At 36.5% G+C, this 72,089-nt stretch overlaps 2 protein-coding genes across 2 annotated transcripts; both read right to left on the bottom strand.

Annotated features, from left to right (window-relative positions):
- Positions 1 to 18,626: 18,626 nt before the first annotated feature.
- Positions 18,627 to 70,124, bottom strand: LOC308635402 (complement C5-like; the record flags this gene model as incomplete). The annotated part of the gene is given in 20 exon segments (XM_081269812.1): positions 18,627 to 18,757; positions 20,078 to 20,167; positions 26,519 to 26,716; positions 28,154 to 28,219; positions 30,272 to 30,401; positions 31,356 to 31,382; positions 31,386 to 31,505; positions 31,624 to 31,833; positions 32,609 to 32,812; positions 34,082 to 34,267; positions 36,174 to 36,289; positions 36,885 to 37,011; positions 38,606 to 38,720; positions 40,323 to 40,413; positions 42,621 to 42,703; positions 45,294 to 45,385; positions 47,201 to 47,271; positions 50,090 to 50,252; positions 61,087 to 61,279; positions 70,054 to 70,124. Coding segments are annotated over 20 exon segments (2,484 nt in total).
- Positions 56,713 to 57,838, bottom strand: LOC308640436 (eukaryotic translation initiation factor 2 subunit 1-like). Its single transcript, XM_081278490.1, has one exon. The coding sequence runs from the start codon at positions 57,733 to 57,735 to the stop codon at positions 56,788 to 56,790; it is 948 nt and encodes a 315-aa protein (XP_081134616.1). The 5' UTR covers positions 57,736 to 57,838; the 3' UTR covers positions 56,713 to 56,787.
- Positions 70,125 to 72,089: the final 1,965 nt, after the last annotated feature.

Below are 72,089 nucleotides of genomic sequence, written 5' to 3'. Positions count from 1 at the left end.
TCAGTGATTGGCAGCTTTCTGCTCCAAAACCCTGACATGTACTAAACCACATATTATATGGTGCTGAGGATGGAACCCAGCAACTCTCACGTGCTAGGTGAGCACTCTACTGCTGAGCTACAGTCCCAGCCCCTCACTACTTAAGCTTTTTAAACCATGTTTTCTGCCCACCGGGTTGTCAAGAGGAAGAGAGGTATTTATATTTAAGGGATAAGAACAAGTGCACGTAAAAATTTAAAACATTCAATGTGCTGAAGCCACAGCAACAAAATACCCTCAGAGCAGGGGCTCAATAAGGTCACAGACCTGGTCTTGCTTCTCTGTGTCAACCTTCCCCCCAGTGCCTTTCATATAGTAAGTTTTTGATACATACTTATTAAATTGGAAATTCCTTGGTATTTAGCAATTCTCTTCTATTCCTGATCTAAAACATGAATATAAATCTCAAATTCTCATCTTTTACTTAAAAGATGAGAAGTGGTGTTAGACCACCCAGCCCTATCTACTGCCATGCACAGCTCTGAAGTTTGTTCAACCCTAAAGGAGGAGGCTGCCCAATAGGAGCAAGGGGGTGGTGAGGGGCTGGCTCCACCTGTTCAGGATGTTGTTCTCTGGGTCAGAGAAAATTGCCCTGGAGGGCGTAAGCAAAACCAGAGCAGGGACTTTGTAACTCTGAAAAGTATCCAAGAGAGTTAATAAACAACTCCAAAGCCGAGTTTGGGTGTTTCTGAGGGTATTTTGTTGCTGTGGCTTTTAGCACATTGAATGTTTTAAATTTTTTATGTGTACTTGCTCTTATCCCTTAAATATAAATACCTCTCTTCCTCTCATCAACCTGGTGGGCAGAAAACATGGTTTAAAAACCGTAAATAACAGGAGCTGGGGCGGGGTATCAGCGATACAGCGATCACCTAGCACATGGGAGGCTCTGGGTTTGATCCTCAGCACCACATAAAAATAAATAAATAAAAATAAAGGTATAAAAAATAAAGGTATAAAAATATTTTTAAAAAAGCTTAAATAGCAACTTTACATACAAATTTAGTGTTCTTGGAAATTCTTATGAGAGATTAATAGAAGGAGTCATTTATAAGTTAATTATTAATATAATAAATATGACTATTTCCAAAGTAAATGTTTATTTTCTTCCCACACATCATCATTTTCCAAACACACCAGCAATTTTTTTGAGCTGAAGGATTCAAAGGTAGCATTCTGGTTCTCTGACCAAACAAAGTTGTTATGAGAACCTGGACACCAGGGGATTGAAGTGGACAATCTCTTACAATGTTAGAGAACCATGGATCTTGCAAGGATTTTGCCTTGTCTTCTCCTCCCATTGATTTGACCACCCGCACAACCACGACAAGGAAACTAGGCATAGAGAGCTCAGTGAGCACATTACAGTGAACCAGATGGACAGTACTCTGACTCCCAGTTCACCTCTGTCCATCACACCTCACCACCTTCTTTACTCTTTACTAAATTTTTATTCCACAAAATTATTGAGAACTATTTTTAAAAAACACATCACATTGGAAATCTCAGTAATTTTTGAGAAATTACCATGTCTTTTAATTTCAAAATCTGCAGTTCCTATTGTTGTGAAGTCCTCTTTGTAGTTAGCTTTAATTGTCCACGAACCGTATCTGTGAAAGCATCACATTTAAAATTGTAGGTAATATCAGATAATATGACTTTAATTCACTCATTGGTTGTAGCTAATATTCAAAGGAGCAGTTACTATGGGCCATGCACTAAAGCTTTACACATGTTAACTGTCATAATCTTCATAAAAATGCTGTGGAATCGGTTGTATTATTATATCATAAGAAACTTGAGCTCTAGAGATGTGAGGTGACTTTCCCAAGGACACATGGCTAGTAGGTGATGGAGCAGGACTCAAACTTGGTCATTCTTGCTACAAAACCACAACTCCATTAAATGACCCTGAGTTCTGCATATGCCAATCAATGTATCATATTAGAAAGAGCTACTAAAATTATTAAAAAACATACATTTTAAGAAAAATTGTTACACCCAAAATTTATTTCCATATTACTCTTTTTCTAGTAGGTTATAGTATATCTTTAAGGAGATTCAATTGAAGAACTAACCCAAAGGCTGAATCATATCCATAAATTTATATACACTATAGAGTATATATACATATATAATATATATTCAGCATATATATACATATGTATCTATATATGTACACATATTATTTTTAGTTTAGACCCATTTTTGCTTTTTGAGTTCAATAAAAATATTAATACACACACACACACACTGTATACTAGATAGTTTGCCAGAAAATCAAGACTACGTTTTCAGGACCAATTGATCAAGTGAAACCTACCTAAATGAGACAAATAAAGAGTTTTAAAAAGTTTACAGCTCAAGTCCAGTGATAGGGTAGAAACAAAGAAGAAGGATGAGTCTTTCCCTCCAAGAGATCCGGTTCCCATTTCTGTCCCACCATTTAATTGTGTGACTATATCTTGAAAATGGGAAGATAAAAGTTCTAGCGGAGTGCTTGGCACAGGGTAGGAGATCCGCTATGTCAATTCCTGGGGCTTATTGAAGAGTCCCAAATTGTACTTCAAAATATTTTCCAAGTATGAGAAATTGGAACTAAAATGTCAAATAAATTATTTATAAGAGAGAGTAAAGACATGAAGATGGACATCTTCTATTTGTATTCCCTCTGCTTTTTTTTTCCATTGTTCTGTCAGCATTTGGGGGGTGGGGACAGTATTCCCAGTTTCCGCTGTCTAGACTTTGCTGTGGAAGATGCTCTGTAGAGCAGACCAGCTTGGTTCTTAAAGGGAAACACACTGTCAGGCCCCCTGCCTTGATGCAGGAGAGTCCAGCAGGCTCCACCTTCCCTTAGGTTAGGACACTCACTAGACCTAAAAAAAATAGCCAAAACCAGAATTTCTTTCCATCAGCAGCTTTCAGTGACATGTAAATGACTCCATGGACTGTTCAATAGCCCCAAATGGCTTCATTGCTTTCAAGAGAGAGTTAACCTACAAATAATATAACAATACTTAGGATGAGATGGGATCTTGAAGTCAGGAAAAGTGATAATTCCAGTAGCACTTCTTTCTTCCCCCACAGCAACTTCTGACCCTTCTGGATCCTTTGAGTGAAAATAAAAACAAAAATACAAGTTTAATGTTTTTCTTTTTTTAAAACAACTTGTAAATACAGAATCCACACATAAACATTGTATGTGATAGATAGTTCTTATAAAAAATACCCACTAATATGTTCTAAGAAACATTGTTGGAACTTAGCAAGTGCAAAGTTGATATACACTGAGGCAATGACCAGCCTCAATTGGACTTGTTGGCAGAGACTATCTTCTAAGACAAAAGGCATATTTTTAATAGGCATAAGTAGTACCACAAATATTTAAGATAATATTAAGTAAATTCTCAGCAGACTCTCCCCCCACTTCCTCCTTTCTGAAGAGAACATCTGGAATGATCTTCCTTCAACATTGTCTCTCCAACACTTCCTCCATCCTGTCTCTGCCATGGCCCAAGAGCTCCCTTGGCTCTCTGCTGTCTCTGGTGTCTGGACATGCCACAGGCATTGCCCCGACCTCTTGACGTCTGCTTTCCCTGTGAGGCCAGACATCACCTCTTCCACAGGTTCCTTTACCACAACTCCCCAAACATAATATACAGCAATTCACCAAAGCTGCCAGCATCTCTCCCTACAGCATTTGCAGGCCAGTCCACTGGGGCAAGCCTCTGCCATAGCCATCTCCCCATGTCTTGCTTCCTCCTGATTCTAGACCTCTACTTCTGCATTCCACCAGAGACACCGCCCAGCTTCTGTCCAAGCCCCTCTCAGGACTCATCCTTGTCCTTAGTAATTGTCCCCAGAGAGGGGTGTTCATCTGCAGCACTGCCTCCCTTTCAAGCTGGTCTGCTCTTCGTCCTACATCCTCCCTTGTTTGGCTTGCTGAGTTACGTGTGCTGTGCTGGCCTTCTAAACTCAAATGCTCGTGGAGGGTCATACTCCCTGGTCCCCCAAACAAGTGGAGAGAGGCTAAGCGCTGGGTCTCAGGAGACAAACAGACAGACTGAGCTTGAGTCCTGGTTTAGCCAATTATTATCAGTGGGTTGTCAAGGTTATTTGGTTTTCTTAACTGTTAGTCTACTCATCTATAAAATGGGGACAATGACACTGAAGATTGTTACACAGTATAATGCATTCATGGCCTTCTCCCAGGTGCCACATTTTATGCTTCTACAACCCTGGCTGCATCTTTCCCTGACACAGATGGCAAGAGGATTCAGACTGATTAGCTGACATACTGTATAGACGGGGACACCAAAAAAGTATTCTTTAATGGAAACATAAAAGCATATTTCAACCAAAAATTTTAAATTATCAATGAATATGAGAAAATTATAGAATTTCCAGATTCTAGCCACAGTAGCTGCTGGAATAAATTCTTACTGCCATTTAATATTGAATAAATTAATGCTATTTACCATGAGTTTTGTAAGAATGAAGATTCTGTATCCATATCATAGAAATCCCAGGGTTAAATTTTGTTTTAAATTAATGTGATACTTACTATAAAAGTCAAGATAACTTCTTTTTGAGATGGTTTTAGGTTTTCATCCAATGAATAAACTCTAACTTTTACTGTAAGAAAAAATGTCATGGTTAGAAACTTCATTCAACTCTAAATGATCTGACAATATCATTGACACTCTCCACAAGGTCCATGGAATTTAAAATAAAAATTGGAAAGCCCAAAGCATGAAATCCAAGCTTCAAAGAAAAGATGAATAAGATGAATCCTAACTTTATCACAAAGTTGGAAAAATATCCTTTTCACAAAAAAGTACTGAATGAATTATTTAAATATTTCTCATTATGCATTTTAAATGTAAATTGACATAGTAAGAACTATTTTTACCCAACTTTGCATTCTTTTAAATTGGAGACTGAACCAAGGTGCAGTTTACCACTGAGCTATACCCCCAGACCTTTCTTTATTGATTTTTAAATTTTGATATAGGTTCTCACTAAGTTGCGCAGGGGAATCTCAAACTTGGGATCCTCCTACCTCAGCTTCTTGAGTAACTAGGATCACAGGTGTGTGCCACTGTGTCTAGCACTCAACTTATGTATTTTAAAACCACTGCTAGATAAGAAAGACTGCAGCTCACTGCTATCTGAAATTTTTAGAGGAAAAAACTGAAGCAGTAAATTCTGTCAACAGAATGCGTCAATAGAGCATTTTGTCTAACTTGCAAGATGTAAGTGAAAATCTCAGTTTCTCAAGGTTTGACTACTTATTTTTATACCTTAAACACATGATCATCCTCTGCCTTAGTGTCCAGGAGACTGTTCAAAGCCTGTCTCAGATCATGTGTGCTGGCGGGACTCTTGTACTCTTGCTAAAATGATTTCCATCAGATTTCACCTATTTGGCATCATCACCATCTCTATTCTATGTCCTATTTTATAGAATTCTTGAACTTAGAAGTCAGTTATAATAAATGGAAAATGCAAATCTTCATACCTGCTATGTGCAAAAGAAATGTCAGGCTCTTAAAAAAATTGTTTTGGAAGAAGCTGGGCATCATTCTAAAAAATGCCTTTCTTAATTCTGCTCTAAAAAATATGCTCATATTTGTTTGTTCTTTGTATTTATAATTTGCAATTTAATCTTCAGTGTATCAACTCTTTACTTTTGTGTATGATATAAATTATGATATTGACTTCTTTTCCCCCTAAATATAAGCCAGTTGTTCTCAAACATTCATCAGATCATCCCACTCTTCCCCCATGGATTAAAATTCCCTCTCTGTTATACCTTGCTCATCAGAATAGTAAACAGATCTGTCTGTTTGAATGAAAAGAAACCCAGTGTCATATCGCAGTGGAATTTTTGATGCTTTTGAAAAATAGGCAGATACAACTTCTAAATATACATTTGAAACTGCATTTGGCCCTCCAGATAAATCTTCTGGTTTTTTCTGTTTAAAAAAATAGGTAATGGAAGAATATTATATAAACATCCTAAAAAGAATAAAAGAAAATTAGGTATCTATGCTAGTAATTTGAATCATTGTTTATATGTTACAAAAAAAATTTGTAAAATAAAATGGTACATTTATTCTTCTACCAAAACACTTTCAAACATTAGTTTCTTATAAAATTTAGTTGGAAACAGTTATTTTAAAACATTGCTCTAAATTAATGTCTATTAAAAACTACAATCACTGAAAAAATTCAATTTTTAATAGATGAAATATTCAAAAGTCATTAGGAAAATATCAAAAATTCAAAAGCTTATCTGAAATGGAGGCAGAGAAGAATAGAGGATTCACATGTCAGGTATACAGTGGACTAAAATACTTATCACGTGGCAGTGGAAATGAAGAAAGTATTCTTTATACTTATAATTATATTTGTACTTAAGCTGAAAATCTGAATATTTTTCTTATTTTTTTGTGTCTCCTGGTCATTTCATAATTGGTATGCAACCCTCTTCAAATATATCACATTTGCTTAGTATATTTTATGATAATAAACACTTCTCTAATTTTCCTTAAACACTGTACACAAATTTCTTTGAAAGAAAATTTGTTTGGACCATATCCAATGAGGAAGTATAAACAGTCTATCATAGATACATATTTTAAGAAAAAAAATTACTGTTTCAATAAACATGGAATTAAAATGTTTTAGTTTATATTTTTGGAAAACAAATGCTCAAAATGATCTCCATTTATTTCTCTAAAATTTTAAAAACAGGACCAAACCTCGTGTGTGTGTGTGTGTGTGTGTGTGTGTGTGTGTGTGGTATTATATTCTTTTAACATAACATAAAGCTTAAATATCTAAATTATCTCTTCCTAGCATTTATCTTATAAATTTTGAAACAGCTATATATGTTGATTATTTAGTTTTACTCCTGTTACCAAATATTTTCATCTTAATACCCTTTATTCAATTTTACATTTCCTTACATTGACCCCAAATTAGAAATACTCTCCAGTTAACATGTCCCATTACTTATAAAAACATTGGTTATGACATATTCACATCAACAGAGCATGACATGTCACATTTTGTACCCACACATATAAAATGGAACAATGTACCATCTCTTTGTTATATTTTATAAATGAACATTTTACATAAAAGAAAGCATGAGATGAATACCTACAATTAAGTTTGCAGAGTTTTGGAATTTATTTTCTGGAGACAAATTTACTTGGCCAAAAGAATATGTAAAACTTTTATCAGGATAACTTTTAATAGCAATGATCTCATCAAATGATTCTCTGTATCCATAAACCTGAATTACTACATTTTCAGAGGCTCCAACATAGAATGCTTTAGGTGCTGAGATGACATATCTGTTGAAATAATAAAATTATGCAGTCAATCTGTTGATAAAAGATCATTTTTAATGCATTTCACTTAGGAGAATCCATATAAATTGTCAATGTTCCTTAAACTTAGCAATATATTTTTTATTTCTCAAAATGTCTTTAGCTATGGTAAAGCCAGGATAGCTTCCATAAAGCATCCTAAGAATGAGATTTCAGGAAGACAGGCAAAAGCTATTTTGATTAGTTACATTCAGGAGAAGGTTTAAGGTTCCCTGAAAGAAGTGCAAATAAAGATCACAGTTCTATCTTTTGAAGAATCCATTAAAAAAAATATATATACCAGTCAGGAAGTTACTCTTTGGGCGGGACAGAGGTAACAGCCTGAGCAAAAGATAAAGTATGAGAATACAAGTCATGCACAGCTCACAAACTACTTATGTTAAAACACGGAGTAGCAGCGTTGGACACCACAGGAGAAAAGAAATTCACCTGGAGCTCTTGGAAAGTCGAAAGTTAATCTCATATAGTACTGATTGAATTCTGCCCTCTGTAAAAATACAACCAAGATACATTTCAAATGAAAATGGCATTCTTCACTTACATTTGCTTCTGTCCCCAGCTTCTCCCCAAGCAGAAAACAACACAGAGCATTCTTAAAATGTCCATGCGTGGGGGAGCAGTAGGTTATTGACATAATCTCTCTTGAAATAACACTCCTTCTGTGAACTCTGCTGGAAGAATTTGGTTAAATTGGCCCTCAGGTTAATTATTAATGTCAAATAGTGGAATCACTGAGAGGGAAATCTCCAAATTTAAATGACAACCTTTTAATGTCCCCAGGTAATTCTGGAATTCAGAGGAGAAACTCAATTTTGATACAGTATAAAATGGTAAAATACTCAAATGCTTATCTCTAGGAAAATGTTTCAAAGCTGGACACAGACACAAACTATCTGGGGGCTGGTCTGGTGGTGTGCATTTTCTGGGTGTAGTAGAGGCCATTGACCCCCCGACTAGATCTCCCTTTCTGGGCTATTATACCCACCTTTCAGGTGTGAAGTTTTGGCTACCAAAGTTTCCTTACTCTGAACTTCTCCAAGTAATTCAGCTCCGTCATGGAAGATAGCTTGCCCAGAAACGTCTTAGAAGGTTCTGCTTCTAAGGAAACACTCTAAATTTAGGGAACATGGTGTAAGATGGTCATCCTGGACTCCATGCAGAATGTCTCATGGCTGGAGATGTTTGTGAGGCTTCTCTGAAATGATTCCTGATTGAACTAGGTTCCAAGAGGCCTGTAAGATCCTCTGTAGAACAGATATGATGTCCCAAAGCAACCTTCCAAATGCTGAGATGTTCCCAGGAACTGCTGGGGTGGGTCCAGGTTAGGGTGATGTGTTTTGTCACTGCTTCATCAGTTGTACCTTAATCCTCCCACCAGACTATAAGCTCTATGAGAACCAGGGGCAAGGTCTAACACAATGGGGACATCCTCCAAAACTTATGGCAGTGCCATAAAAGACACTTGGGTCCTTGTCCAATTGTAGTATAATGAATGAATGATAAATAGGTCAGAGTGATGTTGAAAGTTAGGCTGAAGGTCAATTTTATATTGCCTTGAATTTCATGCTAAGAAATTTGGACTTCATTCTGTATATAATGGAAAATTTTGGCCTTCCTGCTCAGATCCTAAAGATGTCATCCTCTAGAATCTACTTATGTTTTTAATTCATCAAAAGGATAGACAGCTAGTATATGCTGTGCAAAGTAATAATGAAATTATTCTTCAAGATAAAATGCAAACAAGATGAATAAAAACCTGGGATGTCAAACATTCATTCATAACAGTAACTTTTTAAGTGATCTATCATGACAGCAGTAGATATTGATGTTGGGTTAATCAAGAGTCTCACAACTACAAAGCTAGACTAATGGGATTGTGTGAGTAGTGAATGAACATCCTCATGCAAGTGATGTTGTGTATATTTATGCATATCTTCTGAACTAGGCTGATATTTAAACCACTCTTTGAGTTTTGAACCAAATCAAACAGGTTAATTCAGACACAGACACAGTGATAAGAAAATCGCTACTCAATGATGCACTGAACAAGATGATATAATGTAAAAAGACCTATAGATCAATTGGTACAACAGATAAATCTAGCCTTAATCCACTCCGGGACATTTCCAGATAAACATTGAAAGAAAATACTCTTATTTCTAATGAAAATGATTGCAGCTAGGCTTTAAATTTTGGCTAACTGAAACCATTTGAAAGGAAAAAAACAAAACTTCATTTCAAAGGCATAGTTCATATTGGATCAGCACTTCTTATACAAATCTAAAAATTTTGGCCACTGAAAGACAATTTTTGTTTCTTGCTTTGTGCTCTTTCCCAGGCATGGACTCACATTGTCAACAAGAGAGAGCAAACACAGTGACAAAGATTTGCAGCCAAAAAATTCTGGTCAAATTTCACACTATGATTAGTAATTGTTTAACATAGGCCACAATTATAGAACATTCTCAAATACCATAACTTTCAGAGTTGTTTCTCCCAACCTGGTCACAAATGGGAGGCAAAAAGAAATAATGGTAAGAATGTCTTAACATTTCTCACAGCATAATTGACATTTTGTATGGAATGATTCCTTCTTATGGGCAGCTACCCTGTGAATTGAAGGCTGCCTAGAAGCAAGCCTGGCCTCTCCCCATTAGAAGTCATTAGAACTTCTGAGTCATGACAACAAAATGTCCCTGACTTTCGCAAATATTCCCAGCTTGGGGCAGTCCCTGGGTGAAAATCACTGAGTTGCTGTGTGCTTGGCTTAGAATTTAAAGGCAGATGGGAAAGTACTTACCTGTGTTCCTATGGAAGATGCAGAACTCAGCAGGCTCCTCATCACGCTATTTGACTATTTTAAGTAACTATGGAAAAATGTTAACCCTTCCATTTCCTTCCAGAGGAGGAATCATCACTGTAAATACCATTTCTCTACTGATGACTTCCAAATTTATATCTCCAGTAGGAACCTCTCCCCTCAAAGTTGTAGTGCCCCAGGACTCAGGACGCAGACCCCTGTTCTGTATAAATTCACTCATTAAGCAATTGTATCCAATTGCATCCCTTGAGATACAATCTATACATGCTAACACCCCTTCATTTAATCTCCTGAATCTCCCTCCTGAACAACTGACTGTATATCTAACTGCCTTACTAAATAGCTACACTTTTGTATCTAATTACCATATTAAACCCAGTCTGTGCAAAACTGAATCAACCAAGATCTTCCCTCTCCAACATGGAAAACAGAGTGTTACTAGATATATGAGGAGGCCTCCAACGTGGAAGATCAGGAACAAAATATTCAGTAATAAAAACAAACTTGGAGAAAATAGAGACTGTGATAACGAAAAGGAAGATGATTCCAGCCTCACAAAAACAAAACAAAAATCTTCTTCATTATTTTACTCATAAAGATAGGGGAAGAGAAAAAAAGATAAGGGAATATATTGCATCCATGAAGCAAGGACTGCTATCATAAAAAAGAAACAGTGAGATAACAAAACGTGTTCTTGGATATTAAAAACATGACAGCATACATTTTGAATTTGGAAGATTAAGTGGAGTAACTCTTCAAAAAAAATCAAAAAAGACAAACAATTGATTTGAAAAAAAAAGGGACCCAGAATAGCCAACACAATCTGAAACAAAAAGAGCAATATTGGAGGCATAGCCATACTGGACTTTAAATTAAGCTACAGAACTACAGTAACAAAAACAGCATGGTACTGGCACCAAAACAGGCATGAAGACCAATGGGGTAGAATAGAAGACACAGAGATAAACTCACATAGATAAAGTCATCTGATACTAGATAAACTTGCCAAAAACATACATTGAATAAAAGATAGCAATTTTAATAAATGTTGCTGGGAAAACAGGATATCCAAATGTAGAAGAATGAAACTTGACCCCTATCTCTAACCTGCACAAAAGTTGACTCAAAGTGGAGCAAAAACCCAGGAATTAGACCAGAACTCTGCAACTGAAAGAAGAAAATGTAAGCCCAATACTCCAATATATTGGCACAGGCGTGGACTTCCTAAACAAGACTCCTAAAGTGCAAGCAATAAAACCAAAAATTAATAAGTAGGATGGCATCAAATTAAAAAACTCTGCACAGCAAGGGAAAAAATTGAGAGTATGAGGAGACAGTTTATAGAATGGGAAAATATTTTTTCCACCTGCTCCTCAGATAGGGCATTAATCTCCTGGATATATAAAGAACACAAAAAAACTTAACAAGAAAAAAACAAATAACCCAGTTAATAAATGGGCAAAAGAACTAAACAGACACTTCTAAAAAGAAGAAATACAAATTACCAAAAAAACATATGAAAAATGTTCAACATCACTAACAATCAGGGAAATGTATATCAGAACCACATTGAGATTTCATTTCATTCCAGTCCCGAGATATACAAAGAACTCAAAAGGCTTAACACCAGAAAAACAAATAATCCAGTTAATAAATGGGCAAAGGAACTGAACAAACACTTCACAGAAGAAGAAATATGAATGAGCAAAAAAATATGAAAAAATGTTCAACATCTCTAGCAATTAGAAAAATGCAAATTAAAACTGCACTGAGATTCCACCTCACTCCAGTCAGAATGGCAATTATGAAAACTACAAGTAATCATAAATGTTGGCAAGGATGTGGGAAGAAAGGTACTCTCATACATTGTTGGTGGGACTGCAAATTGGTGCAACCACTCTGGAAAGCAGTATGGAGATTCCTTGGAAAACTTGGAATGGAGCCATCATTTGACCCAGTTATCCCACTCCTCAGTCTATACCCAAAGGAATTAAAAAATAGCATACTACAGTGATGTACCAAGTAAATGTTTGTAACAGCTCAATTCACAATAGCCAAGCTATGAAACCAATCTGGGTGTCCTTCAACAGATGAATAGATAAAGAAATGTGGTATATATACACAACGGAATATTATTCAGCCATAAAGAAGAATGAAATAATGGTATTTTCTGGTAAATTGATGGAAGTGGAGTATATCATGCTAAGTGAAATAAGCCAATCCCAAAAAACCAAAGGCTAAATGTTTTCTCTGATTTGTGAATGCTAACCCAAACATATTTTCTCTGATTTGTGGATGTTATCCCTCTGGGGAGAAGAATAATAGAAATCCATTGGATTAGACAAAAGGCAATGAAAAGAAGGGAAAGGAGAGAGGAATTGGAAAGATAGTCGAATTAATCAGACATAACTTTCCTAGCTTTGTATTTGAATATATGACCAGGGTAACTCTGCATTATGTATAACTACAAGAGTGGAATCCTAAACAGAATAAATTATACTCTCTATATGTATAATTTGCCAAAATGGTTTGGATGTGATGTATCCCCCAAAAACTCACATGTGAGACAATGAAATGGAGTACTATGCAGCAATAAAAAATGACAAAATCATAGAATTTGCAGGGAAATGGATGGCACTAGAGCAGATTATGCTTAGTGAAGCTAGCCAATCCCTAAAAAACAAATACCAAATGTCTTCTTTGATATAATGAGAGCAACTATGAACAGAGCAGGGAGGAAGAGTAGGAAGAAAAGAGTAACATTAAACAGAGACATGAAATGGGAGGGAAAGGGAGAGAAAAGGGAAATTGCATGGAAATGAAGGGAGACCCTCATTGCTATACAAAATTACATATAAGAGGTTGTGAGGGGAATGGGAAAATAAACAAGGAGAGAAATGAATTACAGTAGATGGGGTAGAGAGAGAAGTTGGGAGGGGAGGGGAGGGGGAATAGTAGGGGCATTTGGGGTAAAATTGGGGGTTCATAACCCACTTCAATCTAATGTATGAAATATGATATGTCAAGAGCTTTGTAATGTTGTGAACAACCAATAAAAAAAAAGAATAAGATAACTTCAAAAAAAAAAAAAAAAGAAGGTTCAGAGGAGAAATAATTGGGTTGTGAGAGTCTTAACCCAGTCAGTGAATTAATCCCCTGATAGGGATTAACTGAGTGGTAACTGAAGTGATAGGGTATGGCTGGAGGATATGGGAATTGGGTGCATGGCTTTGGGCTATATATTTGTATCTGGCAAGTGGAGATCTCTCTGCTTTCTGATCATCATGTGAGCTGCTATCCTCTGGTACACTCTTCCACCATGTTGTTTAGCCTCACCTTGAGCCCAGAGGAATGGAGTCTGATGTCTATGGATTGAGACCTCTGAAACTGTGAGTCCCTAAATAAACTTTCCTCTTCTAAAATTGTTCTGGTCAGACCTTTTAGTCACAGCAGTAAAAAAGCTGACTAAAACAAGATTCTACTGTCATGTATAAGTAAATAGAACAAATAAATTTTTTTAAAATGCCAATTATCCAGAATATATATAATATAAAAATAATATAAATGTTGGCGAGGATGTGGAAGAAAAAGTACACTTATACATTGTTGATGGGACTGATAATTAGTACAACCACTCTAGAATGCAGTATGGAGATTCCTCAAAATATTAGGAATGGAACCATCATATGATCCAGCTGTCCTACTCTTCACCATATATCCAAAAGATCTAAAATCAGCATACTATGGGAATGCAAAAAATCTAAAATCAGTATACTATTGGGATGTAACCACATCAATGTTTATATCAGCACAATTCATAATAGCTAAACTAGGTGCCCATCAGTAGAAGAATGGATAAAGAAAATGTGGACACAATGGGTATTGCTCAGGTATAAAGAAGAATAACATTAAGGCATTTGACTAGAGATCTATAATAAGGTATTTTGGAAATTTCACAAAATGTGAAAATCAAACATCATGCTCCTGAATGGGTCAAAAAAAGAAAAAAAAAAGGTTGGGGGGCGTTTAAAATATCTTGAGGCAATTAAAAGAAAATACAACATAATGAAACTTATGGGGTGCTGCAAATGTAGTTCTGAGAGGGAAGTTCAAAATAATGAGTGCATGCCTTAATAAAGAAGAAAGATCTAAGAAATAGGCTAATGTTTTTTTTTAAACTTTTTTTTTAATATTTATTTTTTAGTTTTTGGCAGACACAACATCTTTGTTGGTATGTGGTGCTGAGGATCGAACCCGGGCCGCACGCATGCCAGGCGAGCGCGCTACCGCTTGAGCCACATCCCTAGCCCAGAAATAGGCTAATGTTATGCCTCAAGGTTGCAGAAAAAGAAAAACAAACTATGCCCCAAATTATCAGAATTAAGGAAGTAATAAAGATCAAACAGAAATAAATCAAATAGAGAATAGAATAACCATGGAGTGAAATTGATAAAAGTGTTATTTTAAAAAAATTATTGGTGCATAATAATTATATACAATAGTGGGGTTCATTGTGACATATTCATACAGGCATATAACACAACTTTATCAATTTCATTCCCCGCTACTTCTCTTGTCCCTCTTCTGCTCCCTTCCCATGACCCCCTCCCTCTACTTTCTGTTTTCATAAGATCTATTTTTTTCTCTTTACCATCTACACCAAAGAGAAAACATATGATCCTTGGATTTCTGAGTTTGGCTTATTTTCACTTAATATGATGTCTATAAATAACATAACTCCATTCTTCTTTATGGCTGAGTAAAACTCCATTATGCATATATACCACATTTTCTTTATCCACTTATCCATTGATGGACAGCTAGGCTGATTCCAAAACATGGCTATTGTAAATCATGCTGCTATAAACAGAGGCATATATGTATCTATAGATTATGCTAATTTTAATTCTTTGGATAAATACTGAAGGGTGATATAGCAGGATCATGTGTTGGTTCCACTCCTAGTCTTTCAAGAAATTTCCATACGGATTTCCATAGTGGTTGTACTAGGTTCCTATTGACAGCCTGTAAGAATTCATTTCCCTCTGCATCTTTACCAGCATTTATTGTTATTTGTATTTTTGATGGCTGATTCTAACTGGAATCAGATCAAATATCCATGTAATTTTAATTTGCATTTTCCTAATTGCTGAATATGTTCAACATTTTTTCACATATTTGTTGGTCATTTGTACTTTTTTTGAGACATGTTGGTTTAGTCCATTCACCCATTTATTGATTGGATTATTTATTTATTTTTGGTGTTTAGATTTTTTTTTAATTCTTTACATATTCTGGATATTAATTATCTGTCAGAAGAGTAATTGTCCAAGATGATTTCTCATTGTGTAACTTCTCTTTTCACCTGAGAGTGGTTTTCTTTGTAGTGCAGAAGCATTTTAGTTGGATGATGTCCCAGTTATTGATTCTTGGGTTTGTCTTGAGTTTAGGCGTCTTGTTGAAGAAGTTGATGCCTGGATCCATGCATTAGAAGAAGGTCCGGGGTAGAAGGAGGGGAGGGAAAGAGGTAGCACTGGGAAATGAAATGGAGCAAATTGTTATATGCTTGTATTATGTATCACAATCCCACTATTATGTATAGTTCTAAGCACTAATTAAAAATTTTTTAAAAGAGTAGGAAGCAGAAGTAGGAAATTTTAAATAGATTTTTGAGCAGTGGCCTTCCTAAAGGAAGGTGGCTTGGTAATATTTATCAAAATTTCAAATGTACTTATTCTTCAATTCATTAATTGAGTTTGTACTTATTCTACTGCTTGATGTCTATTCTACTGATATTATTCATACATGTATACAGAAATGGCAATATTATAACATTTATTAAGCATTATATAAATATATAAATTAGAAATAACTAAAAATCTGTCAATAGGGGTTTGTTTAAATAAGTTATGGTACATATACCATAAAATACTAAGACTTTTTTTTTTAAAGTGATTTAGAGCTGTATGTGTTAATGTGGAAAAATGTCCAAAGTAATTTCCATTAAAATATTCTAAAGCATTTTATTTAGTTGTCACAAAATATTTTTTAATATTCTCTTTTTCTACATGACTATATGAATGGGCATGAATAAAAAGAGCTGGATGCATACACAGCACCCTCTTTTTTTAAATTTTTTTTTTTTTTTAAAGAGAGAGTGAGAGAGGAGAGAGAGAGAGAGAATTTTTAATATTTATTTTCAGTTCTCGGCGGACACAACATCTTTGTTGGTATGTGGTGCTGAGGATCGAACCCGGGCTGCACGCATGCCAGGCAAGCGTGCTACCGCTTGAGCCACATCCCCAGCCCCCACACCACCCTCTTAACAATAGTTAATTTTTGTTATGGTATGGATCTGGAATGTAACCCAAATCTCATGTGTTAGTAGGTCCAGCAACATCAGAAGCAGGGCTTTTAAGAAATGATTGAGTCATGAGGGATATAAACTCATCAGTTGATTAGTAATTTGAAGGGACTACTGGGTAGCTGAAGGAAGCAGTTCACGGGGGATGTTAGGGACAGTATCTGTCACTGGTACTTTCTCTGTTTCCTCATTGCCACGAGATGAGCAGCTTTCCTCCAGGACATTCTGCTTCACCTCAGGCCCAGAGCAATGGGATCAGCTGACCATGGACTAAGACCTCTGAAACCATGGACTAGAATAAAACTTTCTTTTATAAGTTATTCTTGTCTTCATAGCAATGAAAAGCTGATGAACAAAACTTTGAACAATGGTATTTTGGGGGAAGAGCATATGGCGTCTTGATGAAGAGAGGTTTCTATATTTTTAAATTTTTTTTCTAGAATATATTCAGGTCTTACTTGTGTAATTTAAAATGAATAAAGGAAATGTGGTGATATTTTAAATATAAAATGTCAAATTAATAAGTAGTTACTGTGTGGTCATTATACCTGCCAAGCATTATATTTCGATTGACAAATGACAACTGTCTTTATCTTCCGGCATTAAGCCCAGAAAAATATATTATTTAGCATTATCAAAGACGTAGATACATTTTTTGAATACCAAATTTTATCTGAATTCCATTTTGGGCAAGAAGGTTCCCCAGTTGTTGTCTATTGTTCATTGCTTTATTGCAAAAAATAATGTCAACATGGGGGCTGGAGCTGTGGCAGGAGTGCACTTGCCTGGCATGTGTGAGGCACTGGGTTCAATTCTCAGCACTGCATATAAATAAATAAAATAAAGCTCTATCAACATCTAAAATTTTTTTTTTAAAAAAAAGAATGTCAATATGAAGCAGAATTTTTTAACCCTTCTATTTTGACCCAAAGATATTTCAACACCTTTAATCCTACATATTTATCCTATATAGTTCACTCATTGCTACAAAAATATACTCTCAATCTTATTTTCAATTCATAATAAATGTTAGGGAGAAATAAACAATAAGGCTCTCAAAAGGTAAAATTACATTTAGAAATTTATGAACAAAATGACAAAACAAACAAATCTTGAAAAATCTTTTTTTGTTTTGTATTGTCTTTTTTTTTTTTTTAAAGAGAGAGTGAGAGAGGAGGGGGAGAGAGAGAGAGAGAGAGAGAGAGAGAGAGAATTTTTAATATTTATTTTTTAGTTTTCGGTGGACACACATCTTTGTTTGTATGTGGTGCTGAGGATCGAACCCGGGCCGCACGCATGCCAGGCGAGCGCGCTACCGCTTGAGCCACATCCCCAGCCCCTTGTATTGTCTTTTTAGTGTTAAGGATTGAACCCAGGGCCTCACACATGCTAAGCATGTGTCCTACCACTTGGCCACACCTCCAGCCAAATCAAATATGTGTTTGTGTATTTTTTATATATATATATATATACACACACACACACACACACACACACACACATATATGTATATATATATACATATATGTGTGTGTGTGTGTGTGTGTGTGTGTGTGTATACACATATGTTAGACTTGGAAAATATTAAATCAAAGTAAAACAACTAACAGTTGCAGAAGTTCTTGGTAAGACAAAACCAAAATGGAAAAAATAAACTCTAAAGTCTTAATATAAGATTTGTGTAAAAAGGAATCAATCCTGATGAAAAAAAAATTTGGAAAAATAAAAATGAAAATATAGAGGTTTAAATATTTTTGCCCAGTGTAGAAAACTGATCATGGGGTTAAATTGACAACTATATTGCAAATAACCTGGGGAAAATTTCATCAATGAAAATTTACCAATATGGATAAGTGTTTTAAAAATCTACATATTCTTATAAAAATATTTATGTTCATAAGCACAGCATCATTTTAGGGGCTCTGATATCCCTCTGCACAATTACCTTTTGGCAGTGGCCCAGTGTATAACTATGGTCATATTATATTACTAATTTATATTATAGCACGTAGCACAGTGTGTGCTGTGGAGTTTTCCAGCTCTGCCCTGGCTGGCTGCTAATTCTCCTCGCAGTGGTCAGTGGGACTGGCATGGACATACTCCTCTGTCCTCTGTTACAAGTCTTGAGATCTGAAAGTCAGATGAGCATAATTACCAGGCTTAGGTGGCAGTTTAGATGCTCTGGTAAATTTGTTTTTAGCTACTTCTTTCTCATTTATCACACGGGTTGATAAATCACAATTATGAAAACAAACTCCATATAGAACCAAAGGTATTTATTCCAAAATTACAAGGAAGGAACTTTATTATTTTATATTTAAGTTTGATTTTTGTCCTTTGGTTTCCAGAAAAATAGAAGGCATAGAATATATGTGTAATGTACAAAAGCTAAACCTTGCAGAAAATGAAATTGAGCATATTCCAGTATGGCTAGGAAGAAGTTGAAATTTTTGCGAGTCTTCAATCTGAAAGGCAACAAGATATGATCAGTAAGTTATTCAAAGTAGTGAAATTTTTTTCCAAATTTTAAGGTTCATTGAAAAAAGATTTAAAAAACCTAAGATTTTTAAGAATGATATTTCTCCTTTTTCTATTGACCAAAATCCAAATTCAAATATAATGTAGAATGCTCTAGAGTAATTAAATACAGTAAGTTCACATTTTGCATAGGCTCCACAATAACTAAGAGTTGATCTCTTAGCATTTTCCCATTTATCATTTCATTCCATTCCCATTTTACAAGGAAACATTCAGAGAGGTTAAGTTACTTATCCACACAGCTTGTACCAGAATTCAGATTATTGAATGCCTAGAAGAGTTCTTTTGTTCTGACTATATAACCTTATAGTAACTATATCACATATAGCAGTTAATCTTGATTATGCCATTAAGTGTTAGAGGAAGTTCACTAGCTTTTTATAGTAGAACAATTTTGTTGTCCTAGTTCACATAATTAGATAATGATGTGTATTTTTCTCTGGATTATGATTTATAATTTTCTTCTGGCATCTATTTATAAGTTAGCTGTTCAATAAGCATTTTCGAAGTAAAAATATTATTTAAGTTCTTTTTAAGATTGAAAAGGTCATGCTAGAATTTAAAGAACATCAGTCATAAAATAGAAAATTAAAGAAGTGACTTCAAGTATCAGCCTAGACTTTCCTTATGTGACCTTAGAGAACCCCTTAATCCCTCTAAAATTCACTGTGTTGACTGGAGAAAATAATCATGTACTGCTTCTTTTATAGGAGTATTATAGGGCTTAGAGGAAATGTTATCTGTGAAATGCTTTAAAAACTTTTAAATACTAAATACTAAGGCTGTGTTCCTTAAACTTTCATCCATAGAGGCCAAAAATAATAAGCAACATTTGTTTAATACTGTGATATTAACAATATCTATGCTTCTTTATTTCATCTTCATAAAGATCTAGTAATGTGACTTTCTTACCATTCCACTCTGACAATGTGAGAGTGGAAGTCTCTCCAAGAGTCTCAGAGCCAAGGCTCACACCATGCTGTAGAGTAAGAGGTCCTGGATCTTATGGGATAAAGGAAGAGGAAGCCATGAATCTAAATTTGCCATAAATATACAGCAAAGTAGTTAATCCTTAGGTAGTAACAGTCAATCCTGAGAACAGGAGTAGCATTTGATCAATATTTATTATTTCTGATTTTACATAATGGTCTCATTCCAGCTTATATTTGACATAGGCATCATTAATAGTGATGCACATTCACTTAGGAGAGAAAACATGTCTCTGTATTAGGTATTTGGAGTAGTTTTTTTCCCAACCCTTTTCTCTTTGAATAAACATGAGAATTGTACTTCAAAACCTATGCCTTTTAGCCATAAATTACAGCTCAGTTATTCTGAAGATTAATAAAATCCTTTTTATATCCATTTTTCAATTTGTTCAATCAGTATCATGAAAAGATAAAACCTTTAATGTAATGTAGACTTGAATTCAAATCCTGTTACATTCACTTAGGCTCTGAGCTTTGGGAAAGTCACCTGACTTTTTTGAATCTCACTTTCTTCATCTGCTAAGTGAAGATGATATTTCCATCATAGGTCGTTGTGAGGAGTGACAAATGAAGTGGCATACGGAAATGCCCAGCACTGTCCTGAGCAGCTGAATGCTTACTTCTCCCTTTCTGTTCTCTTCACACTACTACTTTTGAGCCCTGGGTTCCATGAACAGGTTTCTTGCCATGTTAAGAGAAATTTCCTTTATTTGTTATTTCCCTTCAGTAGTTTATTATTTTTAAAGTAAAATATACCAATGCTACTGTTATGTCATTTCAGCTTCAGGATGTCAGCAAGTTGAAACCACTTCAAGATTTGACTTCTCTGATATTAGTTGAAAATCCAGTCGTGACCCTTCCTCACTACCTCCAGTTTATCATTTTCTACCTGTGTTAGCTGGAAAGTTTAGAAGGTCAGCCAGTAACCACTCAGGACAGGGAGGAGGCTTTTGAGAGATTCAGTTTAGGTAAGATGACAGTTTAAAAAATTGAATTTGAATGAGGAAAGAATTTGTTTTCAGAACTTACCTAGAAAAAAATGTATTATAAACTTTCTGATGACATTACATTTGCAGAGATGCCACCATAAATCAATTAATTTAATTGAGCATATTCAGTGCACCAGGCACTGCACTTGACACTAAGGATACAATGGTGAGCAAGACACTTGGTGCTGGCCTTCATGCAGCTTATGGTTTTGTGGAACAGACAAAAAGCAGTTAAACCCACATAAAGCAACAAGAGGGGAGCCCTGTTGTGGTACAGAGTGGTGTAAAGGAGTGGCTCTTGAGGCAGTGACATGGAAGCTAAAGGCAAGGGGAGGAGAGGCCAGCCATGTGAGGAATGGCACTCAGGGAGAGGGAGAAGCTGCTTCTCTGGGGTTATAAAGACCCTAGTGGAGTCAAGCAACTGAAAAATCAGTATGATTGGAGGACAGTGCAAGAAAAAGTTTGGAGAGAAGGGGGAGGTTAGAGATGGAACAGGGCCTTGTGGTTTGGATTTTATTCTAGCTGCAGTAAAAAACCATGGGCAAGTTTTAAGCAGGGATGGGCCAGGAACAGGCTCTATATTAAGGAGATCATTTTGGATGCAGGTTGGAGAATGATTTGGAGCAGGGCAAAGAGGCGATGGAGGGGCATGTTGGGAAGAGCTATGACAGTCGTGCAGGCTAGAAGTGTGGGTGGCCTGTGCTTAGGTGATAGATGTGGAAATGAAAAATAGATGGATCACTTTTAATGGTAGAATCCGCTGCACTCTCTAATGGAGTGGGTAAATCTCAGGCTTCTGGCTTAATTGGCTTAATTAGGTGGTGATATCATGTAGAAAATGGGGATAATTCAGAGTTATCTTTAGGACATGTTGAGTTTGAATTATCTGTGAGACAACCAAATACAGAGTTAGAAATATGAGTCTGGAGTTTGAGGTTCATTCATTTAAAACAAAGACAAAAGAGACAAAGAGAAAAGGGATGTATTTTGCATACATAGTCTGAAAATTTGAAATGTTTAGCTCTAAAATCTGTATAAAATTCCTTTCAGACTATTTTGAATATAACATGTATATAAAATATAAATGAATTTTGTGTTTAGAATTGGGTCCAACATCCAAGATAACTCATTATGTAATTGCAAATATTGGAAAGTCTTTAAAAATCCAAAATCTGAAATATTTCTGGTTTCAAGAATTTTGGATAAGTGAGACTCAACCTGAATAAATTTGATAGTCATCTGCTTAAAAATGATACTTAATTCCACATGAACTTTTTAAAAATCTAAAAATTCACCAGTAGTTTTGTAATGCCAGATTCGTGGGATCCCAATAGACCTCCAGGAGCCGAATCCGATGCAAGCACACAAGAGTCTTTATTGCAAGCTTGAGCCTGGACTCACAACCGTTTCCGATGCAGCCATCCAGGGAGTGAGTCTCGGTCCTTTGTCCAGTGAGATTTTATAGGTTTTGGGGGGATACTCTATGTGTCACAACATCACACAGCAAATCATTCCATACCACAGGAAAGTCAAACAACAACTCTTAACATTGATTAGCACATTCAATGGTGAGAACAAGTTGTGTAGGGGTAATTGGTTAGTACAAGAGGGGGATTCCTTTGAACTGATTGGTTTAGGTCACGAGGGGTGTACATGCTAAACTACATGGTTTCCCAACATGTTATCAACCACCATAAACTACTGGGGGGGGGGTCATCTGGCATCCCAGGTATTTTCCCTGTCTCATGCTGATTGTTGGTTGCTAGGGGGTTGCTATGGGTCTTCACCTAGCCTAACTGAGTCAGGGACACCTGGCACCACAGATCTCTCCTGTTATTTGCAGACAAACAACTCAGCAGGGTGGGTATGTGCTTAGGAGTGCTCTGTGGTTTTTCTCAGGACAAGGGTCACGCCTCCTTCCTTAGGACAGGCCTTGAGGTAGAAGCTGGTTTCTCAAAAATGGAGTCACATCAGTTTCTCAGTTTCTACACCAGGAAATGGGCAGAAACAACAAGTAGTTAACCTCAAACCAGTAGCAAATAAATAAAGAAATGAAATACCCAACAGCAGAGTGAAGAACAAATCATGCCTCAATTGTTTTGTCCTTGAGAATATCAGAGGGTGGGATTAGAGAAAGAGGAGGGAAAACTTTCTCCTTCAGAAAGGAGAGATGTGCACATCACGGGTAGTTTTGTTCCTTTGGTGTTGGGAAAATAAGGGTTTTCCCATGGATAGGGTCTGTTTTCTCAATAAAATGTGAGGTCTTCAGCTCAGAAAGAGACTCAAAGAAATATGGAAGGTTTGAGGAAAAAGAGGAAGATATGAAATCACCATTTTAGAGTATGGGGTAACAAGCTGGTATGTTCAACCACTTGGAATTGATGTTAGTTCACTTTCAACCTACAAAAAACATCAGTTTCATATTGTTTGATCCAATACTTCAGAAATATAGTAAATTTTTGTTAGTTAAGACACCCCCCCCATACACACACACACACACACAACTCTACATTTGTTTTTCTAAAGTTTGTTTTGGAATCATTAAAAATTTAAATAATTTAAAGCAAAGTCATCATATAATATACTGTTGGAAGAAATGTTTCAACCACTTATGGCTCATTCATGACTTCAGACTGTAATTAGGAGCCTTTAATGTGATGGGCTCTTAGGACCCAGTGGAGACCAGGTAGATAGAGATTTTGGTCTCCTGAAGCTTTAGGAGGCAGGCAGATAGGATGTTACAACTCCCTGTGTGACAAAGGCCAGAGCATAAATTCAGGGTAGCATGGGAGCCTCCCTGAGAATCATCTAACCTGGGTAGAGGAGAGGGTCAGGGCAGGCTTCTCCAAAAGGTTTGTAAAGCTCAAGACCTAAAGGATGCAGAAGAGACCTAAAGGAAATGTTGGAAGACAGGCAGGTCCAGACACAGGGTGTGAATAAGCCTTCAGGGGCAAGAGGTATTGTCAGTATAAAGAACAAAGTCATTTCAGGAAAGCTGCAGAGGTATGCTTAAAGATAAGGCTCAAGAGGGGGATTGGGACCAAATCATGAAGATCCCATGAGAACTCTTATGGAAGCTTTTTGATTTGTTTATTTGTTTGCATTGCTGGAGAAAAACTCAGGGCCTCATTTATACTAGGTAAGTACTCTGTCACTGAGCTATATCCCCAGCCCTTTATGAAAGCTTTTTGGATCTTCTAAGAGTAATAGGAAGCCCTTGAAGGATTTTAAGATAATATAGTATGTAAACGTGTTTGCTGTATCCTTGTAAATGTAATTACTTACATCAAATAAAACGTTGTATTTTAAAGGGGATTGGAGGAAAACCCCATTTATCAACATAATAAAACAAATTAAATACTTGGAAATAAAGTATTATCTTTTTAAAATGTCATCCAAATACAAATAACAATGCCTTCTTGCCTCCTAGTATAGACCAGTTCCATGTGGTCTTTTCTCCCAAAGTCATGGTATGTAATTTTCGAAGTGGAACTGCACTATTCCTAGACTTCTTTTGCATGTTCTTTACTTATTAAAAGGAGGAAATATAATGATGAATAAACAATTACATTTTTATTGACAGAAAAGTCAGAAAGAGACTTGGAAAGGAAGATGCTATAAACTGAAGAGCTTAAGAACAAACAAAATTCTTTAAGGGAATTCAAAATCAAAATAAGTTAAATCATTAAAAGAGGGGATCATGTGATACAATCCTTGAGGAGCTAGAATTTGATCTAAGCACACAAAAAATGAATTGGTAAGTCTGTGTTTACACTGCTTTGACTATGTTCTCATAAGGTAAAGAATGCTTTACCTTTGGCTCTAAGAAATACAACTTCCCAACCATAAAAAAAGGGGAAATTTGACGTTTAATATGTGCAAAAGTCTTTACAGACTGTAGTTGACTGTGAACTGTGTGATATGGCTGCCAGAAAAACCAGTGCTTCTGTGGCTGCAGTATGTGAGGTAGGTATCCAGCACAATGGGGAAAGGTGGTGCCCTGGTGAGACTGTCCCCAGTGTTTATATATATATATATATCAACAACATTGTTGGTGAGAGTGTACATTGGCAAAAAGTTTTAGAAGGCAATTTGGCAAAAATATCCAAATTTTAAACATAGAGCTCCTATGTCTCAGAGATCTCATTTCCAATAATATATTCTGTAGAAATGCTTGCAAGAATATGTAAAGATCATATATGTATGCTTGTATGTGTATATGTACAAGTACCTATGTAACAGCGATGCTCACTACACCATTATTCATATGAGGAAAAACTCCAAATGACTAAAAAGCCCCTCAGGGAACGACTATGCTGTGGCATAGTATATTGCTATTAATAAAATGAGGTCGGGTTATATGGCTTGACTTGGAAGGATGTCAGACACACTTTACTATATGAAAAAAAGCAAGTTGTACAACAGTAAATAAAGTATTATCCTATATACATAAATGCACAATAGTGTAAGGATATTTGGGGTGGGTAGGGGTGGCAGAATACAAACCAAACTCATAAAAGCAGTTATTTCTGAGGAAAATTATTGAACATTTTCAAATTGACCTTTATGCATATCTGTAATAACTAAAGTTCATACAATTTGACTTTATGGTTGAAACAGAGAAAAAGATATCGAAACATAAAGATTTAGACGATCTAAATGGCGTAATTTGAGAAAAAAAGCTTATAGGAAGGCTTCCAATGTCTTGGGACAAAGTTACAGGAAGAATGACCAAAGCAAAGGGGTGCTCAGGCTGGAGAAAAGGAAACTCAGTGAGCTTTGATAAATGCTCTCAGATATGCAAAGGACTGTGTAATATGTAATATGGAAGAGAAATTAGAATTATATACCAAGGCCCCATGAGATCAAATTAATACCTAGTAAACAAAATTATAGGAAAACAAAGTCTGAAAAATTCTAAAACCACATTGAGTGTTCTATAAATTCTGAAAATGTTTATTGTGGAAGAAACCAAAATAAGATTTTAACTTTTATAAGCACACTTCACCTTATGCTAGCTTTAGAGCTTTTTGCTATATTTGGACAGTGTAGGTATAAACAGAATTTTCAATGATGGTAATGCCACAGCATCACAGAATGTTAGAACTCAAAGACATACTCAGATATTTGGTCCAAGCTTCCTGCTTGGGGCTCACAGAGTATAGTCATTCACTGAGTCTTGGTTCTGAACTAGTGTACTCTGCTCTGTGCTACATCTCTTCAAATTCCCCAAAATTATAACAGATTTTTCTGTGGGTATTTAGGAGCTATTATTTCTACTTTAACACAGTGTGAAAACTGTCTCTCTTGGCAGTATAATATTACACAAAATTCCCCACATTAGACAGAATTCTTATAGAAAATGCCATACTTACTCTTCCCAAGCAAAAGGATCTCTTTATGTGAGGTGTTAGCTCGGTACTGGTTTGCGATGATACAACATTCTTTGAAAGCTCTGACACAGGCTGGACCTCTGGTGATCCGTGTGGCCCGCTGCTCGCAGGTTTCTTCGTCATTACGGTAGGCTCCATCACAGCAACACTTCCTTGGCACTGGATGTTTGTATTTAGCAGCTAAAAGGGTAATAATGTAAGTGCCCTTGATCAGGCTGAGTCAGCATCTCAGGTTTAGAAGTAATCTCAAGAAATACTCAGTTTCTACTACCAAATGCTCCCCTTACCCACAGGAGCCATAATTCCAGTGTGTCCTTGGAACTACAGTAGGATTAGGGAGAATGTGACCCCACCAGGTGGTCCATCCCAATTCACACTAAATGGTTAAAGGGCTTCCTGCAACCAAGTTAACTATAAACTTTCAAACTTGGAACTTTGGGTTCAGCAGCATTTGAGTATAAGTTAAATATCTAAGAAGGCTTTAAATATTTGAAAGTATATATTGTTATTATATAAGAATTATTTTCCATAAGCTAAATAGCCTTCTTTTTCACACATTCCTTATAGGATATGGTTTGTAGATGTCTACTAGTGCCATCATCCTTCACTGTAAGTGTTCAATCAACTTCTCTACTATCATATCATTAAAACAGAAAATTACTAAAAGCTAGAATTACTGTAACTAAGACAAACTAACACAAGCCTGTAGTCCCAGCAACCCAGGAGGCTGAGGCAGGAGGATGTCAATTTCAAGGCCAGCCTAAGCAACTTAACTCTGTCTCAAAATTTTTTAAAAGGATTGGGGATATGGCTCAGTGGTAAAGCAGGCTTGAGTTCAATACCCAGTAATCCCCCCTCAAAAAAAAGAAGTATAATAACTCATATGCAAATGGAAGAAGTCATTACATTACTATAAGAATGACAACTAGCTGAACTCAGGCTACAGATTCCAGATTGGTGTTCTTTCTACTTAACATGACTGATTATCATATTACTATTTAAATAATTCCCATTGGACTTATTTCCAAAGAATAATCCAGAATGTTATTAGCTATTAAATATATGAAATGGAAGAAATATATTTTTACATATATTCCAAAGTTAATCAAATCATGGATTTTAAAAAAGTATATTTTTATTTGTAGATGAACACAATATCTTTATTTTATTTTTATGTAGTGCTGAGGATTGAACCCAGTGCCTCATGCATGTGAGGCAAGTGCTCTACCATTGAGCCACAACCCCAGCCCCTCAAATCATGGATTTTGTCAGAATAAAATGGAAAAATATTTTAATTGTTAGACGAAGCTTGTAGAGAGAAAATATTTGTGATAAATTCAAATTAATAATTTACATTTTAGAGATAGAACTGATATAGACCTGTTCTCCTCATATTAAGATTATAGAAAATGAACTACTAAATATATTTGGATTAATCTTTCTGAGGGAGGTGAGCTAGATATCCATATATATCTTTCTTTCCACTCATTTTATTTAAGTAAAATTACATAATATTTCATTTTCTCCAGTTTTTGAATGATATGATACTAAAATGATCATATCATCATTTCAAATGATGTAGAAATGTTCTACAACTACATGAAACTCTTAGAGTACCTTGTTCATTTATTCTCTGTTGCAGATTTCCTGATGAACTTAGCTTAATTTCTTTGACAGGTTCATCTATTTAAAACAGAAACAAAAGATAGAGACAAAGAGAAAGGGAGCTTGATTAAAAAAAAGTTGCATGGAACTATTTAAAACATTCATATCATTCAATTATGGCCAATATGATCATAACCTTTTTACAATCACATGAAACTTTTAAAGTACCTGGTTCCTATATTTTCTGTTGTAGACGTTTTCGTGGCCCAAGAATTTCTCTACCAGTTTCATTTAAAACAAAAGCAAAAGATAGAGACAAGGAGAAGCAGGGGGAGTTAAAAATCTATAAAATATTGCATGAAACTAAGTATTTAAAACATTCACAAGTCATTCACTTGAGAAACCCGTTTTGAAAGCCTGCTTCTGATTAAGCATTGGGAACTACACATCTTTTTATTTTTTAAATTTGTTCTAATTAGTTATACATGACAGCAGAATGCATTTTGATTCATTGTACAGAATTGCAGCAAAACTTCGTTTCTCTGGTTGTACACAATGTAGCTGTAGCATCTCACCATATGTGCAGTCACACATGTACCTAGGGTAATGATATCCGTCTCATTCCACCATCTATCCTGACCCTATGTCCTCTTCCCAACCCTCCCTCCCCTTTGCCCAATGAAAGTTCCTCATTCTCCCCATGCCCCCCACCCATTATAAATCAGTGTCCACTTATCAGAGAGAACATCCAGCCTTTTGTTTTTTGGGATTGGCTTACTTCACTTAGCATGATATTCTCCAGCTCCATCCATTTACCTGTAGATGCCATGATTTTATTCTCTTTTAATGCTGAGTAATAGTCCATTGTGTATATATACCACACTTTCTTCATCCATTCATCTGTTGAAGGGCATCTAGGTTGGTTTCACAGTTTAGCTACTGTGAATTGAGCTGCTGCAAACATTGATGTGGCTGTGTCACTATTGTATGCTGATTTTAAGTCTTTTGGGTATAGACCAAAGAGGATAGCTGTATCGAATGGTGGCTCCAAGATTTTTAAGGAAGCTCCATACTACTTTCCAGATTGTTTGTGCCAATTTGGAGTCCCACCAGCAATGTATGAGGGTGCCTTTTTCCCCTACATCCTCATCAGCACTTATTGTTGGATTCTGGATAATTGCCATTCTGACTGGAGTGAGATGAAATCATAGGGCTGGAGATATGAGTGCTTGCATCACATGCACAAGGCCCATGGTTCAAACCCCAGCACCAACACACACACACACACAAAAAAAAAAAAAAAAAAAAGATTGGGGAAGTACACATCTTAATAGGACTTGTTTCAAAATAGTGGAGCTCATAATCTATAGTTTGATTTTTTAAAAAAATCTGAATTTGGTTTTGAATCCTGCAAACTTTTTGACCCCAGATTATAGAGAACTATCTAAGCATTTAGAGTGAACAAAGATTTGTTGACTAATTTATTTTTTCTTGTTTATTTCTTTGAGCTATATTATTACAAATACAAATATGAATACTAGAGTACCAAGAGTAATTATGAACCATTCTAAAACCAAAGGACAGTGATTAAGATGTGGTTGCTGCCTATGAAGAGCCCACATGGCTGTGGGTGAGACAGGACTATAACTGAGTGTGAGGATATGAATGACCCAGTGCTGTCATGTTATAAATAGACCTGGTCCCTACAAGACCCTCCTATTAAAGCATAAGGGAGTGATCAATTCTGTGTGGGGAAGAGGCCCCCCAGAGGAGAGGATTCTTCTATTTGCTTCTCCAGGCTAATAAAGGGGAAAGCAGTTCCCATGAGTAAGGCCCAAAGGTATGAAGAGCACAGCAGCAGATCAGAGCTACACCTGGTGCTGTGTAGACAGGCAGGAACATCAGGGTGAGAAATTGTTGGAAGATCTGGGAGAAGATCACAAAAGGTGTTGAGTACTATGCTAAAGAACTTGTTCTTTATCTTGAAGGCCACTGGAACACCTTATACAGGGGAGTTATGTAGTCACAGCATTCTAAGATCATTGTGGGGAATATTCTGGAAGAGGGACAAAAAGGAGAGTTGGGAAGCAAATGATCAAAGTCAATCTCAGTGATAAACGCAGGCTTTACCATAGTCTTGGGAGTCCTCTGCATTCGCATTGGTGAGGAAGGTGAGTCCAGCCAGATGAAACACATCTGCATTGTCTCGGCCACCACCGGCCCCACAGCCCAGGTCACTCTTCTCTAGAGCTTGGAATGCCTGTCCAGAAAGGCAAAAGGATGAGCTTCTTCAGGTGTGTGAAGAACTAAAGGTACTGGCCATTGAGTGGTTAGTGCAACCTGTGAGATGCACAGGGCACAGGTTTATCCAGGACAAAATCTCCCATCTCCATGCCTCAGTTTTGTGATTTTATAATTATAAATACATGCCTATTCAAAATTCAGCCAAGACTGAAGATTCTTAGAAATTGACCCAAGGTGTTTTGTACATAGAATACATGCTGCAATCAATGTCTAAAACAAATGAATGAATAGGAGAAATCATGAAGGAGCGAATCAACAAATGAATTTTTAGTTGCTAAACAGAAAAAGAACATACCCTCTTATGTTTCCAAGAGAAGGCTCTAGGTTCTAAGTGAGGAAGGACTGTTCTAAATCAGTTTTAATTTTGACTCCAAATGTCCTCTCCTCTGTGAGTAGTTTTAACTTTGCAGTTTCTTAGTTTGTTCTTCCCTTGTTCAAGCAAACCCAAGCCAAGACAATAATAGCTGAGTGTAGTAGAAATAAATGGGAACTTAGGGAATTGAGTCATTGTCAAATTCTTCTGCGCTACAGATTTATTGAGTTACATAAACCAACCCAAAGATTTTGTGTCCGGGCTTCTCTTGTGCTGCTTCTGTCCCCACCACAACATGCTACCCTAAATCCTCCAGCTCTCTGAGTTGAGGGCGCTTTTGCCCCATAAATACAATTGCTACCATGATCGTGTGTTTTTAAAGTGCTTGGATCTGTATTTGGAAAGCAAAAAAGCACTGACTTGTGCTTAAATATTAGCTGACGGTGGTTGACCTTCCTAAGACCCACTGTGCTGAGGACCTTGTGGAGAAGCAGGCCGTTTTGCCCAAACTCTCCCCCAACCTGCCTGATGGCTACCCTGCTGAAGGCTGCACTGAGCCACACCTCTCACAGTGACCCCAGAACAGCACTACTTAACCCTTTCCATGGGCTTTCTGGCTCTTCCTTAGACTCCATACACAGCACTGTCCACTGCTGTGACTGCCACCCACAACTCTGACTCAGTTGCCAAATTAATACATACAGTTTGGCCTGGAAAATATGCATCTGCATCTAGAGGCAAATGAACCTAGGTCATGGGAAAAAGAAAAACATTTGTATGTGACAGAACTGTTCAGAGGCAGCCACTTTCATAGCCTCCTTCCTTCAGAAGAAAATCCAGTTGTGACATATAATTTGTGTCTCACCTGGAGCTGATTGTCACACTTCTCTTCAACATTTAGGCAGACTGAGTCGGACACTAATTCTGCAGTCTGCTCTCCAATGACGATGTAATAGACCAGAAGTTGAGCTGAAGGAACCATGTTCTGAGTCACTGGGATGTTTATACTTTGATAAGAAGAATCTATAACCTTCTCTCTTGTGCCAAAGTGTACAATTTTGCCCCTGGATAAAATCTAAAAATAAACAGTGGCAGTGAAAATAAGTATAAAAACAAAACCTGTGCATCAGGATGGAGCTTGAAGAAAAAATTTGACATATGTGTATGTTCCAGTTCTTACAGTAGAGAAGAGAGGCATAGTACCCCCACTGGAGAATCTGAGGCTTAGAAACTAAATAAAAGTCAGACTGATTTTAGTTCAAAATGATATATCTAGAAATTAGAGAGGAATTCAGCAAGATCCTGTCTCAAAAAATAAAAAGGACTTGAGGATGTAGCTCAGGGGTGGAGTGCTCTGGGTTCAATCTCCAGTACCAGGAAAAAAGAAGAAAACAAATAGATGCACTCGCCCTGGCCATGAATGCCTATAATTACAGATACTCAAGGGGCTAAGGCAGGAGGATCACAAGTTTGAGATCAGCATGGGCAACTTAGCAATATCTTTGCTCAAAATAAATATGTTAAAAGAGGCTAGGGATGTAGCTTGGTGGTAGTGTACTTGCGTAGCATATGTGGGCCCCAGGTTCAATCTTCAGTACCACCAAAATAATAAGTTAAATGTATTTTATTTGGGGATTCAGATTTTTAAACATAGATTATATTGTATATTGGAGGTTAGGGTTAAAAAATATCATGTAAAGTCAAAATGTCTTCAAAGATCCCTTTAACTGTTCATGAAAATGGTTTGTATTTATAAATGCAAAGCATCATTCTAATGTTTCTCTATAAACCAAAGAACAAAATGTTCAGGGTGGGAAAATAAGATGAAAGTCTATCATTATTGTACTTACCAAGTAATTATACTGAGTTATTTTGTCAATATACGGACTTTTGGATGTAACAGTAAAGTTCAGATATTCTCCTACTAGCAGAGGCTTATAGTTTCCAGTCCAATCAATATAAAGGTAACTTTGGCTGGGAGATGAGTATGCTATTGCTCGGTAATCTATGCTGGCCTGATTTTCTTCTGGAAGATCTGGGGCATCAGTTTTGACCTGAAAAGGAAAATTTCAAAAAGACACATGAACGGTGTGTCAAGCTTTTCGTAAAAACGTCTTTTAAATTCTTTACTTTTTCAATTTCTAAATTTCACAATTCCAAATGCTAAGGGGAAAAACATCCTCTAGTACTCCAGTGTTTGTACAGCTGCAGTTTCAAGTAATTTTGTAAAGACTATGGTAAATAATGATGGGATTATGGGCCATGGTGGAAAAGTTTGGTGAAATGAAGAGAGAAAGATGCTCCAGGAACAAATACCAGCTCCCTTCCTGAAATACCACATGAGCTGGACTACTCTTTCTGGGGATGGGAGGGCAGGGACTGAGGGAAGAGAGGGAAAATGATGGGAGGTAGCACCAACTCAAGCACTGGAGGGCAGAAGTTATGAATGAACATCACAGACACCATCTTTGTGAAGTAATGATACAGAGGAATGCTCCTAAACACAGGTGGGACAGAAATGATATCGTGGCAGGAAAATCTGCCTTCAGACAGCAGAAAGATTACTAGCTTGTGATCTGGGGTCAGGTACACATTGTTTTGCATCCTGGTGCTGCCACTTATTAATTCTGGACAAGTTATTTGATCAAAACAGAGATCAAAACAGAGGTAGAAGTCTCCTTTCCTCTGACACAAAATGGCAAAGATGATATTTTCCAACTCTTACTGCTGATAAATGAATTTGTTCCTCAGAAATCTCTTAGCACAATGCCTAAGTATTCAGTAAGGGCTCAGTAGATGATAGTGAATCTGCGAATGCTGCAGTCATTGATCTGTGTAGTTAGTTATACCTGGGTTGAGACTGGGAACCTAAACATTATTTGCTGGGAGAGAGGATGATTGAACCCTAAAGCAGAGTGGTTTGTGCATTAGAGAAAAAGGAGGCATTCACATTTCACCCTTTCATGGCCCTGAAAAGAGACAAAGAATGGGTGTGTGTGTGGCAGGGGGGATTCTTACCACTGATGTCCACTGCTATTCCTATTCTGAAATTTCTGGATTCTAATATAATTTTATTGGTGTAAGAGAAAATAGTTAATTCCCAAACCAAAAAAAAAAAAAAAAAGGGTGGATTGATCTTCCTTAAGAACCTTTCAATGGGTTAGAAGATTATTTCTCATAGTCATTTGGTTTGTTTTCAGAATTGTAGAACTGTTCACTGGACTCATGTGTAAAATCTGTCACATCTGTTCTCTACAGTTTGCCAAAACATACAGTCAAAAGTACACACTGTCCTAGAAAATATAGCCAGAGATTCAGCTCACATCAAGGTCCAGTGCCGTCACTCCAGATGGGAGGTTAACCACAAACGAGGCTACTCCATCACTGAGACGTGTGATGCTCTTCTGTGGTTCCAAGTCGCCCATCTCTTGGTTTTCATCGATGGTTTGTGCATTCAGGGTTACAGGGACCCCGCCTACCAACTGGTCCAGAGAATCCTTAACCTGCACCTGTTTGTCAGAACAATTCCATCCACGTCAACAGCTTATCATGTCTTTGAAAGCTCAATAAGTCTGACATTTTCCTTCCTCTCCATCAACGCATAAATTCATTATGGTTGTTAATTCAGTAAGATTGTGTTCTTGACATAAAGAAATGTTAAATTCTATTTAGTTTAATCATCTTGAATGGATTCCCCCACATATCAACCTGACTCAGAACACAGACATCATTTCATTATGGCCACAAAGATGTGACAAGATCTATGTGACCCACCTCTGCATTTCTTTAATTATATTAGGACTGAATAATGGAGAAAATGAAGCAATGGCTTCTGGAAACAATATTTTTGTGTATGAGAAACAATAAATAGATACATTTCTTTCTTATCTTCTAATTCTCACACACATATCTATGATTATATATGATATATACATACATACACACACACACACACACACACACACATATATATATATGTGATTTCACTAAGGATATCTTTGTTTTATTTTTACATGTTACATAAATGTATATTAAATCTCATAATATTTCATATTTTATATGTTACATATCACTGTATATTATGTGTATATACATACTCATATTGTGTAGTTATCTAAGAAGCTGTAAGCACATCTAATGCATTCTTTGAGTTTGGTTAATCTTGCTCTCTTAAAATTCAGTGGCCTACTGTAAATAAGTTGTAAGTGATGAATTTTAAATATAGTTGTTCCTCTGTATCCAAGACACATTGGTTCTAGGAGGATGTTCAAGGTTCCTATAAAATTCTGGCAGAGTAGACTTATACTTTAAGTCATCTCTAGATTCCTTATAATATCTAGTATAATTGAAACCTCATGTAAATAGTTGTCATGCTGAATTGTGTAGGGAATTATAATAAGGAAAAAAGTCTATGCAGTTCAATCTGCAGGTGGAATCCACACATACAGACACCAATGACATGGAGGGTTGACTGGACCCCCAAGGATTTTATTAACAGTAAAAGGTTTTCAAAGAAAGAATTAAAACATCGTGCTCCAGGCTTTCTAAATTAAAGGCAAAATAAAAATTTCCATTTAATAATTATAATACATAACATTATTTTAATAATATCTTTAACAATAATAAATATAATAATAATTAAAAGGATGCTTTGACTCCATACTATCAGCATTTAATAAAGGAAGAGTAGAGGAAAAAGAGAAAATTTAAGACAAAGAAGGGAGCAAAAACGACAGAAGAAATAGAGTCAGAGACAAAAACTGTCAAAATAGGAAGGACGGAGCGCAACAGAGAGAAAGGAGAGCCCAGACAGGGTTGTGCACAGAGATGGCGGAAAAGGAAAAGCCCACAGAAAGGCACTCAGACACAGCAGAAACAAATGATGAGAGAAAGGGGTCTATTTTCAAAGAATGACCTCTTCAGCTTAAGGCTCTTTAAGAAATAAAGATATATTATGTAGTTATGTAAGAAGCTATAAGTACATCCAATGCATTATTTGAGTTTGGTCGATCTTGCTCTCTTAAAATTCAGTGGCCCACTGTAAATAATAAATATTGTCACCAAATAATTTTAAATATTAGTATTTTTTCCATTCTTTTCATTGGTGCATTGTAGTTGTATAAATGTTAGTGTTTTTGAATTTTGGATTGACAGTTTTATTTACACTAATGTAATGCAGTGTTTATTGAGGAGATGCATAATGCAAGCCTGGCTTACTAAATAATGGCATGACCCTAAATGTCAATCACTCACAAGGCTGCACTGGTCTGCAATGTGCCACACCTGTGCCCACAGGAGGGGTTGACCTGACAAGGAGTCCCTCTGTGATTTGCCTCTTCAGCGCCCTTCTCTTTCCTACCTCCATACACAGAAAAAGACAAGCATATTCAGCAGGTTCTCCCCAGCCCCACTTACCTTGATAAAATATGGAATCCCAGGCTTCAAGAAAAGAGAAGTAGCAATCAAGTTCAGTTTGTAGGGAGAGAGAACATATTTGATGCCAGGTACTTCTGCCTCTTCAAAAAACCCACCTAAAGAAATGGCAAGCGTGGTATTAGCATATTTGAAGTCTAATGATCTGTATGGGTATCTACATTGTCTCTAGGATTCCACAGACTCACTCTTTCTCTCACTCCCTTCCTGCACAGATGGTATCTAAAAGGGCATTAGGAAGCATTAGGTTGAACCCCCTTACTGTACAGATAAGGAGTCCGGAACGTGGTAACAGGAATAACTCACATACATAGGCATTGCATCAAACAGTTTTACACACATAATCTCATGTTGATTTTGATTCTCACCAGGAGAAAACACTGGAGTACCTGACATTCAAGCTAGATGGCCTGCAGAGCCATTTTGGATATCAGCCGGGCAGTATTATCCTATTTCAGCTATTGAGATCCTAGAGTCCCAGTGGCTTGCCAGTTACTACAGAGTGGTAGAGCTCTTCTCTAATCCCAGTCTTCAGTGAAATAAAAAGTAATACATAAAATTTAACTATAAATGAAAGTAAAATGTAAAGGAGCCCTAGAAATCATTTCTACCACTTTTATGCTCTCTAAATACTTCCTAAGAGAAAGTTACACACACACACACACACACACACACACACACACACACACTTACCTGTAGACTCTTTGACTGTTACAGCAATATAAAGGTATTTGTTGTTTAACTCTTCCAGACTGTGATATGACAGCTCTTTTACTGCTGTTTCAGAATCAAACATGACACGAGCAGTTCCATTTATCAACTTTTTAAGAAGGGAAAATATAAGTCATTTTACATAACTTACAAGGAAAATTTAACAATCTGTATTAACTAGCCTTAAATTGAAGGCAAATGTTGGATGACTGTTTTGGCATTGTCAGTAAAATAGATGACTGGGGCCACAGTTAGGTCCAGCAGTTGCTTCCTGCTTCATCTGTGTGGAGCTACAGATATGGAGGAGGCTGGAAGGTGACAGGGAACATTAGGCTTTTTGGGTACTAGAAACACAGATGCTTCTTCCAACCTCTGAGTCCTAATCTACCTTCAGAGGCCTCTCATGCTGCTTCTGCTATTAGCCAAAAGTTTGTTGAATTTATATTTAATTTGTACTTGGCTATTTATAATTTTAAACACTAACTATAAAACATATCACAAAGTAAAGGGGTATCAGGTGAAGCCATGTTGTATTTATTACTTTGCCTTATTTTTTATTCTAAAATACTTTGACTTAATTACATACAAGAGGAAGTGAGGGGAAAGGGAAAAATAATACAAGGGGGAGAAATGAATTACAGTAGAGGGGGTAGAGAGAGAAGAGGGGAGGGAAGGGGAGGGGAGGGGGGATAGTAGAGGATAGGAAAGGCAGCAAAATACAACAGACATGAGTATGTCAATATGTAAATCAGTGGAAGTGTAACTGATGTGACTCTGCAATCTGTATACGGGGTAAAAATGGGAGTTCATAACCCACTTGAATCAAAGTGTGAAATATGATATATCAAGAATTACGTAATGTTTTGAACAACCAATAAAAAAAAGAAAATAAAATAAAATACTTTGACTTGAAGCTGGGCATTGTTATATGGTTTAGCTTTATTTACTTTATCTTTTTTTTTTAAAGGACGCTAAGGATTGGACCCAGGGTCTCATATATACTAAGAACTTAGTCTGTGACTCAGCTACACACCTGCCCTGATTTAGCTTTAAATCTCAGCATCAAGGGTAGAATTTTGCATTTTAAAGGCATTAAACTTATATTCTAAATACATAAGGATTTTTAAAAAGCAGAAAATAAATAATTGATGAAAAATACATGAGTATGCAAAAGTAAGGTAAAATGACATAAACTCTTATCACCCATGGTATAATGTAAACAACACTGAAGAGAGGAAAAGGGGCCAGGGCTCTAATCTCAGTTCTAACGATCACTAGCCCTTCACCATGAACAAATAGCCTCCCAAATATTTATAGAAATCTACGCTTTGCAAGGAGATAAGTTGTCTCTGGCCATATGGTGGGAATGATTTGGACCTGCAAAGAGTTTAATGTTGAAAATGATAGATAAATAAATAAATAAGCCATTATGAAAAGGAAGGAATAGTCCCCCTTGATATTGACATTTTGGAAAGGATAATCTTTGGTGTTTGGGGAAGGAAGGGAGAAATGGAACAAGATCAGCTGATAAGAGGATGATGCCCTGGTCTTTATCTCAAGGGCAACCAGAAGCCAATGGAGGGCATTAAGCTTCAGCTTCCACACCTATGAAGAAGAACGAGGGATTGGACCAGAGGGTTCTGAAATACCTCACAGCTCTCACGTCATCCTTAGGTATGAGCGAACACATCTTAGCATCTCACCTTGGTGTTTTGCATTGCTTTTGGCATCATTTCCTTTTGATCATCTTTTACGTCTTCTCTTATTCCAAAAGTGACATAAACTTCAGCCTCAGTAACTGTTTTATTGTAGAAATATCTGTCAAACAATACCATAAAATAGTTTTGCCCAAACACTTACAAGATTCAGATAAAAAGTAGCAATTTTAAATCACATAAAGCACTTGATACACTTCCATCCACTGTTACATTTCATAAAGCCACAGTAAGAAATCTAGAGTATGGATTTTTATTACTATGATAGAAATGATAGAGCTGATCTTGGGGAGATGAAGACATTCAGCTTCAGGCCCTTCTTCCAGCCCATGTTACTTCCTAGATGATCTTGACATCAGTGGGGAGCAACTCCTTGTTTCATGTGTGTTTCTTTAAAAGTAGCATGCCTGATATTCCTGTTAGTTAAAACTTCTTTTGAAAAAAAAAACCAGCATATTCCTTTTTAATTTAGAACTAAGTAATAAAGTGAATTTTCTGCATCTCAAATCATACTATAGCAAGAGCTAACTTTCCTCATTCATGGTTTGAAAACACTGCCTCCATTACAAGAGCTTAGTTTCTATAATTTTCTCTCAAGTGTGTCATTTACAGGGGTATAGACTAAATGACGCTATTTCAGGTAAGAATAAATGCTTACAAAAGAAGCAGTATGGGGTAGTGTTGGAGGGCATGGACTCCAGAACCAACAAGCTGTGCAACTTACTAGCTGTGTGATTGTGTGCAACTTATCTAGCATTTATCCACCTCAATTTTGTACTTGTGCTATGGAGAGTTGTTGGAAAATTAAATGTACTAATATACGGAGTTCTCAGAAAACCACCTTGCCCAGGTAGCTATATAAATTGGTTATTAACAACTACATTATATTGACATTTCTAAATGACCTTGGCTCTTGTGATAGCTTGCTACAACACTAACCCCAATTCTCTCCCTCTCCCTGGATCCACAACATTGGCAGCCCTTCCTGCAGAAGGCGTGGGAGGAGCCTACTTCCTCTGGGCTGGCCTTGTAACTTGCTTTGGACAAAAGAGTATGGTGGAAGTAAGAGTGTGCCAGTACCAAGCGTAGGCTCCTGAGAACTTTTCTGCTTGCATTTCTGTCAGAGCACTGCTGCTGCTGAAGGCTAGCCTGCTGGGTAGGATACCTGTGTGGTCCAAGCACTGTTAGCCCCCACCCCTGCCAGCTATGGACAGACATGTGAATAAGACCTTCCTGTACTCGACACCCACCCCCAAGATGACCTGTGTACTGAGTGGAGCACACTTGGTTATTAACAACTACATTATATTGTAGGGTGAGCCTAGCTGACATCAGCCTGGCCCAGGTCAGCAGAATGGCTCAGCTGACTCGTAAACAGTGGTGGTCTCAAGGCATTGGGTTTTTAAAGTTATGGAGCTTTTGCTGGCTGAGTAAGCCACTAAAAATGACAAGAAAGTGAAGTATCCATATTTCAGCCCAGATATGCTAAGTCATCCTGGCTTCTAAATAAATACATAGAGTTTAAAATATTTAGGACCTTTTCCTTTTTTCTTTATTTCTTCTTCTTCCCCTGCCGCCCACTGATGAATAACCAACAAAACTAAAATCAGAATCAGCTAAAATCAGAATAAGCAAATAAACTATGAGCACAATGTTTCCTAGTTTAGCTGGGTAATAAAAAAAAAACCCCACAAAACTTTCTTACCTTGCTTTTATAGTAATTTCAAAATTCTTAAAGTTCTTGTAACCAATGAAATTGCCTTCTGGTTCTATTGATACAGAAAAATGTGGCAAGACTGAAAATGGAAAGGAGGAGGAATATTACCAGGTGAATTAGGCCTTGAAAACACAGCAAAGGGCTCTCCTTGCTGGTACCTGGGCAGGCTGCACCATCAACACCACATCTGCCTTGGCATCACCACTCCATCAGCAACAATGCCCCTGGGAAGCCTTGCCACCCAGGCAGTCCAGCCTCCCCACTGGAAGCACCTGGCTTCTTCCATTTTGGTTATAATGTACATTACAGGCAACAGGTTACTCCCTCCACTAAATATGGGCTCCTTCAAAACAAATGAAAGACCATTCTCTATTTTTCTTTTTCTCCCTTCACCCTTCTCCTAAGTCCTTAACAAAGTATGTGTTCAATGAGTATTTATTAAATTGAGAATATAAAAGGAAAATTCTGGTCTATTTAGCGTCTCCCATTTCCATCTAGTAAAAAAAGGCATCTAGTCTGCAAGTGCCAGCAAGCAACTCTGATGTTGGAAAAGGGAGCGAGAACTCCCAATTAGAGATAAGAATGAACATCAATGTCAAATTTAAAAATAGGACCAAAAGGAGGCAGGGGTCTAATTTTTTTTCTTTTATCTCTTTGGTAAAGAAAATGATTCAATCTATTGAAATGGCCCTAACTCAGGCCACATCCAAGGGTCATGGATTCGGATTCTGATGACCTGCACTGCAGTTAATAGAAACCTGGGTGACTGCATGGAATGGATATTGTGGACAGAGAGTGACCTAGAGAGGGGTGAGTCAGCTGCAGCCGTGGCTCACAGGTCTTCTAGACATTGAAGGTGGAAGGAACAGAATGAAGCAGTGTGTTGCTGTGGGCTGTGTTCCTGTTCTTCAGAGACCAAGGCAGGTGTGCTCTCTCCAGGGTGGGAGGGGCAGGGAACTATTTTAGCCTTCCAGCTGACACCTGCTCACCATATAGCAGCACACACCTATCAACAGGGACACGGGGATGACTAAGACAGACAGGAACAAGCAGGAAAGATAGGACAGGTATCTAATCACACAGATACACACCCAAGCTACAATGATGGGCACTGATGTGACGTACAGGGATCCCATGCAGGGAAAGGAGTTCAAGGAAAGCTTCCTGTGGCTTTTCAACTTGGACATGAGCCATGAGCAGGAGCTGGCTGGGCAAGGAGGGAAGGGAAGAGTATTGGAAGCAGAGGGAACATCATGTGTAAAGCCCCCAGTGCTGCAGGTCATTGAGGTCAGGAGTGAACTCAAGTGAGGATGAGGAGGAGCTAGACAGGGCCAGTCTAAATAAGGATTTTGATTTTCATCATGAGAGGAATAAGAAGTTTTGGGGTTCTTTCTTTCTTTTTTTCTTTTTTTTTTTTTTTTTTTTTTGGCTAATACCAATCAAGGTCACTTGGAAGCAGAGACACCAGATGGGAGGCTTTAGCAGTTGTCCAGGAGAGAGCCTAGTGATGAACAGACCAGGGTGGCTACAGAAAGTAGCAGAAGCATGAGGAGAAAATGAGGTCAGTTTGAATACCATGCCTCTGGGAGCCTATAATCTTTCAGGTTGTGTTTCAGTATAAAATTTTGGCACTGTTTTCCTTGATGTTAAACTTTTTGTTAAGTATTGATCCTTCTATCATTGTGAATCTTCTGAGAGAATGAAAAATGACTTCAAGCTGAAGAAAGTTAAAGTTGATAGCAGAGCATATGGAATATTCTAGTAAACTACTATAAGAATTGCAGACATTAAGCTATTCACATGTTAATTATTAGTTCATTAATATGATTGATTTCAAATAAGAGTACCTGAAATTTTCAAATTAATGTTAGGGATTTGTGAGCTGGAAGGAGCATAGCACTGGACTAGCTATAAGGAAACTCGATCATCTTTCTTCTGTCACTAAGTGCCTGAGACTTGAGTGATTCATTTATTTGTCTTCCTCTCCTCATCTGTTTATTTCTCCTAAAATCATCATTCTCCAAAGGACTTAATAGTCAGGCTCTTTAGGGGACTAGGCTCTTTCAACTCTATGAAGAGGAACCCAAGCACAGAGAAGCTGGTGACTTCTCAAGGTTAACAAAGGCAACACTGAACTCAGAACTTAGGCATTCAACAAGTCCTCAGCCACACCAGCAGGCAGCCCTATCTTCATCGCTGAAGATTTTGCTTTAGGCACACTAATGAAAAGAATTACTGCAAAAGCTCTAACTTTCAGCAGGTAGACTTTTAATTGTTAGAAATTACCATATTTTTTAATTTGAAAGTATGTGGCTCCAGTTGTTGAGAAGTCCTCTTTATATTTAGCTTTAATTGTCCATACCCCGAATCTGTGGAAACAAAATGTTTAATATTATAGCTGTGATAAAATATTTTTAATTCACTCAGGGAAACTGAATAAATTCCTATTTTAAAGAAGTTACAATGAAAAAATATATATACATATACATATATACACATGTTTATATATGTATATATCTTCTAAGTAAATGTTTTGTTTACGTGATATTTTTCAACAATAAACAGAAATAATTGAATATTTTGGGGATTATAGAAATTTTTAGTAATTAGTTCTTCGTATATTGGTTTATTTTTCCAAGGCTTTGTTTTTATTCTTTTTCTTTGAGGTATTGGAGATTGAACCCAGGGGCTCTCTACCACTGAGCTACATCCCCAGCCTTTTTTTTTTTTCTTTTGAGATAGGGTCTATCTGTTAGCAGGGTGACCTCAAACTTGTGATCCTCCCACTTCAGCCTCTGAAGTCACTGGGATTATAGGTTTGCATTATGATACCCACCTATTTTAACTTAATTTAGATTCATAAGCTTTGATTTGAAGAACTGATGATAACTTGAAATTTATTTAATCCTGGAGCTTAACTATGTTACCATAACACTGAAGTCCCAATAGAGCAGCAAATTCATAATAATAATAAATCTGGAAACATACACAATATGTAGGTCAAGCATATGTGGATAATAATATTCACACCTTTTGTAAATGAAATTCTGGTTGGAGACAAGTTATGGTTTCTTTAAGAAGGAAAATTACTTACTTACCAAACAACTTTTATTCAAAAATATTTACTGAGCACTAGATAATGCACTAGAGATGTAAAAATGAACAAAATAGCTGGGCATGATGGCATACACCTGTAATCCCAGTGGCTCAGGAGGCTGAAGCAGGAGGATCACAAGTTCAAAGACAGTCTCAACAACTTAGCATGGCCCTAAGCAACTTAGCAAGACCCTGTCTCAAAATAAAAATAAAAACCAAAAAGTTCTGGAGATGTGGTTCAGTGATTAAGTACTCCCTCCCCGCCAAAAAAGAACAAAATAGAAGAAACCTGTTCTTCATGGAGCTAATAGGCCACATGAGTTCAAATTGTCACTTTTCTATTTACTAACAGGTTTAACTTGTGTAAGTTACTTAACCTTATTTTGAAATGACAAAAAGAACACCTACCTTAAGACTGATTGTCAATTAACGTTAATATTATGACTATGATTATTAGTATCATCATAACTCAATGAGTATTCACCAAGAGCCTATTATGTTGAAGTGCTGTGATACATCAGTGAGCTATATGGACAAGGCCCCTGCCCTCAAGGAGTTTACAAAATAGTGTGGAAGAAAAGGCAAGCTGATTAATAGGTAAACAACTACCACATTGAAATAAGTGTCATGAAAAAAAATACACAAATATGGAGATAAAGAAAGTGAGGGACTCCATAGATCGATAGCCTTTTTGCAAAGGCAGCATTTTCCCTAAGGCCTAAAGTTGACAGGAAGCTTGCTCTGTGAAGGACAAGGTGAAGCACACTCTAAACAGGGGCAACAGGCTGGGGAAACTACTGGTCAATCAGATTCCCATTGCCAGTACATTATCTCCCAGTGACACAAGATAGAGACACCATAATAGTAGTGAAGTAATAGGCTTGATTCTGTACTCTATGGCATGTAGCATTTTCAAGAAAGGACACAATTTGTAAATCATTCAAATTATCAAAGTCACTCAATTTCAGTCCAAATTTTTAGGAAATGACTTGATAATATAATATAACTCCCCTCTAGAGGACAGAGGAGAAATGACCATAAAAATATTGTGCCTCAAAGTTACAATGTCGCCATCTCTAAGTACCCTTGTCTTATGAGTCCTCCTCTATTTTAAGTTCCTTCAAAGCAGGGATTGTGGATTCTTGGTTTCCATTGGGCACCTCTCCCTCCCATGGTGATTTACACATGCCAGGAATGTGTTCATTAATGGTGTGTTACATCAGATCCTGTGCAGAACGATTTTAAGTCCTTTCACGTGAAGACCAATGAGGAAATGGCTCTAACTGTCCCCATGTTGGACTCTGCCTTCTGGTGGTCTATGCAGACAGAAACTACAGAGGACCTGATTATCTGACACCCAGGCAAGGAATGGCACCATGCCAGTCTCTTGGACCCATAGCCTACAGAATTCCTTCAGAGGTGGGAGGTGATGCTTTTGATGAAAAGAAGCCCAAGGACTATTTTTGTCTCTTCCCAATTGTTATTTCTATATGTTAAGAGAATGAATGAGACGTATTGGGATTTTTTTTTTCCTCTTTTGAGACATGGGCTCACTATGTAACCCATCCTGGCCCCCATCTCCTGGGCTTAACCAATCCTCCTACTTCTGCCTCCTGTAAGGTCTATCAACTCTCCTGGCCAGGCTCTAGTACTAAGGATGCCCCCCACCCCCTCACCCCCAACCCACCCACCTCCCGCCCCAAGGAACTGATCCAACTTTTCCAAAGACTGAAGACTTAGCATATCCACATTTGTGACATCTTTTGTTAACACTAGGTGGCTCCATTTGACTGTCTGCTTCAAGGCCAAAAGTTCCTGATGTGCTTTGTAGAGGGAACTTTATCAAGTAATATTTTTACATACATAGGATTAGATGGAATCTTGAAGTCAGGAAAAGAGATAATCCCAGTATAATCATTTTCTTCTACTATGTCAACTTCTGATCCTTCAGGATCCTTAAAAAAAAAAAAACACACCCTTGTCTTAGTTTATTTTCTGTGGCTGGATGGAATATCTGAGAGACTGGGCAACTGGTGAAGAACAGAGATTTATTTAGGCTCACTGTTCTGGAGCCTTGGAAGTCCAAGAGGATGGTGCTGGCATCTGGGGGGACCCTGGTCTTGTTTCTCTTATGGTGGAAAAGGGGAAGGGCAAACAAGCCCATGGGAAAGAGTTTGCTCTGATGACAAAGCCTCTCCCAGAGAACTCACCTGCTCCCTGGAGAATGGCCTAATTCATTCATCAGGGTGGAGCCTTTTGACTCCTCCCCTGGCCCCACCTCCCAACAATGCCTCACCTGAGCTTGGGGCACATATTCAACCCACAGCAGCCCTGAAGGCTCAGAAACCACATTTTAACAAATTTCAACAAATTATATGATCTTTGACCTGCAAAAACACTTATCAACCAACACTCAAATTAAATATGAAAGACAAAATTCTGTTTAATGTTATTGAAGGCAAATATTGTTTGTTTAAAGCCACTTCCTTCCTATTTTTGGAAGCTCCCCTGTCTTTCCTCATCATTTGGAAGAGGCTCTACTCTCTATTTTACAATTTAATAAAGAAGTGTAACAAAATGTAAACAACAGCAAAGTATCCCTGAGGCTTCTAATAAACCAAATGTGAGCCTAACAGGCTTTAGAAATATCAGAATTTATTTTTATATGTGTTTTTTTAATTGGTTGTTCACAATTTTACAAAGCTCTTGACATATCATACTTCATACATTAGACTGAAGTGCGACATATCCTGCCTGATCTTGGGCCCAGAGCAATGAAGCTGGTCATCTACAGTCTGAGACCTCTGAAACCATTAGCCCCAAAATAAACTCCTAAAATTCTTTTTGTCCGTTTTTTTAGTTGTAGCAGCAAAAAAAAAAAGGTGACTAACACAGTTATATCCTTTCAATAAGGCCCAGTTCAAGGGATTCTTTATTTATTCCAGAAAAGCATTACATATGCCCTCACTCTCACCCTATTTTGCTTTCCTTTGAGCTTCTGTCACCTACATTATTTTTCCTACTGCATAATTGGTTCAGTTTATATTCTACTATAGTTTTTCTCTCTAGTATCTACTCTTTTGTGCTTGAATTCTGACAAGGATTTGTTATTTTTCAGAAAAGGTGACCCAGCCTATTATAAAAGATCATTACCCCTATACCTACTATTAATAAGTGAGTAGTTATGAGTAATTGCAGTATTTTATTTCCCCATAAAAAATATCCTAGGTATGTGTGGAAACTGGGTAAAATTGTCAGTTTATTACAATCTTACTAACTGGGTAAGACCATGGAAGTTTATTATACATCTTTTGTTATGTATGTCATGTCTGACAAATGGCTGATAATTGCTCATGTCATAGTTCAGCAAAAATTTCCACACATGTTAGCATACTAGTTATTAAACTCTAAGTTCCTTAAAAGTAAGAACTATGAATTATAATTCTTCATCTTAAATCATGCAAATCAAAAATCAATGCATAAGACAGATATTCAACTAATTCTTAGTGATTGATGGGTATTCTTAAAAATGAAATAATAAAGGATGTATTTAAACAGTTTAAATAAATAAAATTCTTCAACTTGCTGAGATTTAATTTTTATTAGTTTTTTATGTATTTATATTATAGACATATACATCTATAATGCTATTTTGATAGTAGGTGCTTAATAACCATTTATGGGATATTGAATGATTGAGTGTAGAGTAAGGACAGGATTATAGAATAGGAGTTTTGAGTTAATATTATTTAAATAAATCATATACTTACGATGAAAGTTAAAACAGTTTTTCTTTTGGCAGGCTTCCAATCATGATTCAGAGAATAAACTCTAACCTTTACTATAAAAAAAATTAATATAATCAAAAACTGTGCTAAGCATAAGAATATTTTGATGTTTAAAAACAATCATTCTTAAAAGAAAAATTCTCATTTTAAAAACTTAATAAACAATAAATACCTGATAATCTATATTTAAAGCCAGGCACAGTGGCACACGCTTGTAATCCCAGTGGCTCAGGAGGCTGAGACAGGAGAATTGCAAGTTCCAGGCCAGCCTCAGAAATGGCAAGGTGCTAAGCAACTCAGTGAGACCCTGTCTCTAAATGAAATACAAAATAGGGCTGGGGATATGGCTCAGTAGTTGAGTGCCCCTGAGTTCAATCCCTGGTACCAAAAAAAAAAAAAAATACTTAAAAGAAAGAAAATGTCACTTTGTAGATGTTGATATTTCTAAAAATTCTTTATGTTAAAGGGAATCCTCTAGAATTTCTTTAAAGAGTTACTTCTCCAGTAATTTCTTTTTTTTAAATTTTGGTTCCAAATATTGATTGAATTCAGGAGTATTCAACTACTGAGCCACATCAGAAGCCCTTTTTATTTTTTATTTTGAGACAGGGTCTCAGTAAGTTGCTTAGGGCCCCACTAACTTGCTGAGGCTAGCCTTGAACTTTTGATTCTCCTTCCTCAGCCTCCAGATGTGCTGGGATTACAGGCATCCACCACTGCACCCAGCTCTCCCAGTGAATTTAAAGTACAATTTATTTTATTAAACAAGTCATGATAAATATAACTATAGTATAAAATTAGTTATATTAGGCCATTATTTGTTACAGATATCAGAAGTAGCAAAATAGTGACATCTACCATATGGTTATATAAAAGAATAAAATATTGTTTTATATTAGGGTTAAAGATTTCAATGAAAAGTTGGGAGTTTGAATCAGACCTTTGAATCCAACAAGGCCCCAAATAGCTTTATTGCAAAAGGCAGCTTTAAATTATATGTTTTTGTTACATTTATTACGTCAGGTCTTTCCAATATTTTCTCATTCTTAGAAGTGTAATGCCAGGGGGCTGGAGTTGTGGCTCAGTGGTAGAATACTTGCCTAGCTCATGTGAGGCCCTGGGTTCGATCCTCAGAACCACATAAAAATAAATGAATAAACGTTTGTGTCCAACTAAACTAATAAATAAATAAATATTTTTAAAAAGAAGTGTAATGCCAGGGGCTTATATTGTTAATTTTCTTTCTGTCAATTAATACATTCCTACTTTTAAAACATATCCTCTGGGGCTGGGGATGTGGCTCAAGCGGTAGCGCACTTGCCTGGCATGCGTGCGGCCCGGGTTCGATCCTCAGCACCACATACAAACAAAGATGTTGTGTCTGCCGAAAACTAAAAAATAAATATTAAAAATTCTCTCTCTCTCTCTCTCTCTCTCTCTCTCTCTCTCTCTCTCTCTCTCTCTTTAAAAAAAAAAACATATCCTCTGTTCATCTTCCATCTCTTTTCTGTTTGGTAAACACTGACCAAGTGCCTTCTAAGGACATGTTGTAATTTCTCTAAGGTTTTGCTGATGCCTAAATCATTTCATGGCCAAAGTTCTATCCACATAATAAAACTGGATTGGTACTATAAGCCCAATATGATTTACAGGATCAGTAAATAACAAGGCCATTGTTATGGAAAGCACTGATAGTCATGAAAGGTCCCAGACATTGGGTATTAGACTAGGTACTTACTGGATAGTGACGCTGACCCTAGATAGTAGGCAGGGAAAACAGGACCCAGTTAAGGAGCGTCATTAATACAGGAAGAAGAAAGGGCGAGGTTGTGCTTGTTTCTAGTATGATCAAGCTTAAAAGACCTGACTTGTGTGGAGTAAAGACTGTGAACTTGTCACCAAGCTATCCTCAAGGGGCAGGAGATGGCACTGTTCCAGCAAGGACATTCTGTCTAACATGATGGCAATAACCCCACCCCTTCTGGACCTTTCCATTGAGAGGATTGTAACAGGTGCCCCTGCTAAAGAGGTAGTGGTACTGCCATGTCCCACCTCAGTGTTGATGCCAACTCCACCAACATTTAGCAAGTCCCCACTGTGTGCCAAATTTTTCAACAAAACCTGCTGGTTCTGCCTTCTTTCCCCAAAACTATCACTAAATAAAATGTCAGAGGCTCCCCCGTTTACAGACACATCTCTCATAATCCTGTCTCTGGCATGGTCAAGAGGCAAAAATGGTGAGGAGGAGAGATGGGGAGGTGAAGGCTTTGCACACATGACCATGTAGGCAGAATCATGCTTTTCTGGGTTTAACTTTTGGTCAACTGAGAATATTTCCAGGCACTCCTCACTAGGGTTAGACTGGTATTCTGCTTTTCCCCTCTAACAAAAGAACAGTGTGTTTAGCAGACATTTTCTCAGGTAGAAACTCTTTGAAAATTAATATCCACACATTTCTGTGAGCTGGTGTATTCTCTGCTGAAACATCTAATCCCCTTGGCTTGGATTTGTTTCCCCAGTTTGGGGATCTGCTCCAGAGTCAATTTTTCATGTATGTGGTTCTATAATAAGTTATTTTCCCATTACCAAAATTGTATTTGCAATTAAGTCTTACATTTGTTTAATAGGTAAGCTCAACATTTTACAAAGTTTAATAAGTGAAATAACTGTGACAGACCAGATAATTAAATTGTTTATTCCATAATTTATTTAGCAATTTCTCCCTAAATTAAAATGCTATTTGCAAATGTAAAAGTCTTTAGGACTGAGTCTCTTGAGCAGGGTTGAAAACCTATCTCCAATTTCAGGTGTTAAAAAATTCTACAACACAGTGACAAATTTCCCCAGAGAAGGAAGAATCTTGCACTCTACCTGACTGGTGTGGAGTGTAAACAGGTTTGTCTGTATGAACGAAGAGATATCCATTGTCATAGCTTATTGGCATTTTTTTTGATTTTGAAAAATGCTTTGATATGACTTCCAAATACACATATGAAACAGAGCCTTTTTCTCCAGACAGTTGTTTGGGTTGTATCTGTAAAAGAAAATATTGCTAGAAAAGAGAAAAGTAATTCTAGGGTTCTAGGACAAGTTGACTTTCTCAACACCACTGCAATCTCATTAAAAGAAAAAATGAGTGTGTGTATCTCACCATTAGTGAAGTAGATTGGGATCCAGAAGAGTCAATTAAATTTACCCCAAGCCCTTTCAGTGTCAATTATTATCAACCTTATCTTTAAGAACGGGACAGTTGGGGCTGGGGATGTGGCTCAAGGGGTAACGCGCTTGCCTGGCATGCGTGGGGTGCTGGGTTCGATCCTCAGCACCACATAAAAATAAAATAAAGATGTTGTGTCCACCGAAAACTGAAAAATAAATATTAAAAAATTCTCCCCCCCCCCTCAAAAACAAAAAACCACACAAACAAACAAAACAGACAGTCTTCTTGGTTCCATGTTTGCTCAATTTACACACTCTTAATGCAGCCACTGCTACAGAACTGATGAGAAACCTCGGCCTGGTCGGCTCCCTGATGAGCCCTGCTCTCCACGGCCTCTGGCAGCCTGGCTTAGGCTCTGCACACTCTGTGCCCATCATACACTGCTGTTCCTGGGCCACGGTGCACGCTTCCCAATCTGAGCATATAATTATACTCATCCCCTTTACCTTCAATGATATGTGATTTTACACAAAAAAATATGTAATAAAAGGAAGCACAGTGTTTCTCAGAAAATTAGGATTTAAAACATGTTGAAAATAAATACTAAAACCAAAGCTATAGAATTACATATTTGAGATTATTGTAGAAATTTTGAAAACATTGTAAAAATCTGTAGTATTCTATGCTCGGATTACTATGCAAAGCATCTTGATTTCCTTCTCCACTCTTAAGAAACACTATAGAACACGCATGATTCTGTAGTGTAACCTGTAATAAATAAGATCTGAACGTGGGTCAATGGACTTGTCCTTAGAAGATAGTGGCACAACATCCAACAATTGGCAAAAAAGATACATTGGAATGTTAAGATAAAATTAAATGCTTCATAAACATTGATTGGTTTAAATTTAAAGGTGAACACCACAGGTAGCTAGTAGCAACCTTACAACTTATCAGATAAGAAGTGCTTACTGAAAATAACACTTGTGGGGAATGAATTTTAATTCTTAATAAACCTGAAAGTATTAGTATTTGCCATCAGAAGTTTCATGAAGTATCCCTATGCTGGCTAGAATTTATTAAGATTGATTTTCCTTAAACATGAGTAATATATGCACCACCTTTTTAAAAAAAATTTGTTTTAATTAGTTATACACGACAATAAAATGCATTTATGCACTTTGATATATCATCTCATAGATGGGATATAATTTCTCATTTCTCTGAGTGTACATGTTGCAGAATCATTGGTCATGTAGTAGCACATATACATACAGTAATAATTTCTGTTTCATTCTGCTATATTTCCTATCTCCACATCCCCTCCCCTTCCCTTCTATCACTTTCCTCTACCTAATCTAAGGTAACACTATTCTTCCCTAGTGTGTCCTGCCTTATTGTGAATTAGCATCTGCATATTAGCGAAAACATTCAGCCTTTGGTTTTGTTGGATTGGCTTATTTTGCTTAGCATGATATTCTCCAACTCCAACCATTTACTAGCAAATGCCATAATTTTACTCTTCTTTAAAGCTGAGTAATATTCCATCGAGTATATATACCACATTTTCTTTATCCATTCATCTATTGAGGGACACCTAGGTTGGTTCCATAGTCTAGCTATTTTGAATTGAGCTACTATAAACATTGATGTGGCTGTGTCCCTGTAGTATGCTGATTTTAAGTCCTTTGGGTATAAACCAAGGAGTGGGATAGATGGGTCAACTGGGAGTTCTATTCCCAATTTTCTGAGGAATCTCCATATTGCTTTCCATAGTGGTTGCTCCAATTTGCAGTCCCACCAGCAATGTATCAGTTTACCTTTTCCACCACATCCTCACCAACATTTATTGTTGCCTGTATTCTTTTTTTTTCTTTTTTTTTTTATTGGTTGTTCACAACATTACAAAGCTCTTTTTTTTAAGAGAGAGAGAGGAGAGAGAGAGAGAGAGAGAGAGAGAATTTTTAATATTTTTATTTTTTAGTTCTCGGTGGACACAACATCTCTGTTGGTATGTGGTGCTGAGGATCGAACCCGGGCCGCACGCATGCCAGGTGAGCGCGCTACCGCTTGAGCCACATCCCCAGCCCCATTACAAAGCTCTTGACATATCATATTTCATACATTAGATTGAAGTGGGTTATGAACCCCCAATTTTACCCCAAATGCAAATTGCAGAATCACATTGGTTACACATCCACTATTTTACATAATGCCCTATTAGTAATTGTTGTATTCTGCTACCTTTCCTATCCCCTACTATCCCCGCTCCCCTCCCCTCCCATCTTCTCTCTCTACCCCATCTACTGTAATTCATTTCTCTCCTTGTTTATTTTCCCATTCCCCTCACAACCTCTTATATGTCATTTTGTGTAGCAATGAGGGTCTCCCTTCATTTCCATGCAATTTCCCTTTTCTCTCCCTTTCCCTCCCATCTCATGTCTCTGTTTAATGTTAATCTTTTCTTCCTGCTCTTCCTCCCTGCTCTGTTCATAGTTGCTCTCATTATATCAAAGAAGACATTTGGTATTTGTTTTTTAGGGATTGGCTAGTTTCACTAAGCATAATCTGCTCTAGTGCCATCCATTTCCCTGCAAATTCTATGATTTTGTCATTTTTTATTGCTGCATAGTACTCCATTGTGTATAGATGCCACATTTTTTTTTATCCATTCATCTATTGAAGGGCATCTGGGTTGGTTCCACAGTCTAGCTACTGTGAATTGTGCTGCTATGAACATCGATGTGGCAGTATCCCTGTAGCATGCTCTTTTAAGGTCTTCAGGGAATAGTCCGAGAAGGGCAATAGCAGGGTCAAATGGTGGTTCCATTCCCATCTTTCCCAGGAATCTCCAAACTGCTTTCCAAATTGGCCGCACCAATTTGCAGTCCCACCAGCAACGTACAAGTGTACCCTTTGTTCCACATCCTCGCCAGCACTTGTTGTTGTTTGACTTCATAGTGGCTGCCAATCTTACTGGAGTGAGATGGTATCTTAGGGTGGTTTTGATTTGCATTTCTCTGACTGCTAGAGATGGTGAGCATTTTTTCATGTACTTGTTGATTGATTGTATGTCCTCCTCTGATAAGTGTCTGTTCAGGTCCTTGGCCCATTTGTTGATTGGGTTATTTGTTATCTTATTGTCTAATTTTTTGAGTTCTTTGTATACTCTGGATATTAGGGCTCTATCTGAAGTGTGAGGAGTAAAAATTTGTTCCCAGGATGTAGGCTCCCTATTTACCTCTCTTATTGTTTCTCTTGCTGAGAAAAAAACTTTTTAGTTTAAGTAAGTCCCATTTGTTGATTCTTGTTATTAACTTTTGTGCTATGGGTGTCCTATTAAGGAATTTGGAGCCCGACCCCACAATATGTAGATCGGAGCCAACTTTTTCTTCTATCAGACGCAGAGTCTCTGATTTGATATCAAGCTCCTTGATCCATTTTGAGTTAACTTTTGTGCATGGCGAGAGAAAGGGATTCAGTTTCATTTTGTTGCATATGGATTTCCAGTTTTCCCAACACCATTTGTTGAAGATGCTATCCTTCCTCCATTGCATGCTTTTAGCCCCTTTATCAAATATAAGATAGTTGTAACTTTGTGGCTTAGTCTCTGTGTCCTCTATTCTATACCATTGGTCCACCCGCCTGTTTTGGTACCAGTACCATGCTGTTTTTGTCACTATTGCTCTGTAATATAGTTGGAAATCTGGTATCGCTATACCGCCTGATTCACACTTCCTGTTTAGAATTGCTTTTGCTATTCTGGGTCTTTTATTTTTCCATATGAATTTCATGATTGCTTTATCTATTTCTACAAGAAATGCCATTGGGATTTTGATTGGCATTGCATTAAACCTATAGAGAACTTTTGGTAATATCGCCATTTTGATGATGTTAGTTCTGCCTATCCATGAACAGGGTACATTTTTCCATCTTCTAAGATCTTCTTCTACTTCTCTCTTTAGGGTTCTGTAGTTTTCATTGTATAAATCTTTCACCTCTTTTGTTAGGTTGATTCCCAAATATTTTATTTTTTTGAGGATATTGTGAATGGAGTGTTTTTCCTCATTTCCGTTTCAGAAGTTTTCTCACTGATATACAGAAATGCCTTTGATTTATGTGTGTTGATTTTATATCCTGCCACTTTGCTGAATTCATTTATTAGTTCTAGTAGTTTCTTTGTAGACCCTTTTGGGTCTTCTAGGTATAGAATCATGTCATCTGCAAATAGTGATAATTTAAGTTCTTCTTTTCCTATTTTTATGCCTTTAATTTCTTTCATCTGTCTAATTGCTCTGGCCAGTGTTTCGAGAACTATATTGAATAGAAGTGGTGATAGAGGGCATCCCTGTCTTGTTCCAGATTTTAGAGGGAATACCTTTAACTTTTGTCCATTCAGAATGATGCTAGCCTGAGGCTTAGCATAGATAGCTTTTACAATGTCAAGGTAAGTTCCTGTTATCCCTAGTTTTTCTAATGTTTTGAACATAAAGGGATGCTGTACTTTGTCGAATGCTTTCTCTGCGTCTATCGAGATGATCATATGGTTTTTATCTTTAAGTCTATTGATGTGGTGAATAACATTTATTGATTTCCGTATATTGAACCAGCCTTGCATCCCAGGGATGAATCCTACTTGATCATGGTGCACAATTTTTTTGATGTGTTTTTGTATTCGATTCGCCAGAATTTTATTGAGGATTTTTGCATCTAGGTTCATTAGAGATATTGGTCTGTAGTTTTCTTTCTTTGAGGTGTCTTTGTCTGGTTTCGGAATCAGGGTGATGTTGGTCTCATAGAATGAATTTGGAAGAGCTCCCTCTTTTTCTATTTCCTGAAATAACTTGAAAAGTATTGGTATTAATTCTTCTCTAAAGGTTTTGTAAAACTCCGCTGTATACCCATCCGGTCCTGGGCTTTTCTTGGTTGGTAGTCTTTTGATGGCTTCTTCAATTTCATCCATTGATATTGGTCTGTTCAAATTGTGTGTATCCTCCTGACTTAGTCTGGGCAAATCATATGACTTAAGAAATTTATCGATGTCTTCACTATCTTTTATTTTATTGGAATATAGGTTTTCAAAATAATTTCTAATTGTCTTCTGTATTTCTGTGGCATCTGTTGTGATATTTCCTTTTTCATCCCGTATGTTAGTAATTTGAGTTCTCTCTCTTCTTCTCTTCGTTAGCATGGCTAAAGGTCTGTCAATCTTATTTATTTTTTCGAAGAACCAACTTTTAGTTTTGTTAATTTTTTCAATAGTTTCTTTTGTTTCAATTTCATTGATTTCCGCTCTGATTTTAATTATTTCTTGCCTTCTGCTACATTTGCTGTTGTTTTGCTCTTCCTTTTCTAGGGCTTTGAGATGAAGTGTGAGCTCATTTATTTGTTGGTTTTTTCTTTTTTTGAGGAATGACCACCAGGCGATGAATTTTCCTCTCAAAACTGCTTTCATTGTGTCCCATAGATTCCGATATGTTGTGTCTGTATTTTCATTTATCTCTAAGAATTTTTTGATTTCCTCCTTTATGTCTTCTGTAACCCATTGATCATTCAGTAACATATTGTTCATTTTCCATGTGATGTAGGATTTTTCCTTCCTTCTTTTATCATTGATTTCCAGTTTCATTCCATTATGATCAGATAAAATGCAAGGTATTATCTCCACCCCTTTATATTTACTGAGGGTTGCCCTATGGCATAATATATGGTCTATTTTTGAGAAGGATCCATGTGCTGCTGAGAAAAAAGTATATCCATTTGATGATGGTTGATATATTCTATATATGTCAGTTAAGTCTAGGTTATTGATTGTGATATTGAGTTCTATAGTTTCTTTATTCAACTTTTGTTTGGAGGATCTGTCCAATGGTGAGAGAGGTGTGTTGAAGTCACCCATAATTATTGTGTTGTGGCCTATTTGATTCTTGAACTTGAGGAGAATTTGTTTTATGAATGTCGCAGCACCATTATTTGGTGCATAAATATTGATAATTGTTATGTCTTGTTGGTGAATGGTTCCTTTTAACAGTATATAATGTCCTTCTTTATCCCTTTTGATTAACTTAGTCTTGAAGTCGATTTTATTCGATATGAGGATGGCCACCCCTGCTTGCTTACGAGGACTGTGTGCATGGTATATTTTTTCCCATCCTTTCACCTTCAGCCTGTGTATGTCTTTTCCAATCAGATGTGTCTCCTGGAGGCAGCATATTGTTGGATTTGTTTTTTTAATCCATGATACCAGCCTATGTCGCTTTATTGGAGAGTTTAAGCCATTAACATTCAGAGTTACTATTGATATATGGTTTGTACTTCCATCCATGTTCTGGAAAACTTTCAAGTCTAGGGTTTATAGCCAAGAAGGGCTGCTTCATGTTCCTCAAATTAGACTATGCTTCCCACAAAGTTAATCTTCAGCTTTTGCTTCCATTTCTTCTGCATCATCATCTCCATCCACTTCTGCATTTTCTCTCTCAAGCCTCTCCAGCTGCCTTGCAAGTTCAGTCTCATCTGTATCTGTGACCACCTTGGGCTCCATTTGAACACTGAACACACCCCTCTTTTCCTCAATCTTTTCTTTGATAACAGCCATAGCTTGATTGAGGACAGAGAGACCTTCTGTCCTCTCCAGGGTTGTCGTGGTCATCACATACCAAAGAGGAGCTATTAGATTAATCTTGATGGGCATTGTTTCTGTAGAACAATTCAAACCTGCTCTCAGGGCTTCTTTTACAGCATCAATGCCTTCATAACCATAACAAGCCACTTCAATATCTGCTCGAATTTTGACAGCTTGTGGGGTCAAACGCCTATTAATATTGTTAATAAGTACTTCCCATTCATCTTCATTCAAATCTGAACTATCCAAAATAGATGGATCTGAGACTGCATGCTTAAATGCATCATAGGCACCATAACCAGGTCTCTTGTATTTGTCATCAAAGACCCAGGCAGTCCTCTGGAACAGGCTTTCCAGTTGCTCATCCTTGGTATATTCTAATACCTCAGCAACATGATGAAGAATGCTATAAACGGTTTTAGATTTTGTGAATTTGTCTTCACATTTGATTCCTTCCTCTGGAGAAACTCTTCTTCTTGACAAATCGATATATCCTTTTTCTTTGTCCACTCTAATAACAACCACACATTCATTCCTGCCAATTCGGATGAGTTTGTTTATAGAACGGATACGCCATCTGGATAATTCACTGAAAAGAATCATGCCTTCAATGTTGTTGTATTCTAGCAAGCTGACATAAGCTCCCATTTCAGCAATGGACCTTACATTCACCATCACTACATCTTCCACCTCAGGAAATTTGTGTTGGTAAAATCTACAACTTAGACCCGGCATTCTGAGGTATGTGTGTGAATCCCGCACTGAAGTCCTGCGTAGAGCTCTTTAGTCCGAATGTTCAGACTTGGTAGATCAGTACCAGCTGCTGAGCCGCCGCAGCGTGCGCTGTTGCCTGTATTCTTGATGATTGGCATTCTGACAGGAGTGAGATGAAATCTTATAGTAGCTTTGATTTATATTTCTCTAATTGCTAGAGATGTTGCACACTTTTTCATATATTTGTTGATCAATTGTATTTCTTTTTCTGTGAAGTATCTGTTCAGTTTCTTAGCCAATTTATTGATTGGGTTATTTGGTTTTTATGGGGGGCGGGGTGTTAAGTTTTTTGAGTTCTTTATATATCCTAGAGAATAATGCTTTATTAGAGGTGCATGTGATAAAGATTTTCTCCCAATCTGTAGGCTCTCTCCTCACTTTATTAATTGTTTCCTTTGTTGAGAAGCAGCTTTTTAATCCTTCCCATTTATTGATTCTTGATTTTACTTCTTACGCTTTAGGAGTCTTGTTAAGGCCAATGTGGTGAAGATTGGGGCCTATTTTTTCTTCTATTAGGCACAGGGTCTGTTCTAGTGCCTAAGTCTTTGATTCACTTTGAGTTGATTTTTGTGCAGGGTGAGAGACAGAGGTTTAATTTCATTTTGCTACATATGGATTTCCAGTTTTGCCAGCACCATTTGTTGAATAGGCTAGCTTTTCTCCATTGAATGTTTTTGATACCTTTGTCTAATATGAAATAACTACATATATGTCAGGCAGGGTTTGTCTCTGTGTCCTCTATTTTGTACCAATGGTCTACAAGTCTATTTTGGTGCCAATATCATGCTGTTTTTATTATTACAGCTTTGTAGTATAGTTTAAGGTCTGGTATTGTGATGCCTCCTCCTTCACTTTTCTTGCTAAGGATTGCTTTAAATATTCTGGGTCTCTTATTTTTCCAAATAAATTTTATGATTGCTTTGTCTATTTAGATGAAGAATGTCATTGGAATTTTAATAGGAATTGCATTAAATCTGTATAACATTTTTGGTAGTATGTCCATTTTGACAATATTAATTCTGCCTACCCAGGTACATGGGAGCTATTTCCATCTTCTGAGGTTTTCTTCAATTTCTTTTTTTCTTTTAGTGCTTTGTAGTTTTCATTGTAGAGGTCTTTCACCTCTTTTGTTAGATTGATTGCCAGATATTTTATTTAATTTCTAGAAACATATGACCTATTCAAACTGAATGAGGAGGTCATACATGATTTAAATAGATCAAGTTCAAGTAATGAAATAGAAAAAGCCATCAAAAGCCTACCAGCCAAGAAAAGTCCAGCACCAGATGGATTGTTTTACAGAATTAAAAGACTTTCAAAGAAGAATTAACACCAATACTCTTAAAAGTATTCCATGAAATAGAAAAGGAGGGAACCCTTCCAAACTCATTCTATGAGGCTAATATCACCCTGATATCAAAACCAGACAAAGACACATCAAGGAAAAGAAACTTCAGACCAATATCCCTAATGAACATAGATGCAAAAATTCTCAGTAAAATTCTGGCAAATTGCATACAAAAACATATCAAAAGGATAGTGCACGATGATCAAGTAGGGTTCATCCCAAAGATGCAGGGTTGGTTCAACATACGGAAAGTAATAAATGTAATTCATCATATTAATAGACTTAAAAACAAGAATCATTTGATCATCTCAATAGATGCAGAAAAAGCATTTGACAAAATACAGCACACCTTCATGTTCAAAACATTAGAAAACCTAGAGATAGTAGGAACATACCTCAACATTTTAAAAGCTGTATATGCTAAACCCAAGGCCAGCGTCATTCTAAATGGAGAAAATTTGAAAGCATTCCTGCTAAAAACTGGAACAAGACAAGGATGTCCTCTTTTACCACTTCTATTCAACATCATCCTTGAAACTTTAGCCAGGGCAATTAGACAAAAGAAAGAAATTAAAGGGATACAAATAGGTAAAGAAGAACTCAAACTATCACTATTTGCCAATGACATGATTCTATATCTAGAAGACCCAAAAAATTCCACCAGAAAACTTCTAGAACTAATAAATGAATTCAGCAAAGTAGCAGGATATAAAATCAACACCCATAAATCAAACGCATTCCTATACATCAGTGGTGAATCCACTGAAAGAGAAATTAGGAAAACTACTCCATTCACAATAGCCTCAAAATAAATAAATAAATAAATAAATAAATAAATAAATAAATAAATAAATAAATAAAATACGCACCACCTTTTTAACTGGGGAATGAACCCAAGGGGATCTTACACTGAGCAACATACACAATCTTTTTTTAATTTTGAGACAGGGCCTTGATAAATAGCTGAAATTATCTTTGAACTTGTGATCCTCCTGCCTTGGTCTCCTAAATTGCTGGGATTAATTGGGGTGCACCACTGCGCCTAGCTCTATACATTTTTTAAAGGATAAAATATATAAAAGATTCTCAGCATTGACACTTGATTATTTATAACATATTTTAAAAAGACATAAATAAATATAAACCTAATATAAGGTAGAATCTTATGCTTATGACTTTTACAGAATTAAAAAGTAAAAACAGGGCTTGGGGTGTGGCTCAGTGGTAGAGCATTTGCTTAGCACGTTCGAGGCCCTAGGTTCTATCTTCAGCACCACATAAACATAAATAAATAAAATAAAGATATTGTATCCAACTAACACTAAAAAATAAATATTTTTACAAATCAAGACAGATTTACAAAATGAGTTCAAAAATTAGAAAAGTAACATAATTTTAATTTGAAGCTCTTTATAAAATTTAAATTTTTAATTTCTTTTTAAACAACTCATTGTAGAGAAACAATGAGGCAAATGAGTCCCAGAGGTCCTTTCAACTTTGATGTTTAATTTTTCTGATTATTTTTAAATATCAGAATTTTAAATAAGAAATGAATCATAAGCATCCTCAAGTCTGTACTGCAGTATCTTAATAGAAGAAGTTATTTGGTCAAGGTTGATATTTCTATTTACTGTGGAATGCTGATGAGAGCTATTCACTTTAGTAGTAAATAGTCTTATTACTTTTGGAAGCTATGGTTTTAGAATATTTGTGTTTAAACAAATGCACACAATTTTACTTCCCAATTAGAATCTGAACATTCACTTGAATTGAAGACACAATTTTTCAGTTTAGAATTTTCCATTTCACTCAGATTAGCATTAGCACCTGATAATCATCTAATAATTACACAGTGGTATCGTGGTGCAAATGGTCAAATCTTATGTTTATCAATATTCGAATTTTGTACATATTTCATCAGAAATATTCTGCATATAAAAATAAAATGAAGGATAAATACATACCGTTAAGATTGCAGAGTTTTGGAATTTATTTTCTGGGGATAAAATAACATAGTTTGAAGAGTAACTAATTTTTTTATCAGGATAACTTTTAATAGAGACTGTTGCATCAAATGCTTCAGTGTATCCATAAGCTTGAATTACAATATTTTCAGATGCTCCAACATGAAATATGTTCGGTGCTGAAATGACATAGCTGTTGAAATAGGAAAAAGTTCAGTATCTTTATAAGACATGTGTTCTTATACTGATTTTTTTCTCTCACTTGTGAGATTCAACTTGAAATAGACATATTTCAACTTAAATAATATTTAAAAATAAAAATTTATTTTGTGATCTATGATAATTTCAAAGAAAAAAGAGGTTGGAATTAAGACCTGGGAAATAGAGCTGGGAATTTTGTTTATGTTTGGAAAGGTAATAATAGCAGCCAGGGAGAACTCCATGGTATTCACGGCAACATAGAAGTGGGCACTTGTTTTTCTCCCTCCCTCCCTCCCTCCTTCCCTGTCTTCCTTCTTTCCTTTCTTCCTTCCTTTCCTCCCTCTCGATCTCCTTTTCTCCCTTTCTCTTTCCTTTTACTTCCTTTCTTCCGTCCCCCTTTTTTTCTTTCTCTTCCTCCCTCTCTTCCTCCCTCCCTCCCTCCCTCCCTCTCTTTCTTTCTCCCATTGAAGTAAAAAAAAAAAAAATACAGGTGCTAAAAACTGAATTTCAACCCTGCCATCTGCTGGCTGAATAACTGAGGTAAAGTCACTAATTCTCCCTGAGTCCAAAATAATACATCTGTTAAAATTTCAGCATGTATTTTCTTTAAACCAGACTGTGGTCAGGATTAAATAAGAGCATGTATATGACAGCACCCAGCATGCTTAGTACTCATCATTAAGAATAAGATCCACCAATTTCACTAAGTTAATTCAAAAGAACTGATCTTAGAAAGATGCCTTTCTAGTGAGGGTATAAAGACGCAGAACATGAGTGAGCTGGAGGAAGGTATCTGGCAGTAGTGATGGAGCTCTGTGAGGTAACAGAAATAACAATAATCATACAACAATAATCATAAAGGCAGTAGTAACTTGGGTAGTGATGTGTCAGAGCATGTTGGCACTTCCATAGACCTCTTCTCATCTTTATAAGCCGGTGATGTAGGTGCTATTATTATTCCTGTTTTAGTGATCAGAGATTAATTTGATCAATATCTCAAGACTTATAAGTAAATGAGGTGAAAATTTACATTAGGGTCCCAGTTGTATATAATGTATATAATTGAGGCTAAAGTTACAAGCACTGTTCCAACCATTGGCTGTTGCCTCCATTTTACTTTTATGCCTTTATATAAGAATGGAAATGAACCTATACAAGCTTTAAAATACAAATTTTAAGATGTGTAACTTTTTATTGTCTTATTAGATGCACTTATAATAAATAGAATATTTTTATGTATTAGTGAAGTATCTAATTTGAATAGTGAGAGCTGCATACGAAGCATTTATCAACCCCAAAGGCCTTAGTGATTGACTAAGTGAAGTGTTCCGACAGGCTTGGGGGGCACCCACCACCACACTGGGCAGAATTACTGCACTGCACTTTCTTTTTCTTTCTTTCCTCCTTTCTCTGCTTCCTGGCTGCCATGTGGTAAGTAGCCTTCTTCTCCACCCTCCCACTGTCATGATGTTCTGCTTTGTCTCAGACCCAAAACAATGCAACCAGCTAACAATAGTCTGAAACCTCTGAAATCATGAGCCAAAATAAGTTTTTCCTCCTTTAAGTTGTTTTTCTCAGGCATTTTCCTCAAAACAACGAAAAGCTTGTAACAAAGATACCTTTACCAAATCTTTACTATGTGCTAGGCACCATCCTAAGCACCTATATATTCATACACATATATTTTAGTCAGCTTTTTATGTCTCTGTGACCAAAAGATCTGACAAGAACAATGTAGAGGAGGAACAGTTCATTTTGGCTCATGATTCGAGAGGTTTCAGTTCATAGTCAATTGACTCCAGAGCTCTGAGCCTGAGTTGAGGCAGAACATGGCATTGGAAGGGCATGGCAGATGACAGCAGCTCAGGACATGGCAACCAGGAAGCAGAAAGAGAGAGCACTGTGCTCAACAGAGACAAAATATAAACCCCAAAGTTGTGTCCCCAGTGACTTACTTCCTCCAGCCACACTTTACCTGCCTGCAGCAACCACCCAGTTAACCCGTATCAGTGGATAAATCTAAGTTACTGCTCTTATAATTTAATAATATCACTTCTGAACATTCTTGCATTGTCTCATACATGAGCTTTTGGGGAACACATCGTTTCTAAACCATAGCATCCCACCTTTGACCTCCAGATGTTTATGTCATCTCACAATATAAAATACATTCATTTTTTTTAGAGTCCCATAGTCTTAATAACACTGTTGAAAGTCCATATCCAAATCTTATCTGAGACTCAAGGCAAACCCTTGGATACTTTCCCTTGTGAAGATCAATGGCAAGTTATATATGTCATATAAACATTTTCATTTTGCAAGGAGGAAATAAGAACGTAAAAAGAAAGGATGAGACCAAAGCAAGATTATAATTTAGCTCAGCAATCAAATCCTGTAGCTCCATGTCTAGTATATGGGGCACATGGCATTGTAATGGTTTTTCTAAAGGGCTTATGTAGTTTTGCTCTATGGCCGTGTTGACTGTAGTCCATATGGTCCTCTCTTGGCTTGCCTCTGCTCAATTCCAGCAGCTTTCCTTGCCAGACATTTCATAGTACTGTTATCCCTTGATCTTGAGGGTTTCCATTGCAGCTTCAGCTTCTTTCTCACATCTTTATGCATCACATCCTCAGGGGATGCTCACAGGGACTGTGTGGTTTCCCATCATCTTCAGCAGTAGCCAAGCCTCCTGGAACCATACCTGCAGCAGCCTCTGAGTGCCTGGGTGGCTGATCATTGTTTAAAAAACAAACAAACAAACAAAAAAACAAAAAAACTTCCTAGGCTCCCCTGTGTAAGCAGGGTACTCCTTTGTCTCTTCTCAAATAAATTTTTACTTCTATACCCTTAAGCTTAAGGGGCATGGTCTTGTCAATTTCTAAGATGCCCTTAAGCCATCTTTCTTATTGTTTTGAGTACAGTGGTTAGCATCTTTTTAGTGGTTTTAATCTCTTTGACAACTAAAATATTCATAGTCCCAGTTTTATTTGCACTTGTTTAACCAAATTGGAAATTTTTCATATCTTTCTTCTCTGGATTCTTTCCTGATTATCACAGTAAACTTGGCTAAAATTCATCAGCAATGTTTATGCCACTCCATGAATGTTGTACTGCCTTGAAATTTCCTCTGCCAGATAAATTAGTCCAGCACTTTTCAATTTAGTCTCACCGTAGGTGTTAGGACATGTACAAAATATAAGCAACTATTTTTTTGTCTGAATGTAACATTAATGGCCTCCAGTCCAATTTTCAATAGAGTCCTCTTTCTCCTCTGAAACCTCATGAGCCCAGTCAGTATTTACTGTCTGCATTTCTGTCAGCATTCGGAGCTCCCACTAGATTCACCCATTCAGCTCTACTTACAACATTTTTTAAGTTTTTCAGCTTTTATCTCTAGACTTTTCAAAATCCTCCCTCCCCTTTAATCCAGCTCTGAAGGCTTTTGAAGTACATGGTCAGGGTAGTCAAAGCATTAACCCTACTCCTGGTATCAACTTTTGTTTTGGTCATCTTTTACACCACTGTGACCAAAAGACCTCACCAGAACAATGTAGAGGACAAAGAGCTTATTTTGGTTCATAGTTTTAGAGGCTCAGTCCATGGTCTTCATAGCCTTGGGCCTGAGGTGAGGCAGAACATCATGATAAAAGCACAAGGCAGGGCTGGGGATGTGGCTCAAGCAGTAGCGCGCGTGCGGCCTGGGTTCAATCCTCAGTACCACATACAAACAAAGATGTTGTGTCCGCCGAAAACCAAAAAATAAATATTAAAAAAAAATTCTCTCTCTCTCTCTCTCTCTCTCAAAAAAAAAAAAAAAAAAAAAAAAAAAAAAAAAAAACAAAGCACAAGGCAGATGAAAGTAGCTAAGGACATGGCAACCAGGAAGAAGAGAAAGCACTCTGCTCTTAAGAGAAAAAGTATAAACCCCACAGGTGTTCCCCAGTGACCTCCTTCCTCCAGCCACACCCTATCTGCCTACAGCTACCACCCATTTAACCCATATCAGTGGATTAACCCATTTATCAGGTTACAGCTCTCATAATCTAATCTTTTCACCTCTGAACATTCTTGCTTTGTCTCATACATGAGCTTCTGGGAGACACCTCCTATGGAAACCATAAAAATATAAGAACTATTATTTTGCTACACCTATTAAGTGAGGAAAGTCCTATTACTCCTCCCATTTTCAGATGAACAAACTGCCAATTAATATGTTCAGGTTCTTAAAAACTGAAGCTGAGTAACCTGTTTCTGGATTTAACACTTCCAATAGCTGTCTTAAATTGAATTTAATAAGAATTTTGCAATCTGAAAAATTTAGGAATGTCCAATCTGAACACTCCTATCCAGTGCAGTATTGGACATTTTTACCAACACAATTACACAAGAGAAGAAAATAAAAGGGATAAAAAACAGAAAAGGAAGAAGTCAAGTCATCACTGTTTGCAGACATGACCTTATATGTAGAAGATCTAAAAAGCTCCACCAGAAGACTGTCAGAACTAAGACATTAATTAAAATAAGCAAAGTAGGAAGTTAAAAAAATCAACATACCAAAATCAATGGCTTTCCTATGCATGAATAATGAATTTGCTGATAAAGAAATCAAGAAAATAGGCTGGCACTGTGGCACACACCAGTAATCCCCAGCGGCACAGGATACAGAGATAGGAGGATCTCGAGTTCAAAGCCAGCCTCAGCAATTTAGTGAGGCCCTAAACAACTCAGAAGACCCTGTTTCTAAGAAAAAAAAAATACACACACACACACAAAATACGTGGCCAAGAGTGTGGCTCAGTGGCCAAGTGCCTCTGAGTTCAATCCCTGGTACAAAAAAAAAAAAAAGAAGAAGAAGAAGAAGAAGAATCAAAAAAATAATCTATTCACAATAGTCTCAACAAAACAAAGAAGCTGACAAAAACCCTAGGAATAAATCTAATCAAGGAGATAAAAGACCTCTACCATAAAAACAATGGAATATTGAAGAAAGAAATTGAAGAAAATACTAGAAAATGGAAAAAATTGCCATTTTCATGGATCAGCAAAATTAATATTGTTAAAATGGCCATATTACCAAAAGCAATATACAGATTCAATATTTTTCTAACCTGACCATGCAATCCCTATCAAAATAACAATGACATTTTTCACAGAACTAGAAAAAAAAATCCTACAATTCATTTGGAAGAAAAAAGATCTAGAGTAGACAAAGGAATTCTAAGCCAAAAAAAGCAATGCTGGAGGCATAACAATATTGACTCCAAATTATACTACAGAGCAATGATAATAAAAACTGCAGGGAGCCAGGTGCAATGGCACATACCTGTAATCCCTGTACCTCTGGAGGCTGAGGCAGGAGGATAGCAAGTTCAAAGCCAGCCTCAGCAATTTAGAGAGTCACTAAGCAACTCAGTGAGGCCCTGTCTCTAATAAAATACAAAATAGTCTAGGAATGTGGCTTAGTGGTCAAGTGCTCCTGAATTCAATCCCCATAATTTCCCACCAAAAAACAAAGGGCTAGGGAGGGGCTAGGGTTGTGGCTCAGTGGTAGAGCTCTTGCCTAGCATGTGTAAGGCACTGAGTTCGAATCTCAGCACCACATGTAAATAAATAAAATAAGGATCCATTGACAGCTAAAAAATATTTAAATTTAAAAAAAGGCTGGGGATGTGGCTCAGTGGTTAAGTGTTCCTAGGTTCAATCCCCAGTACCAGACAAACAAAAAATGCATGATACTGGCATAAAAGCAGGCATATAGACCAATGGTACAGAATACAGATACAGAGACAAACCCACATATCCAGTTGTCTGATTCTTGATAAAGGTGCTAAAAAAACATTGAAGAAAAGACAGCTTTTTAAACAAATGGTGCTGGGAAACTGGTTATCCATAAGTAGAAGGATGAGACCAGACCCTTATCTACCACCCTGCACAAAAATCAACTCAAAATGAATCAAAGACCTAGGAAATTGACCAGAAACTATACAACTCCTAGAAGAAAATATAGAGTGTATACACACACACACACACACATACAGGCAACAACTTCTTCATTAGGACTCCTAAAACTCAGGAAATAATACCAAGAATTAATAAAAAGGATGACTTCAAATGAAAAAGCCTCTGCATAGTAGAGGAAACAATTAAGAATGTGAAAAGAGAATCTTAAAACATGGAAGAAAATCTTTGTTATTTACTGTTTGACAGAGGCTTCATATCCAAAATATATAAAAAATTCAATAAACTTAATGCCAGAAAAAAGCAAATATCCCATTAATAGGTGGGCAAATAAATTAAGTAGAATTCCTCAAAAGAAAAAATATAAGTGGCCAATAAATACATGAAAAAATGTTCAAATATCTTTAGCAACCAGGAAATGTAAATCAAAACTACAGTGGTATCTCACCTCACTCCAGTTAGAATGGCAACCATCAAGAATATAAACAATAATAAATACTGGGGAGGATGTGGAGAAAAAGGAACTTATATACACTTATGATATTGTAAATTAGTATAAATATATGGAAATAAGCATGAAGTTTTCTCAAAAGACTAGTAATGGAACATGACTCAGCTATACAACTACTTTGTATTTATTCTAAAGGATTAATGTCATATTACAGTGATATATATATACACATTTATAGCAGCACAATTCACAAAATCCAATCTATGGAACTAGCCTAGGCATCCATCAGTGGATGAATAAAGAAAATATTATATATTTTATACAAACACACACATACACACACACACAAACACACACATACACACAAAACAGAGTTTATTAAGCCATAAAGAAGAATGGAAGAAATTTGAGAACATTATCTTAAGTGAAATAAGGCAAACTCAGAAAGTACAGGCTCAGATGTTTTCTCTCATATATGGAAGCTAGAGAGGAAAAAGGAAATGAAGGTATGCAGCAAGGAAGGACCTCATGAAAAATCAGAGATCAGTAGAGTATTGGAAAAGGACCAGGGATAGAGAGGGGAGGATGGAAAGGGTAGATACTGGGGAAAAAATTTGTCAAATTATTTTGTTATATTGTGTGCATGTATGAATATGTAACATCAAATACCACATTATGTATAATTATAATGCACCAATAAAATATGGAAAAATAGAAAAATCTAGAAATAAAAGGCTATTTTAATTTCAGTATTTTTTAAAAGTTTGTATTTTTTAGTTCAGTATTGAGTTGTTTATGTGGTGGGAGAAGTGACACATAACCTATTTAGTGTTTAGAAGTCCTTAAAAATGGCTCTGGAATTCTTACTGATGTACCATTATTATGATCTAGCCATATGAGGAATTTTATATTTTCATTTTCTTTCAACATCTGCAGAGGATCAGGCCACTGAGCTTGCAGAGAGGTGAGACTGCTTCTTTGGCCTTTACCTAGAATGTTTTCCCCAGATGATTGCATGGCTTCCTCCCTCACTTCTTCAACATCTGCTCAAGTGTCATCTCCTTAACAGAACCCTCCTGTCCATATTTTTAAACAGTGCTTCATCAACTTTTTATCTTTGTGCTTTTCAGTTCAAAATACTAATAACTACCTACTCTCATTTATTCCTTCATTCATTGGTTCATTTATTCATCATTTGCTTGTATGAAAGATAATCTCTAGGAATTATCCTTTCTCATCTGCAATACCCTCAGTGCTATTACATGCTAGGTGCTCCATGAAAATTTGATCAGTCAGTCAACTAGTCAAAGTAATTAATTACCATGTTGTAAAAGGCACACTCTCATGTCTTCAGAGCAGGTGAGGAGGTGGTTTCTATTAAGGGCCAATGCAATGTAGTGGGGAAGAATTCAGAATGTCCTTGGACAAGGATCTTAGGATCCCAGGTTCTAGCCCTAGTTCTGCTACTAACGTAAAGTCAATTAATACAAACTTCTATGAGCTTCAATTGTTTGTCTTTCAAAAAGAAATAAAAATTAATTAAGGTAATGTGATTGTGGCCATGTGATAAAATCTAAAGACTAGAAATGAGAAAATACTACAAATTTATGATATTCTAAGTATATATTTATAATACATTTAACATGTTTATATGCACATTTTTTGACAATGGAAAAAACTGGTGATAATGAGAAGACATGAATGAAAGTCCTGCCCCTCTCTCTCTCTCTAGGAGTGTGACCTTTGGCCAATCCCTTGCCCTCTCTGGACTTACCCTCACATATGAAACAAGTTGGTTCTATTAGATAATACCTGGTTACTTTTCAGTACTTAAATATTATTTCTAGATATGAGATCATTGTTTTAACACATAATTAAAAATGTACAGGCTTTCAATACCACTAAAAGTTGTAAAGAATCAGCCCAGAAATGTAGACATAATTAATTACAACAATAAATTTTCAAATCACAGTATTAGAATTGACCCCCAAGTAACTCTGGCTTAACTGTGTGTAGTCCATGAAAAACACAAATCAAACTAAGTACTGAATGCAAATAAGCAAGAAATGACAAAATTAAATTTTTATCTTGAGTTGACTTTGTGCCTTTTTGAAGTGGAATGTGAGTAATCACTTATGTACATTTTTATAAATAACAATCTCATAAAAGCTGTCACTTTGTTAGTCACTTATCAAATCAAAATGCTTCCTTGGTTTTCTCATTCAGAAATGAGACTACCCATTTGGTGCTCTCAGAAGGAGAGAGTTATTTTCAAATCAACACAATCTGTTGAATTTGCTTTTTCACTCATCACTACTAAGATACATTACAAAATGAAGATGAGTTGTTTTACTCACATTTGTTCCTGTCCCTGTCCCAAACTTTTCTCCAGGAAAATTAAAAAACAAAGTATTTCCAAAAGGCCCATGGCTAGAGGTGGTATAAAACCATGGACATAACCTGCTTGAAGCTACTTTCCTTTCAAATAAATTGAGTTTAAAGAGTTGGATAAATTAGTTTTCTGGTTAATTATTAATTCTGAAAGAGGGAATCTCTAAATAAGAAAACTAAAATTGGAACGAAAACACCCTTTCATACCTAGGAATAAGGATAGGAGGTATTTTGGAGAAATTTACACCCAACCCAGGGGGAACTTACTTTTATAAATACAAATAAAAGAACTCTAATACCAGAGTTGGCACTATGAAGAATGGCTCAATGCTAAAAACCAGGAAACCACATTTTCCCTTTCTTCTCTACAGCAGGGAATTTCCTCTGGGTTTGATCATTTTCTGTATGCATCTGGTAAATCCCATTTGTTTCTGATACTGACAAAAACTTACCTGGATTCCGTTTTAAATGGAGATGACTTCATAAGGAGTCTGAAATAGTCAAGGCTCACAAGGTTGTTTCTTTCAGAGAAGACCTGGGTGGGTCCATCCTTGGTGTTGGAAATGGTCTAAGGATAACCTACATCTGTAAAGGGAGTCCAAGGAATAGTTTCTTGTCTTCCCCAGTCTAGGGAAGGAGCTGAACATTAGGCAGAGAAAAGGTTGTGACTGGAAACCAGTATGTCATGCTCATGATGCTGCCATCATTCTCTAAGTACCAACCAAACACTTTAGTGTTTAGTAGGGAATGCATATCCTCCAAATATCTCAATTCATATATACTGCTCATTTAAAGATTAATATACATTGAGAAATAGAATATATTTATGTCAAAAATCATATGTTTCAGTAAAGATTTTAATAATTTAAAATAAGAGCTCAAAAAATAAAACTATCTATAACAATGGAATATAGTAGCTATATTTTTAAAAAATTCTTTAATATTTAATTATGTTTATTTTTATGATGTTTTGTATTAATAAGACATTTCTAAATTTATACCTTTATTATTATTCATTTCCACTTTAGAATATAATAGTTACTCTATTTTAAATAAAACAGATGTCTCTAAACATATTTCTATAAATTGGATATTTATGGTCACATTGACATTGCTTGCATTGAATTAATAAGGTTCTATTTACCAATATAAAAGAAAATTTGACATACAAATTTCACTAAAGGTATCTCTAATAAATATCATTGAAATGGCAGAAATCTGCCACTCTTATCTAAACATCTAAGGCCACTTGTCTCAAAAGAAAATCTGTAAAATGATTCAGATGTAAAAGATGGGTCAAGTTAAAACAAACAAAATACTTTTGCCATCATTTTCAGGAAGGGAAATTTAAGGTGTGGGGTAATATGTTGTTTTAAGTGCAAACAAGTTTATTTGCTTGTGCTATAGGGTAAATACTAATAAGTGGTGTTTTCATGTTTCACTGGTAGAAAATATTTACAGAACAATGGAGTTCAAAGATTCTGAATAGAACTGAAGTTCAACAGTTTATAGATTTTCAATTAAAATTTAACTAAAAGTTTAACTAAAAGTTTTTTTAAATCTGTCTTTTAAATGTGGATCAAAGATGGAATTTTCTTTATGTTGTACAATGTGAACTTTGAGTGAGTCTTTGGTTTTATTTTATTTTTGTACAAATACTACATTTCTAAAACAGGAGAATCTCAAATCTGTCAGAAGGTTTTATGGTCACTTAACCTGGATTCTGGCCTCAAAGTGGAAGCCAAATGATTTAACCTGGTTCACAGGGCCTCTCCTGGTCCAGTCCTACTTGGTTCTCTAGTCTCCAAGTTCCCATTCTTCCCTACAGCCAAGGGTCTGAAGCATGATGATTCCCTGAAGTCACCATGACATGAAAGTGCTCCTAGAAGGGTAATAATTTTACATATTTTAAATGGACAGTCTTTGAATACTTATCTCACACTTATTTAATTAAAAAAAGTCTTAAAACTTATTTTCAATTAATTCAAACTATAGACCTCTT

Source organism: Spermophilus citellus (genome assembly GCF_964194105.1).
Source record: "Spermophilus citellus genome assembly, chromosome: 2".
Classification (NCBI taxonomy): Eukaryota; Metazoa; Chordata; class Mammalia; order Rodentia; family Sciuridae; genus Spermophilus; species Spermophilus citellus.
This window is presented reverse-complemented; position numbering and strand designations above follow the sequence as displayed.

What these genes read in the sequence shown, in the direction of transcription:
- LOC308640436 (XM_081278490.1), bottom strand. Translation starts at nt 57,735, where the DNA reads ATGCCGGGTCTAAGTTGTAGATTTTACCAACACAAATTTCCTGAGGTG.